A 55,744-nucleotide genomic window follows, 5' to 3' on the forward strand; every position below is an offset into this window, starting at 1 on the left:
CCGTAGCCTATTGTGTAGCCAACTTTGTGTCCACCTGACAGTTGTTCTATCCTGTTCACACCTAGTTAATTTGCTAATCAGAATATCATGGGGCACTTTGTCAAAAGTGTTGCTGAAGTCAAGATATACAATGCCAGCATTCCCTCTTTCAGGGAGGTTAACCAATCATAAAATTAGATCAGATTAGTCTGTCAGGATTTGTTCTTAACAAATCCATGTTGGCTTCAAGTTATTACAGTGGTGCCCCGCATAGCAACGATAATCTGTTCTGAAAAAATCATCGCTATCCGGATTCGTTGCTATGCGGGACTAAAAAGCCCATAGGAACGCATTAAAACATGTTTAATGCGTTCCTATGGGGGGAAAACTCACCGCTATGCAGACATCCTCCATATGGCCGCCATTTTTGCCTCCCGGTATGTGAGGAAACCGCGCAAAAACATCACGGGCAGCCATTTTTTTTGGCGGCCGTTTTGGTACCGCCGATCAGCTGTTTTTAAAACATCGCAATGTGAAGATCGGTAAGCGAAACGCTTACCGATCATTGCAATGCAATTTTTGGTCATTTAAAACATTGCAATGTGATCTCTTTTGTGATCGCAAAATCCACATTGCTATGCGGATTCGTCATTAAACGGGGTGCTCGTTAAGCGAGGCACCACTGTACTGTTTTATTTTCTAAGGGCTTGCAAAGTGACTGCTTTATAATCTATTCCAGTATTTTCCCTGGGATTGATGTCAAGCAGACTGGTCTGTAGTTCCCAGGTTCCTTCTATTTATCCCTTTACGCTTTTTGAAGACAGGAACATTAGCTCTCCCCCAAATATCTGGTACCTTGGCTATTTCCCATGATTTCAAGAAAATGATAACCGTGATTCTGAGAGTTATTCAGCCAGTTCCTGCAATACTCTTAGATGCAGTTTATCCAGCCAAAGAGATTTGAACTCAGGTAATAAAGTATTCCTTGACTATTTGTTTATAAATCTCCATCTGCAATCATGTCCCCCCTTGCACTTCACATTTGTCTAAGATTCATAGTGTGTCTTCTTCTTCTTCTTCTTCTTCTTCTTCTTCTTCTTCTTCTTCTTCTTCTTCTTCTTCTTCTTCTTCTTCTTCTTCTTCTTCTTCTTCTTATTCTTATTCTTATTCTTATTATTCTTATTATTATTATTATTATTATTATTATTTTATTTTTATTTTTATTTTTATTTTTATTTATTTATTTATTTTATTTATATGCTGCCCACACTACCCAAAGGTCTCTGGGAAAAGACTGTGTTAAATAGGAATTGAGCACCTCTGCTTTTTCTTTGTCATCTCTTATCATTTTTCCATCTCCATTGTATAGCTGAGCCACTGTTTCTTTTCTTTGTCTTTTGCTACGCACATACCTGAAGACTGCTTTTTTGTGGCTTTTAGTGTCTCTAGCTAACCTCAGCTCATTCTCAGCTTTTGCCTTCCTAATGCCATCCCTGCAATTCCTTGTTACTTGTCTGTACTTTTCCTTTGTGGCCGCGCCTTCTTCCCACTTTGTATATGTGTCTTTCCTCCCCCCCCCCCCAGTCCTCACTGAGCTTTTTTTGAAGCCACACAGGTCTTTTTGTTTTGTTTTGTTTTGCTGTCTCACAACTTTTTTCTTGTTGGAATTGTTTGTATTTGTGTCTTTAGACTTTCCTGCTTTAATAACTCCCACCCTTCTTGGACTCCTTTTCATGTTAGGCTCTCTTGAGATGGGACCTTATTTATCCTTGTTCTGAGTTCATTAAAGTTGGCTTTTTAAAAATCCAGCATATATGTGTAGCTACACTGTTATGGTTTCCTTTGAAATCAAGAATTCTAGCAGAACATGGCCACTCTTGCCCAGTTTCCCCTTACTCTCACTTCCTCCACCACGTAGTCTTTTACTGGTTGGAAACAAGTCAAGGATAACTAGTCCTCTACTTTTCTACTTTCCTTTTTGTACGAGAAAATTGTCAGCCACAGAAACCAGGACTTTGTTTGAAGACTTGGCAGAATTTACCTCCCAACATATATCAGGATAATTGAAATCTCCCATCATCTCTCTTTGAAATCCTTGCAATTTGTTTTTCAAAAGTTTCCATCCACATTGTCTCTTTGATTTGGTGGTTGTTAGTAAACTCCCATACTCCTTTTGTTTTTTGCCCCAGTTACTTTGATCCAGATGCTCTCAATGGGATATCCAATCTCCTCCTATATATCTGTGAGAGAACATGTATTTTTGACATACAGTATACTGCAATTCCATCTCTCTTTCTATTCTTTCCAATTTTGAACAATTTATATCCTTCAAATGATGTACACCAGTCATGGGAGTCTTCCCACCAAGCTTCAGTTATTCCTGTCAAGTCATATTGACCCTCCTGAACTAAGATTTCCAGTTTTTTTATTTCCATACTCCTGGCATTTTGTATATAATTGTTGGAGATTATGTGATTTGTGACTTGCTTTATTTGTACATTTTATGTATATTATTAGGGATGTAGTGGCGCTGTGGGCTAAACTGCAGAAGCCTCTGTGCTGCAGGATCAGAAGACCAGCAGTCATTAGATCGAATCCATGTGACAGAGTGAGCTCCCGTCGCTTTGTCTCAGCTCCTCGCCAACCTAGCAGTTCGCAAATGCAAGTAGATAAATAGGTACCACCTCGGTGGGAAGGTAAAACGCCGTTCCTTAGTCACGCTGGCCACGTGACAACGGAAACTGTCTTCGGACAGGCGCTGGCTCTACGGCTTGAAAAGCGGGATGAGCACCGCCCCCTAAAGTCGGACACGACTGGACTAAGAATGTCAAGGGGAACCTTTACCTTTACCTTTATGAATATTATTATTAATGTTAATTTTATTATTGAACCCCATTAAAACTGTTTGGTCCATTCCTCTTATTGTGTGTAAGGTTTCACCTATCTCTACCTCTCTGCCTGTCTCTCCCCCCACCCCCACTTCCAGTTCAGTTTAAAGTCCTCCACATGAAGTTCTTCATGCTGTGGCCAAACACATTCTTTCCAGTCCTTGGGAGCTGCAAGCCATCTCTTGCTAGCAGTCCTTCTTCCAGGAAGCTTAGCCCATGGTCTCAAAAACCAAATTCCTCACTTCAACACCACCTTTATAGCCTGTCGGGAAAATATCTGGAGTATTTTCCTTTCCCTTTCTATTTCTCTATTTCTATTTCTATTTCTCTACCATACTGGTAGGATGGATAAGAAAACTATCTGGGCTCCTTAAGTTTCCTTCCCAGAGCTTCCAAGTCTGATGTGATCTCTTCACAGTTGCTCTGGGCTGTGTCATTTGTTCCCACATGGATGAGAAGGAAAGCATGTGTATCTATGGGCTTTATGAACGATGGCAATTCTTCTTTCACATTCCTCATCTGTGCACCAGGGAGACAACATACTTGGCAGGTCACGGATCTTCCCGGCATACTTCAGTTTCCATCCCACACAGCAGGAGTCTCCTATTACGACTACTCTTCTCTTTCCCCTTTTGTAAGGTAAGGGTTCAGTGCCTGAGCTTTGCTGAGTTTCAGTCCCTCTCATGTTCTCCTGTGAGGCCTCCTCTTTGACTTTGTCTGCTTGCTGTCTGCCAGACTCCTCATCAAGAACTTGGACGTGGTTTTGCAGTTCTGCCAGTAAAGAGGTTCTTCTCCTTCTTTTTGAACCTAACTGTAACTCTTTCCCACGGTGCTTTATCCACTATGTTTGCTCCCTCCACAGCATTGTCCTCCTCTACTTTCCCTGGTTGCTCTTTCACCTCCAATGCCTCTACTGACTGCAGCTGCTGCTCGAATGTTCTGTCAATGTATACTTTGCCTTCCCTTATAGCCTAAAGTGTGGCTACTCGCTGCTCCAGTTCTCTCACTTTTTCTTCTAACAGTGCCACAGTTTACACTTGTTGCATGTGTACACCATGGTACACCCAGGCAAAAAAGACAAACATTGCAGAAATTTTGCCAGTCACCACAACTGAAGTGTGGCTTCCCTCCATAATCTCTGTTACCTTTTTGCTTTGCTTTGTTTGTCTATGAATGCCCTTTCCTTTATTTTGTTAGCCTGAACGTAATTGGAAAGTCCACTAATATATACTCTCTACCTTTGTCTCCTTGGTCTCTCCCTTTCTTTTGTCCCTTCCTCCAGTAGACCTTTCATTCCTACCTTTCCTTCCTATCTGTCTCCTGTCAAACTCCTGTTATTGTTCTTGGTCTTGGGCTCCCTGGATCTGCCTCAGCTTTATTCCTCAGCTATGCTGCTAGGAGCCAACAATCAAAAGGCCCTCCCAGAACGTGTAGCTGTTTTTTATAGCTTTCAGCCATAATGAGGATGCACAAAACCTTCCGATTAAGCTGAGCACACAGCCCTTGCTGTTAAAGACACACCACCTTCCTTAGCAGTTGAGTGTTTAGCAGCTGAGTTTATTTTAAGTTGACACCTAAATTTATGACAAGGAATCTTCTGGCAGCTTAAATACTATAAAGTTTCATTGTGTGCTAACTGAAACCTATTTCATCCCTCTCAACAGAGAGACATTTATCTTCATGGGAAGAATGCAAGGTAAGGCCAAATGTCCAAAATGTCATGGTCAATCAGTGGTCAATAATAGAGATGGGCATGAAACAAACCACACACACACACACACACACACACACACACACACACACACACACACACACACACACACACAAAATCAATCAATCAATCAATCAATCAATCAATCAATCAATCAATCAATCAATGAACTGTGCTGGTTCATGGTTCATTTCCTGACTCAGTCCAGGGATCCCATTTTGCTCAAGCAAAATGAAATGCTGAACATTTTTCCATTTTTGGTGTTTTGTTTACTTTGACCAAAAAAAAAGGATGCCTGCCCACCCGTTTCCATTGACTCCATCTACCTGCTCCTGCTGCAGCAGCTGCCATCCTTAGAGAGAGCTGGATGGTGTGTGTGCATGTGCCTGCCCCTCAGCTGGCTCACTGCCTCTGAACATGTACCAGTGGCAGAGACAGGGGCAGCAGGAGTGGGTAGCCCCCCTCTAGGCACAAAAGCTGTGTTCACACTTAGTAGCCAACTGTGATAGTTCTGTGCTCCCACATTTCTTTACTACAATGCAGTCTCCATGTGAAGAGTAATTTGAGGTGCAGGTGAGAAAGCACTATCCTCACCTTCTCGTGGTAACCATTATCTGCTCTAACTTTCAGCAGTCAAAAGAAGTCTCCCACCAACACTTGTCCTTCTGTCACTTATAGTCAATACAAGGTGACTTGCCAATCAGCAAGCTTCAACTGTATCTGGAGAGTAGATCTCTTGGCCAAATTCTTTGTGCTTGCCTTATCTTGCTGGCAGGGTGGCCCAGATCTCATCAGTGGGCTAACAATGCAATGTCGTCAGGCTGTGAGATGTCTCAGAGCTGTCTCAACAGAAACAAGATAAAGCATTACAACAGAAGAGCTTCACAGTTCATGCCAGGTATGAATAAATCACAAGTGGACAGCAACTGGTCACCATTCAAAAAATATGCCATCAGCCTCAAGAAGCTGCAGATGACACACCAAGACTTTCTGTTCCATTGCTTTTATACCCCACTAAATCCACCTTCTATGATTAAAAGCATCTTAATCAGTGATAACAACAGGCTACCTACCTGTAATTTTAGTTCTTCCAGTGGACATCTGTGATTCACACTCTGGGTGATTCGTGCCTGTGCGGAGCCTTGTTGGAATATTCTAGAGCTTCTGCAGTAGCAAAAAGATATATTAGTGCAGACCCCTCCCCCTGGTATATGTACCTTAGCACCAAGGCTCTCCCTTCAGTTAGGTCAACCGCCACATAAAACAAAGAGGGTGTGACAGTGGGGAGGCCAGGTCGGGATGTGTGAATCACAGAGGTCCACTTGAAGAACTACTATTACAAGTGTGTAACCTGTCGTTCTTCATCGTGGCCTCTGTGAATAACACTATGGGTGACTAAAAAGCTACCTTACCCGGAGGAGGATGTCGCGTCAAGGTAGATGATAAGACAGCATGCCCAAAATCAGCATCAGATTTATCTCAAATGTCCAATCTGTGGTGATTGATAAACAAGAATGGTTGTGACTGTGTGGCAGAGGTGCAGCTGTCCAGTAGGGTGACACCCCAAAGAAATGCAGTCAATGTCGCCATCGCCCTGGTAGAATGAGGGTGGATACTCTGTGGTGATAGAACTTGAGCAAGATTATAAGCAAGCTGGATGGTACATGCAACCCACTTAGATATTCTCTGTGAGGTAACTGGAAGACCTTTGATAGGAAGTTGGTAGCTGACAAAAAGTCAAGCTGAGCATCTGAAGGATTGAGTGTGAGCTGTCTGTGTAGAAGGTCAGAGCCTGCTTCACATCCAATGTATGGAGAATACTTTCTTGAGGAGTAGATGGAGATGGAAAAAAAGGAAGGAAGAACCGAAGGTTGGGATAGATAGAACTGGGAGACAACTTTGGGTAGAAAAAAATATCTACAAAAAGTTTAACCTTATCTGGGTAAAACTGGAGATAAGGGTAGTCAGACCTCAAGGCTGCAAGTTCACTAGCACGTTGAGCTGACATGATGGCCATAAGAAATGTCATTTTGAAGGTAAGTACCCTAAAGTCAGTTGACACCAGGGGCTCAGACGGAGCCCTTGTAAGTTGTTAAAGGACCAATGTCAGTGACCACTGAGGTGGTAGAGGGTGTACCTCTGGGTACAGGTGTGATAGCCCCTTGAGGAAACATTCCAGAGTAGGGTGTCTGAAAAACTTAGCTGCCAGAGAGGTTGGTGTTGACAAGCCACAATTGCAGAAAGGTAGACCTTGAGGGAGGAAAGAGAAAGACTCCTAGTTTTTAACTGCAATAAAAAATGTAAAACAGTGGTAAGAGAGGGGTTGGTTGAGGAAAGGGATGACGCTGCAGTAAAAGATTGGAATTTTCTCCATTTGTACATATAAGCTTTCCTGGTTGAGGGTTTCTTTGCATGATGAATGACATTCATCAATGAGGCCAAATCCTCCACACTGCCAGGTGAAGGGCAGGGAGATCTGTGTGGAGAATTGATTTTTGTTCTGTGTAAGCAGGTGAGGCAGATGGGGCAGGTGATAAATGTCGGACGACAGGTGGTGGAGAATTGGGAACCATGGCTATTGTGGCCACCATGGGGCTATCAGGATAGCATTGGTCCTGTCCTGTTTAAGACAGTCTACGACCTTGTGGAGGAGTGGTAACGGTGGAAATAGGTAAGTGAGTGATTTGGGCCAATGGCTGATGAATGTGTCTCCCCAGGAGTTCTTGCCTACTTCCGTGCGGGAGCAGTAATGTTTGCATTTCTGTTTTTTTCAGGAGGCAAAGAGGTCGATGGTGGGTGTGCCCCATTGTTTGCACAAGGGAGAAAAACACTGATCTAGTTCCCATTTGTGCGCTTGAAATTCTTTGCGACTGAGCAAATCTGCCAGATTGTTGTCCTGACTGGCTATATGTATTGCCGTGAGACAAATGTGATGAGAGAGGCACCATTCCCACAGGTCAACAGCAAAGTATAAAAGACTTGGGTAGTGAGTGCCCCCTTGTTTGAGAATACATTGTGGTGTTGTTGTCTGTGGCTATTTGAGCCATTTTGCCCATAAGATGGTTTTTTAAAGCTTTGCAGGCTTTTATTACTGCTAAGAGTTCTAGCTCGTTGATACGGAGCAACTTTTGTCTTTGTGACCACTGGGCATGGATTTGCAGGGATCTGCAATGGGCACCCCAGCCAGTAAGGCTGGCATCTATAGTAACCTGGATTTGTGGGCAGGGTTGTTGAAAGGGCCGTCCCATCATCAGGTTCTGAGTGGAGCGCCACCATGCAAACTGGGAGGCAAGTTCTGGAGTGACTCGCAGCAGCATATGTGGTGGGTCTGTTAATGGGTCAAACAAGGCTAGGAACCATGCCTGGAGTGATCTCATTTTGAGGTGAACATGCTGAACCACAGCAGTCATGGATGCCATAGTGCCTAAGACATGTTAGACTGTTAGCGCAGATACAAGTGCGTGAGGAGTGAAGACACATAGTAAGGAAATTAGATTGAGGCATTTGTGGGAAGAAACGCCCGAGCATGTTTGGAGTCTATAATTGGTCCTATGTAATGAACCAGTCTTGTGGGTTTTAATTTGGATTCTTGCAAAGATCCGGAGGCCAAGATCTGGAAAAGAGACAAAGTGAAGTGAATGCCTTGTTGTGCTTTGTGATGGGAGCATGCTACCCTATTGAAAATGCCTTTTTATGCAAATGTGGTGGTGGGTCACAGGTTAGTTCGCTGTCATAAAAGGGGTCACAGCTTTAAAAAGGTTGGGAACTAGTTAAGGCTTAGGGGTGCCTGTTATCGGAGGTTTTGCAACCAATGTTTCCTTTAGTAGGAGTGGCTTGGAGGGACCTTTCTGGGCTGGGGTGACTGTCAATCTATCCAGCAGTAACCAGTTTTTTCCCCTGCCTCTGATTTCAAAGAGAGCCCCGCCTCTCTGCTCAGTACGTAAATGCATAGGGGAGATCTAGGTGCTGGTGAACCCTCTTTGGGTTCAGAGTGTAGTTGAAGTTCACAGACCTTGGGTAAGGCACAAGGATACAGGAAACAGCATCATCCACAGTGAGAATATGAGTTAAAGGTATTACATACACACACACACACATACTGTTGAGAACTAGGAGTTGGAAGAAGGTAGAAGAAAGAGGAGAAGCCTGGGTGAGAGCCAGAAGCTAGGAATGACACTAGACTTGGTAGATAACCTCAACGGATAAAAGCATCTCAACTATTATGCCTTTTTAAAACAATTGAACTTTTCTTGGCTGTTGTTTTGCATTATTGAACAGCATGGTTAAGCACTTATTTGAGAATGCTGCACTGTAGGGCCTCTCACACTCTGTACTGCTGTGCGTATTTAATGAACCATGGAAGTTCAAGGTGCTTAATATAATTCTACTGCACTTGTGACCTAGTCATTGATACATGTGCTTGGAAGAAGCGCAGGTAGTGTTGCCATTGTGCTGCTGTGAGGTGACCTCAGCCAAGGGGAGGTCATGAGATAAGGGAGAAATAAGTTGGACATCTGGAAGTCGTTCCACCTTTTAGGGCTTCTCCTACCCTTCAAGAGCTAGGCTGTTCTGCTAGCCCACCTTCCAGACTGGTACTGTTAATATTAAATGCCTGTCCACAGTAAAACAACCTCCATCCATGACTTGATTGTGGATAAAGGGACCCAGTTATGGCATGTATTATCAAGAGCTGGGTAGATGAGCTGAGTAGATTCAATCTGATCCAGCCATGTCTATCTGAGTACCCGGTCCCACACTAATGTTGACTGGAGGACCAGCAAGGGTGGGGTAAGTGTTAATTCCATCACTCTGCCTTGGCACCAGTTTTGGGAACCTGTACCTAGTGTGGGACCAAAGAAACAAAACCCCAGGACTGAGATTTGGGTGGGTCAACTTTCATGAGGAGGACATACTGATAGAGCCTGTTCAGAACTTTTTGCTCAATGCAACTTCAACAAGAGTATCCAGTATATCACTAGCCAAACCCATGCAGCAGGTTATATTCTGGATATAGTTTTTGCTACTGGACAGAGACGGGTGTATGCGTGTGTGTGTGTGTGGGGGGACTTGTCATGGTTCGATGGTAGCAAAAAGAAAAACCAAGCTAAACAAAACTCTGAAGGAATGGAGGGCCAATTAAGATAAGTCTACCTCTGGAGACCTTTAGCAACCAAGGGATTGCTCAGAATTCTGAGCAATTTTCTGATTGTCAGGTGAATCTGTTGAGGCCTGGGTATCTGAAAAAAGTGTGATGGCTGAGTGGCTTCAGATGTTCTGAGAGATTATCTAGACCTGGCTTTGGATATAAAAAAAAACAAAAACAAGGCTTGGTTGTCTTGACAGATGACATGTTTTGGGAGAGATGGGGTGATGCTAACTTGTTGATTCTCTTAAATTTTCCAATAGTTTTTAATGCAATCAGTCATAGTATTTTGTTGAGGTGGCTGTGTGAGGTGGGAGTAGGAATACAGTGGTTTCACTCCTACCTACAAGCCTGGTTACGAGCAGTGGTGCTGGATAATTTCTGTCCAGGCCCATGGCTATTATGGTGGGCTATAGGCTGCATTCTGTCTCCATTGTTCTCTAACATCCATGAAGCCACAGGGCAGATAATTATGTTTCTTGTGGTTGGTACGTTAATAGCACCAAACTCTCCTTCTTGTTGTTAGAGTCACATGAGGCAGTACAGGTGCTGGACTGGTGTCTGGATGCTGACAAATAAACTGAAGTTGAAACCTCAGAAGATGGGTTCTGTGAATTGGTGGTTACCATAGCCAAGATGTTATAAAAAACCTATTTAGATGGGGATGAACTCCCCCTGAAGATGCTTGTGGATCTTCTTTATCACTGGGGCCCCAGAGGGATTCAGCAGATCAGGGTCTTTGGTTACCCATCAGCCATGACAGGGACTACAATTCACACACAATTAATTTCCAGTTTAGCTTACCGCAATGCACACTTGAAGCTGACACAATGGCTAGTGTACTATATGACAGATGGCATAAACATCTCATAGAAAACATATGCCACCAATTCTGAAATATTCACATTGGCTGCCAATAAGCATCTGGTCTGAATCCAAGGTGCCAATTGGAGAGATTTGAACACCTCAGTGGCTTGGGACCTAGATATCTGAGGGAATGTATCTGAACAGGCAAAGCCACCTGATCATTTAGACTTGTGGGAGAAGCCCTCCTCATTGTCTCAACACTGAAATCAGTACACTACATGCAGAAGCAGGAGAGGACTTGGCTGTAGTGCCCTGATTGTGGAATACTATTAGAGGACTTGTCTGAGAAGAGAAGACTCCCTGGAAAAGATCCTGATGTTGGGAAAGTGTGAAGGCAAGAGGAGAAGGGGACGACAGAGGATGAGATGGTTGGACATTGTCATTGAAGCTACCAACATGAATTTGACCAAACGCTGGGAGGCAGTGGAAGACAGGAGGACCTGGAGTGCTCTCATCCATGGGGTCACAAAGAGTTGGACATGACTAAACGACTAAACAACAACAAAATTAGAGGCCTAACAGGCAGCAATGTTGTCCTTAAAACCTGGCTTAAGCTATTTGCCTGAGCATTTGACAGTGGGATCATCCCCTAGCCTCTTCTCATTTCTGTTTTGTCTGAGTGGTTAAGCTGTTTTACAAGTATTTCATGTGGGTGGACATTCAACAAATACCTGAATATTTGGAAAATATCTAGAGACTAACATGATCACTTGTTAAGATCTCATCCAGACTCTTAGCATCTTCTCACCCTTGTGCTTTGTGTCATTAAGTGTGGGCTCATTTTCTCCATGTTTAGAAAATATGAATTTTTAACCAACAGAACCTCACCTTCCTTCCGTAACTGGCACACTGTTTCCACAAAACATGCTTCACCATTAGCTATCTGTGCTCCAAACTCTCATCACTGTGTCAACATACACTCATTTATTTTGGATCACTTGGTCAGGTTCTCTCAAAGAGTTACAAACAGCAATTTGTGGGACAACAACTATGGGAAAATCTTGCTGTCCAGTGAAACATATTACTTGGCACCTGCTGAATCCTGCAAACAAGAGCGTTTTTTTAATTTTCCAACCACTGCCTTGTTTACCAGTCACTTCCTCACTCATAGAGTAGCTTTTTACTAACAATCTGCTAGTTATTATAAGCCTCCACATGTACAGTAAAAAGACTCCAGCTGCTCTAACAAATATTAGCATTACTGGCAGACTGCACAATTAGGTCAAAGACTAAAAGGACTGGGACAGAGAAGCCCAGCTTGTTCCTAGAAGCGGTCCCTCTGGACCAAAAGGGGAACGCCATCGTTGAGATGTCTGCAGAACAAGCTATGTAGCTGGGTGGTGTTGCTTGGACTTGCAAGATACCTAGCATCTGCAGTGAAGTTTAATGCCCCTGAAAAGGATTACCATTTTAAGCCATTTGGAATAAACATTTGCCCCCAAATACAGTATATTTTGCATCACCTGGAAAGTATTCTTCTTGTGAATTCATAGCGAAGAGTAACAGAACCATTTTTCTTTGTGGTTGACTCCAAATTAAAGTGAAGATCTTGGAAAATTATTTGTAAAAGACAAATTTATTGACATGGAGACATCCATAAATGAGCAGAGGGAGGATAATGCTTTGGGACTCAGGTATGGATGATTCACGTGGCACTCTGTCAAAGGATGATATGAGATCAAACAAATTCTTTGATCTAAGGAAAAAGGTACCCTGAGAGCAGAAAGTCCTTTTATAGTAGAATATGTTCCTTTGAATGAATTTTTTAGTGTACTAGTAATAATCATCACATTGGATAAACATTTTCTTCTTTTAGAAGCCAAACATTTCTCTTCCTTTTGTTGTTAGAATGTCTTTTTGTCTTCTAATTCTGGTAAACACTGTGTCCTCTTCCATATCACCTTCAGCACGTTATTACCAGAAGCAATCCATGAGCAATCCAAATCTTCTGTTTTGCTTAGGTTTCTGTTTTTGTCTTTGTGGGTTATTCAGGTATCTTGTCTGTTTATGCACATGGTACATGTTTCTAAAGAATCTGACATTCACATCAACCTTCTTAAGAGCAGAAGGCCAATTATTCAGAAAGTAGAAACTGGCAATGTTGTGTCAGCTGGATATAACAGAACTACAACAGTTTTTTTTCAGCTAAGCCTGGGGTTCTATTGCAATGTACACTTGAGGTACAGTGAAGCAACCTAGCATCTTATATAAGCACTTTCTCTCTGGATCTGAAATTGGAAGCCCAGTTACCTATGAATGAGAACAGCCACAGGTACTGTAAGTAAGACAGGAGTCACAGGAAAATATTCAACCATATGTCTCTATGAAACAATGGAGCATAGTTGGAGGTGGTCAAAAGGATGAAAGCTGTAATAACAGACTTGGAACAATTAACATGATCACCAGGAGCTTAAAACTGAAAGGTTGGGTGAGTGGGTGGTGGGTGAAGCCAGACACTCCTTTCTCCATTGGAAACTCCTGAGCTAAGAAACCTGCATCCTCTACTACAGTGGTCCCCAACCTTGGAGCCCCAGACGTTTATGGACTACAACTCCTAGATACCTTAGCTAACATAGCCAATGGCCAGGGTTTCTGGAGGTTGCTGTCCATGAATACTAATGGCTCCCTAAACTGGGAATCTCGGCATAAGATTTACCTTACCCACCCCCATGGCGCAAAGGTGCAGAGCTCCCAAAGGAAGATGGCCCCACTGCACCAGCAACGAATGTGTCGTAACAAAAGTCAGTGGTGTTAACACACCCAAAAGGGTGCACTAGGCTAGTATGAACTGCAGTTACTATGTATCTGTGCCCTTATGATCTGAGTAGATTCTTACAGGAAAGGGCAAATATGAGTATGATAAAATGTAAATGCAGCTACCTGCTTATTTGCTGTTGTTCTGTGTCGTCAAGTTGTTTCCAATTTGAATGAGAGAGCTCCAAAATGTCCTGTCCTTAACAGCCCTGCTTAGCTCTTGTAGACTCGAGCCTGTGGCTTCCTTTAGGGAGTCAGTCCGTTTACTATTTAGTCTTCCTCTGGTTTTGCTGCTTTCCACCTTTCCCAGCATTGTTGCCTTCTCTAATTCTGCCTTCTCATGAAATGCCCAAAGTAGGACAACCTCAGTTTCATTTATTTTTTTACCTCCAGGGATAGTTCAGGCTTGATTTGATCTAGGACCTACTCACTTGTTTGTCTCTCCGGCAGTCCAGGGTATCCACAAAGCTCTCCTTCAGCATATTTCAAACAAACTGAAAAGATTGGATCATTCTTCGCTTAAAAACAAACTAGTATTTTTCTTCTCCAACTAACCGGCTCTTCAGATTAGATCCTGACTCTCCTCTCTACGTGTGATCAGAACACTTGATCTAAAGACATTAATAACAAACTAACCACAGGAAAAGGCAATGGTCCTAATTCTGTGTAAGGGCAAGCTGCAAATGGATTCCTTAAAGGAGGCGCAGCAAAGGTGTAAAATATTTATCCAAGCCAAGTGTTACCTAGTGCAATATATAGCATTGTTAATAACCCAAACTGGCAACATGACAGCAAGGGGAGGAAACCATCTTTTTCCTAGCAGTGGAATTGACTCCAGGCTTTTCTGATAAAGCTTGCAGTTATTCTTCAAAACACTTCAGAAAATCAATGACAGTTCAGTGGGGTGAACAATTTCATTATTTAAAAAAAATATCTAAATCTCAACAGGTAGAAGAGCAATTTATGCCTTAAAAAGAGCAGCAAGAAAAGATAGTTAACAGAGATCTCTGAAATGAATTCTATGACTAAATATGCGAAAATGCCCCCAAATCTTTGAAACTCAACCATTTATAGGAGTCATCAACAGAGAATGTATTGGTTGTCAATGCTGCGGTGTGGTTTCCATATCATACCGAGATGTGGCATTAAGCCAAGACTCAATATGATTTAAATATCAAATGACTGGAGGGGATTTACTAATTTTTATTTTTTAGTAGTACCTCTTATCAAGCAATTGTAGCTTCTTTGTGTGTTAAAGTCATAGTGTCTTGAGTGTTGCTAGGACACTTTTGCAAGACTGAAGACGGGAAAGTCAGTACAACTGCTGAGGAATGAGCACAAAATCAGATCCCTGAGCTGCTTATTAATGACTGAGTTCAGAATATGGAGTTCTGACTGCTGGTGGCCAAAAGGGAAATTGGAGAAAGAATCCATAGGATTACAGGTATGATAAGCAGTAGAAAATATATTTCTTACAAAATCCGAGAATTATAGAACTGAAAGAAGCCCGAAAGTAGTAGATGAAGGAAATCCATAGCTAGTCTCTCCTTCAAGAGTCCAGCACAGGAGAATCCACCACCTTTTAAGCAGACTGTTACACTGTTGAACAGTTCTGCCTCTTAAGAAGTCCCCACACCAACTGTTCACCTACTTTGCACTGCAGCCTGCTCATTGCATCATTTATTCCATTTCCACCAGGCAAGGAAGGTACTTGTTAGATTTTACATTCTTGATAGAGTTTGATTTCCAACGGACATCAGGATCATTGGAATGTATTACTGTGTTATCTGTTTAAATGTTTGGTAATCTCTGGCCTACGGCGGCCTCATCTGAGTCTTCAGTCTGGCTTGGAGGTCTCCAATAATTCCCCACAATAATTTCACTGCTCTTTCCCTCTCCTATGACTTTTGTCCAAATGCTCTTCACTACTCTTCTTTCCCAGAGTGCAGGCCACATCCAGCCCATGTTGCCGTTTTGTCTGGCCTGTTCCCTCCAGCCCATGAGGGGTGTGTGGGCGGGCAGGGGTGCATGTATGTGCGCGTGGGATGCATATGTGTGCAGAGGGCCAGGGAGGTACTGTATGTGCATGTGTCTGTTCAGGGCTTGGCCCTCAAAAACTTTGAAAAGATCTGTTGCGGCCCTCACTGTAAAAGGTTTGGAGCCCCCTGTTCTAAGTCACAGATCTTGTAGCAGGTTTACACATCCTTTACAGGCAATGTTATTCCCCCTCCCCTTTAACTTAGACTATTCCTTTGAATAACTTATTCTCTTCAATTATTATATTTCAATCAAGAATCTCATCCTACATTTCAGTAATGGTCTATTTCCTTTCCCTATCAAGAGCTCATTCCTCTTATTTAGTTCTGTGCAAACTATTCCCCCCAGCTGCTGCTTGTTTTTCCTTGCCTATGGACAAGCTCCTTTTTGTTCCTGTGAACTCCTTTTTGTTCCTGTGAACTGGGAGTGGCTAAACTCTGTGGGAGCTGCAAAGGATTAGGGTACTGGTAGGTTTTTGACACCTATCCTCTACAGAGTCTAATGGATAAAGAGATTGTCCCGCCCCCTAATGTCTTGCAGCAGCCCCTCCATCTACTGCCATGAACTAGAAGCAGAGCACATGGCTACAGTCAAGGAAAGGGTCAAAAACACATAAGCAAATATCTGAACAGCTCAGGCAATCAGCCTCAATCTAAAAGGCACAAGCTCAGTCTGTTTCATCACCAGTCCCACACAAAACCTCCCTGTTCACTCGCTCACGCAGCAACTGAATGCAGCTATACAGAGGGTAGCTGTTGGCCTGCTTTTTAAAGTGCACATGAACAAGACATGTGTATCCATTTGTTTCTAGACCACCCACACAGAAACCACCACCATGTCATGTCATTTCTGAGCACCAATGTGCTTTCAGCAGCCTTAACTCTTGAACCTGGCCTAAGAAGAATCTGTCTCTTTTGCCATTCTGGTTCCTCAGAAATAGCCTCTGTATTTAATTTCTACTTTGGCCATCAGTGTCTTTCTTTCTTTCTTTCTTTCTTTCTTTCTTTCTTTCTTTCTTTCTTTCTTTCTTTCTTTCTTTCTTTCTTTCTTTCTTATTTATTTATTTATTTATTTATTTATTTATTTATTTATTTATTTATTTATACGTACCCCGCCCCTCTAGACCATGTCTACTCAGGGCGGCTTACAACATAAAATCAATATATACTAATTAAAAATACAATTACTATATTAATTAAGACACAAGAAAAGGATTACCAAGATGGCATAAGATAAGGAAAGAAGAAATAAAAAGACTTAGCTGACTGGAGGGAAGGGAATTGTCTTGGATTCTGCTGAAAACAACCAGCACCCAAGAAACCACAAGTGAATGAGGATAAATCAGAATCTGAGGGAAACCCCCTCTGCTGTTCTGCCACTAGACCACCACCATAAACCTGGCAATACATAAAACCCATAATGCACAGTAACTTAGAATCGAGCATCCGCAAAAATCTGCTATCTCTGTTGAAACTGCTTTCTTTCAGTTTGGCCCACCCTTCAGTTCCATGCTTCTCTAGCATAGTTTTTCCCAAGCCCTGTTTAGGCATTATCCATCCCTTTAGTCACCACAGCAGACTGTACAGCCTCACCCCTTTGCTTTTAGTTTTGTCACAGTCCCACACATGGAGTCAGAAGATTAAGAGCCTCTACTAAACTGATAGGTAACACCTTCAGTAAGGGGTTCATTCATTGGCTAAATGTGTTCTTTCTCCTACAGATATGAACAAGACAAAGATAACTTTGTCTTCATAAAATGATCTAATCTAACAAAGCAGATGTAGCCCATGGAGGTGGTTGGTTGGCAAGAAAAACAGGTATAATGGGCAAAGAGTGGTTTGATAGAGTGGGGAAAATAATAGTTTTACCTAGAATTTAGACACAATGTACTATCTGGATGTAGTACCTAACTTGCCCAATGACTTAATTCCATACTCCCTCCTAGCAGCACACAAGCATACAATGGTTTTTCCACAACCCTAATTTTTCCAATGATCCTGTAATGTAACAACCTGAAAATGATGGCTCACTAGGTAAAGAGAGTAGCACCTCCAGTGCCTAAAATCTGCCACCTCCATGTTTCTAGAAATATCAGTGATATCGTTTCAAGAGCTGGAAACAAAGGGAGAAGGAACCCATCTTACAAGGCATTAAAACTTAGAACACTCAAGAGCCCTACAATGTCAGGATGGAGTTACTGCTGACCTACTCTTGGACACTCTACAATTGTAGATGGCCAGGATCAACTCGTTAAGGCTTGGCAAGTATTTTTTTAAAAGGGTATCTGAGCTAAAGGTTGTGGAAACTGTTTTTTAAACATCCATGCTTAAATCATTTTTCAAAAGCAGTACTTGATCTCAAGGTAAGCACTTACAGAATGTCATTTAGGCATGGCAGCAGTGTGTCTAAAAGGATCTAAAATATACATCATGAATGAGCTGCAATGTACTCAACATGACTTCCTCGCTCTTTGAATAGCAACCTTCACATTAAATAGCAACCTTCATTATTTTAAGGTGCCATTTTTTGGGAGGGCAGGTAGAGGCACACAAGACAGTTCTTATCTTTGTGACTCCTATAATTTTGTGCTCATTCTGTACTGGTTCAAAGCCACCTCATAAAGTTTGATAACTCGAAACCAACAGAACACTCGTTCCAGCCTATTTTAACTAGAACTGTTTTCAATGGATTCAGCAAATGACGGAGGTTAAGACCCAGACACATTATCACATAGCAAACATCTATTATTTATTAATAAATTAGTATATTAGAAGGCAAGTTTTTCCAAAGTTATACCCCACCCCCTTGGCCCCCGGCAATCGAAGGCAGAACATGCCACCTTCCAGTATCATCTCCAAAATAAGCATTAATGTAGACTGGTGTATTCCTGGAGCATTGTAGTTGCAAATATAATAGAGGCAGGTTTCTTATAATGCAGCATTTTAATAAAAAGTGAAGTGTGTTTGGAGGAAGGAAATGCTAAGACTAAGTGAGGTCTCCGAAATATATCTATTGACCACATTAGTATAAAAATCCACACACACACACACACTCACGCACACACAAAGACAATGTTGAAGCATAGGATCAGTCAATCTTATAGAACGAGAAACGTGGCACCACCAGGGTTTTGGTTCACTTTCCAGAGTCCAGCTCCAGGTGCTACTCCAAACTGACCAAAATTACCAAGCTTGCTGAGATCCTAAAATGGCAAGGCAAAATACTCCCCTTGTGTTGAGTATACAGAATTACATTCAGCTGTAGGCCAAAACGTCTTATTGTCTTGAAGGCTGGAGAAATTACACTTAAAATGCCTCTGCTTTATAGCTGTAGAGCAGCACAAGTCACCAACCACTCTTTGCTTTGTCCGGGGGGAATCATACAATAAATAGCTGTGCTACTAAAATGTCAATAAATGTGAATCATTCAGCAGTAGTTGTTTTTCAACATCCTCTTCAGAAAAAGCTGATCGTACTCACAACACATAATGGAGAATATAAATTTTTAAAATACCTGAAAGGCGGGTCAGGGGGCTGTCAAGTTGAAGTTAAAAACAACAACACAAAATTGATCTGATCAATCTGAATTAACATTTAAGTACAAATCCAAACTCACCATGTAAAAGTCGAACAGAAGATCTGTTTTTTAGGCATTTAAAGTGAAAGATCTAAATTAGAAATTGAAATGTTGAAATGAAGAGAAGAGGATCATTTAATTCGAATGATGAACAAGAAAGGGTGCCAAGGCTTGAAAATTGCCCCCTCCCCTTTAAAAAAAAAGTCAAACCTAGAAGGAAATACTGGCTACAAGTTCTACAAAATATCCAGCCTGTGCCTTATTTTTACCAAGTGCCAAGCTAGTACAAGCAGCAGCCAGAGCATGAGTGATGAGTACATTTGGTGACCATGGTCTAAAGTAGGTCAGGTAGGTGGCTATAGACTGAATCCAGGAGTGTTTGGCTTGCTTCCTGGCTTTTGATGCCAGCAATTTCAAAAAGTCTATCCAGCTTATCCTCTGCTTGTGGAATCTCTTCAATCGCATGCAGCTCCTCTGGGTTCAGAATGTGAAGCATGTCATCAAAGATGGGCTGCAGATCACATGGGTCCAGGCGAACCTGGCGCAGCACTGTGTCTTTCTTTTCTGAAAAAGGAAGGTATTTTCCTGTTAATTGAAGACTTGAAACGGTCTGACATTCTTCATAATTTTTGAGATTTTTCAAACTAAAGTTTCAATGGAGAACTAGACTATGGATTACACTCATTCAGATCATCCACTTCTTGTGGCAAGTCTACCCATTTCATCCATTAACACCCCATTTAAATCCTGCCATAATGTAATGGATGTCCCCATTCTGTTACCAAATGGCACACCATGGAGGTAAGGGAACTCAATATGATGGGCAGATTCAGATGGGAGGTCAGGTAATGTCACACAAAATAAGGGATGTTCTTGTGCTATCATACAAGATAAGGGACGCCCTGGTAGGAGGAAGCGGAAATCACCAGTGGGACACGGATCCCAATGTAATACCTAATCCTGGCCAGCAGAACCAGTCTAAATGTTACATCCACTGCTATGGTTACAAAACTATTCATACAGCAGATCACTCAAAGCATCGTAATGTCACATAAGTATAGCTACATAAATGCTAGTTGTAGCTTTTGTAAGTTGTCATTTCTGTATGGGCAGAATTTCCTGTTCACAAGGTGCCACCTGGAGAACACCTACATGATGTTCCACTCCTTATATCACTGGACCATCTCTTTCAGCAATGACTATCACAAATCAGTCACTGAATGGAAAAACTGACCTGGGGAAATCATCCACTTAAGAGCTGGATGTAAGGGGTTCTGGAAAAGGGGGAAATTCCATTAAGACACTTTAAAGAGGAAGTGAGTGCCTGGGTCATCTATACATATTCCTCAGGAATGAAGGGTCCATTTGTAAGACCACCGATGAACAGCTGTATCTTTCCTATTGAGCATTATGTTTCCTAACAAATTATATTGCAGGGGTTCTATGACAAGTGGTCGGCCAATGTCCATGTCATATGACACAACCACAAGTCACCATTCTTACTGCTTGAGCTGCGACTAATACAGGTCCAGATAGAAAATAGCAGGCAAGTCATGTGCCCAAAGATGATATGATCTCAACGCCTTCCATTGCAAGGACATTATATGCATGGCACATGTTGAGTGCCAAAAAGTCTCTCCCACCAATCATTTTCCTGAAAATGAGCCTAAGTGAGAAAGGCCTGGTATGGTACGGCATTTAACATGTTAGACCAAGGAGACCCACACAGAAATTTCTCTGTAACTAAGGGGAGAACAACTATCCAGTCATCTTCCCTAAGTAACCTGTCTTTTTTTGAAAAAAACAGAGTGGACCTCCATTTTGTATTCCTAATACAATCTTGCTGTTCCTCTTTCAATAGAATAGAAGTAGCTCTAAGAACAACTGGTTGCCCATTGGCAAAATCATACCTTTGGTAATAAAGGAGCCTGTTCGGCTAAGAGCAGAAGAGCCACTGGACGTGGAATCACAGCGCAGAAGAGGTTCCGACTCATCCGCAAAGAAGCACTTGTTCTTCTCTAAGGGTGAGGGGTCCACAGGGATGATGGCCGAGTCTGGATTTGGATTTGGACTGGGAGCGGGACTAAGTGGAGCAGAATTTACAGGAAGATCCAACTTGTCAGCTTCAAGCTAAAAGACAAAGATGCAAAATGCATTAGGACAGGAGCAATTAACAGAATTAGCTTTTGGAAGGCAGGCGGCCTTCAGGGGACTCTCATTTGATTGGCTAGACAGTCCCATGCAACAGTTATGGACTGTCTAGCCCCTCCTCCTCCTTCTGGAAATTATGAGGAATTAACATGAAGAATTTGTTAGCTCTCCCTTCCAAACTCCCCTCTCCACAACTGAACACAAGAAAAAGAGGGAAACACCGCTGCTCTTTCTTTCTTCACTTTGTTCAGTCAGGCAAGAGGCACAGAGATTTTTTTTTGTACAGAATGAGGATGACTTCATAGAATGTTCACTGATATTGATACTGATAGTGAGTCTCAGTGCTGTCTGCCAAGCCATGACTTTCAATCCTCATTGTGTATTGTGTTCCCCAGGGACAGGGGAGATCACCTGGCGCATGTGTGGCTGAGGAGACTACATGCCCTGCCACTCGCACCACGTAGAACAAACTGCATGGCCCCTGAGCACCATCCAAGGGAGGGACTGGTCCACGACTTCTCAGTATTTTATGCCTAGAAAACACTAAGAAGAGGCACCACTGATCGAAATTGACTTGACAAGACATTTTTTTAAAAAAAAGGAAGTCTACCAGTCTATAACCAGAATTAAAAGTCCCATGTTGGCTCAGATGCTGTAAAACCAGGAAGCTGGAAAGGAAGAGACCTTCAGGTGATCAGCAGTGTTGTGCAACTGCCTTCACTTCCGTTTCTTGGCTTTGTGTCATGAGAGCCAGCATGAAAGCTTTAACTCTGGTCTCCATCACATATTCTGATGTTGGATTTCTTAGGCAAGTAAAAGGGTGTGTGTGTGTGTGTTAAAAAATGCAACTGCTCAAGCAAACTGGATTATGCAGGGAGAGGCAGGGCTGAATGACACAGCAACAGCATCTGGTAACTGAAGATGCTAATAAAATGCCAACAGGACAGCAATGCACAATTGTATGGCTACTCCTAGTAAGCAGACTATGTACACCCTACATTTTGGCTGCCTAAATCAAGATTTTGGTTACCAAGGCAAGCATATTTGGAGACCTCTCTTGAGTTTGTGGGTAGAATAGACAGGAACAGAGGATGCCACATAAAAATATTCTGCATATGCTCAGGTGTGTTCACAAAATATATCTGGCTCATTGATGCGGTCGATTACTACTGATCCTCAGTATTGTAGTAGATCAGTGTCCTCTGGCTATCATTCTTGATTAACCTTGTCCAATCCAGCAAAACAATTCATGGTGTTTGATGCATAAATGAATGCCATTTTTCTCTGTGAATGCCATGGTTTTTAATATCAGTAGGACAACCTGGTGTGTTTAAAAAACTCTCATTCAACATGAATGGGGCCATGTTCAATTTCTTTGATATCAATGATTAATTAAAGAAATTTATCCAGCTTTTTCTACTCACATTGCAAGCCCTTCCCATGCACACAGAGTAGCTTCCTTTCAGGTGAGATAAAATTACTATTATCTATATTTTCTCTTGCATACAGTAGTACCTCGGTTTGCAAAATGGATCCCTTCTACACGATGTTACGTAGTAGAGAAATTTCACAAATCAAAACTCCAATTGCGCTACAAAAGGGGCAATGCGCCCTGGGAAAACCCTTTCGTAGTGCGAAAAAAAGAAAAGAAAATAACATAAACCAAGGCTTTATTTCTTATGGATTTTGGTTCGTAAACCGAAAATTACGTAAACTGAGATGTTTGCAAACTGTACTTCCTGTTGATTTGTATTTCTGCACTGAGCAGGAGGTTGGACTCGATGCCCTTATAGGCCCCTTCCAACTTCATGATTCTATGAATCTATCTCTAGGCCTCTTCTATACAACCATAAAACATTACATAGCCTTACATATCATTCAAACAAGAAATCCCACTTTGCAAATGTTAAGGCTCTGGAAAAGCAACATAAATTTTTGTGCACTACTAAAGTCTGAGAAAAGGTATACCAATTTTTAATTTGATTTGATTTTTAAAAATGCTATGAGCCATGTTGTGGGTTTTTTAAAAACTGAAAATTAGCAGAGAGAAAAAGACATTATTATGAGAATTATAATGTATGAGTATTTTGAGGAGCAGTCTCTAGCAGAGGCCCTGTATATCCTCATGGAATCAACTGTAAACCCTGAATGCAATTTCAGGAAGGCTGATACTTATTCACGTACCAACACTTACAACATCTGCCTACAACATCTGTTCTGACCTCCTTGATGCCTCCCCCCCCCCTTTCTACTACCTAGTTAATCAAAGCATTCAGAAGATCTTGAAAGAACTGCACACTTCTGTGGTATTTTAGTTGGTCCTAATACAGCCACTGCCTGCCTATGGATTTTGGTTTGGTTTTGGTTTCCACAGAGCCACACAGCCACCTTGGTTTTTGCACTTTCTATTTGTATTTTGTTTAAAAAGGGGCACACTGCAACTAGACTCAAAGTTAAATGGTGAAAATACTTGCCCTGGCAGAGGCTGGGAAGATTGGCAAAGACCGGCACAAACCTTTTGGGAACTCTTCAGTCAACAAACTGCCAAGGATCTGACATCCAAGTTCTTTGACATCTGTTCTATTTCAGACTGGCCTCAGTGCTGACTCATTTGCCTTGCTTAGAGGAAAAAGGCAAGGAGTAGGGAGAATGTTCTGGAAGAAAACACACACCCCCTTTAAATTCTCCCCCACCGCCTTCAGCTGGCTAATTCAATGTACGAGTTGCAGAAAGCAGCTCCCATGTGAACTCCCAAGTGAACTCAACTCAGCACATAAGCCAGCTCCCATATGGAGAGAGAGAGAGAGAGAGAGAGAGAGAGAGAGAGACCAAGACCAAGACCAAGACGGACAGCTGTCTGGGTATTAAATGTTCTACAGCCACACTTTCTCTTCTCCTTTTTGAGAACTGACACTTACAAATTGCCCTGTACCTCAGTACAAATAATGGAATCCTACAGACTACAAATCTGGCAGAATGAGGTGAAAAGACAGGCAGCTGAGTGCAGAACAGAATTACATCTCCCACAGATTTACAAAACTGGCCCAACAATATGTGGGCTAGGCTCTGTGCCATACTGGCTGGTACAATATTTTCCACGGACTGGTGGTAGATTTCCAAAGTCTCAGGCAGCAGTCCTTCTTTTAACTGAAGACAACAAAGAGCACTCAGCTTTGCCTAGGTTAGAAACCTGTTATTCCCATCTGTAACTTGGTGGCCTCTCCCTACCCTCTTTTTCTTTCATGTTGGACTTTCTCTCCATCCACCTGTATATATTCAAGGCTTTCTCTCTCCAAAATCTCTTTCCAAAACCATCTATTACCAGACAGCTCCTGGGAACAAGGGAGGAAAGACAGGAGCAACTGTCCCCCCCACCCCCACCCCTAGACCAGACTAGGGTTGGCTTGTTTGATCTCCAAAATGATCAAACAAATTTGAACCAAGATGCCTGTGTAACTGGGACCCCACAAGAATCATGAATCAAAATTGTACTGCAAACAACAAGGGCTGTAAGTAAAATAAGGCTGCAATTAATTCTTTTCCATGTGCACTTGGCCCATGAAACACAACAAAAAAGCACTTCTAAACAGTATGCTTTTCTGAATCCCTAACTTACCCTCTTCAAACTGAAGATGAAATTCTGTGCTAGGCTGTAAGCCACCTTGGGTTCTTTTTAAGGAGAAAGGTGGGATAAAAATATTTTAATAAATAAATAAACAAATAGTTTGGAGGTTTCCTGGGCCATAAAGTTCTGAGCTGCCACATACTAGACTGTTCTTAAAAGTTTTATATAGGTTGTAGTCAATACAATTCCTTCCCTACATTATCAACCCTTCTCCAAACCTAAAGATCCAACGTGCTACAACCCAGTGGTACGTGAAAACAACACTCAGTGTCCTGGTTATCAGCAGCATTCCCCAACTTACTTGAAATACTGTGGGAACCTAGTGATATAAGGACGTATCACTGGAGACTAAGACCAAGATCATCCACACTTTATACTGTTGATCACCCTGTACGGGTGCAGAAGTTGGAAAGTTAAGAAGCCTGACAGGAAAAGCAATGATTTGTTTGAAATGTGGTGCTGGAGGAGAGCTCTGTGGATACCATGGACTGTCAGAAAGATGAACCAGTGGGTCCTATATCAAATCAAGCCTGACCTGTCTCTGGAGGCAAAAAGTTTGAAACCGAAGCTATCATTTCGGACATAATAAGGCAGGAATTCTCTGAAAAATACCATAATGCTGGGAAAGGTGGAGGGCATCAGGAAAAGCAGAAGACAAAAGACAAAATGAACTGATCCTCTAGAGCACAGGTGTCAAAAACAAGGCCCGCGGGCCAAATCCGGTCCGCCAGACCTCGTCTGATGGCCCGCGGAGCCGCCGCCAGCCTTGCAGCCTCCCCCCTTTTTTTTCCAATGAATTTACTCCGTGCCTGCACGGAGTAAATTCATTGAAAAAATGGCTCAAGTTAACAAGGCTACGTCCTCCTTCCGATTGGCTGTGGCGCTGTCACTCCTTTCCTCTCCCTCCGCCCCCGCTCCCCCTCCCTCCCTCCCGTGCCTGTTCCTCGCTCGCTCTCGGCCTGAGGCGAGAGCCGTTCCCAAGGCCGCGCGAGGAGGGGCCTCCGCGCTGCCTCTGTCGCCCCCGAGGGGAAGGGAAGGGGAGCGGTGGGAGTACCTGGCCTGGCTCCGAGGCGGAGGGAGGAGATGCTGGGGGGACGCGGGAGGCAGCGGCCAGCGCGGCCCTGAGGAGAGGGAGAGAAGAGGGAACGCAGAGCGATGCGCCGGCCCTGCAGCACAACAGCCAGGTCGAACGGCCGCCTCCGACGTTACCCTTAGGTAGGTAAGGGCGGCCGCCTGGGACCCAGCCGCGGAGAGAAGGGAGGGAGGGCGGGAGGGCTGGCTGGTTGCTCGCTTCCCTTCCCTTCCCTTCCCGGCTGTTCTGTTCTCTCTCTTGCTCGAAAAAGGCCTGATTTCTGTGAGGGGCCAGCGGGCGACATTCCTTGGCAGCAGCTTTTCCGCCCCCGCAGGGAGGTTGAAGGGAAGTGGGGTGGGAATATCTCTCTCTCTCTCTCTCTCTCTCTCTCTCTCACACACACACACACACACACACACACACACACACACACACACAGAGAGAGAGACCCCGGCACTTTCCCTTCCTTCACACACACATACGCGTTCTCTTCCTTCCTGTAACTCTCTCTGTCTCTCTCTCTCTCTCTTTCTCTCTCTCTCACACACAGACCCCGGCACTTTCTCTTCCTTCTCACACACACACACACACACACACACACACACACACACACACACACACACACACACACACACACACACACACACACACACACACACACACACACACACACACACACACACACACACACACACACACACACACACATATTCTCTTCCTTCCTTTTCCCACCAAGCCGGATGGGGTCCTTGCAAGGCCATCAGTACAGATACAACCGGCCCTTTGATGGGGACCAAACTGCTGATGCGGCCCCCGATGAATTTGAGTTTGACACCCCTGCTCTAGAGGAAGTTATAGACCAGAATTTACAAGAGCTGAGCAGGACGGCTGAGGACAGGGCATTTTGGAGATCACTCATTCATAGGACCATTATAAGTTGGATTTAACAGCTCGTAACAACAACAATAACAACGTTCTGGTCTGAGAAAGTGGACTTGTCCATGAAAGCTCACATTAAAATATAGCACTTAGTCTTTAAGGTGCCACAACATTTTAGTCTTCTTTATTTTTTCTTTTGTTTTTGAGTGATGCTCTGAGCATTTGATTCTTACCCCAACAATGAAAATGACATGGGGGTGGTTCTGGGAGCCACCAAATAGCCCACTTTACAAGTAAAGAAGCATGCCCTCTGTACTGAGAGGCTGACTAAGCCTGCGTCAGCAGGAGCTGGCAGAGAGTTAAGAGCTGTGTTGAAATGTGAAGGGAGGGGAAAACAAGGAAAGGTCACAAGAGGACAGTGGAGGACAGGCACTAATGGGAGAGACAACATATAGTATTACCTAGTCTCTCAAAGCAATTAGCTCCCATTAGTGCTAATAAAACCTTTCCATGGCCCTAATATAATCTACCCTCATCAAACCAAGTGTATGGGCAGTCTTTTACTGCTAAATCTGACTTCTCCAAACCAGTACCCTCCAGTGTGAAAGGCTACAATTCCCAGTTCTCCTGACAACTTGCCATACTAGCTGAGGCTAATGACAGCTGAAGACCAAATCATCTGGAGCAGGGGTCGTCAACCCCTGGTCCGCAGCCCGGTGCCGGTCATGGGCTTGCCAGAACTGGGCCACAGATATGGATCTCCGCTCCCCCCCCCCAGCACACCTGCGGTGGGGAGTGTTGTGCCCATGCTGGGCATGTCATGCTCACGTGAGGGGTGCATTGCACCTGCGGTGGGTGTGTCACCGCTTGCACAGGGGCGTGCTGCGCTTGCGTGCATGTGTGTGAGCGTGACACGGCACATACATTGTGTGAGCGTGACATGCCTGTACCCCCAGTGCATGGAGCTCGCTCCCCCCCAGCTGGTCCGCGGCCCCAAAAAGGTTGGGGACCACTAATCTGGAGGACACCAGTTCAAGGAAAGATGTGCTTGCTAACCTCTTGGATCCCTAGCTGGCACCACACTAATTATGCAGCCTTTTGGCAAACACGGGCAAAAGGGCCCCACTCTCTTAGCTACTGGTGGCCTTGGCCAATGCATGAACAGAACAACAGTCTAGACAGGCTCTCAGGAGTGACCTAGAATGGTTCTTCTTCCTATCTTCTTCGCAGTTAACACCTACTAATAACAACAGAATTAAATCATAGGGGATTGTGTGTTTTTTTTCAAAGCAGAAGGCTTTGATATTCTTGTGCATGCATTAAGAAGGAAGGTAGGGGAGGGAACACACATGTCTGAGAAGTGGGCCCTAGGAACACGTAGACACTGAATTTACCTTAAGATATCACTGAAGGATGAAATATATTACAAAGTAAGATGGCAAGAGATGGCTTCCCTACATGCCAGCATTGTTCAGATAAAAATGTGCCATGTGTATAAGCCACCTTTCAAACATGCAACTGCCACAAATTTGAGGCTGAACCCACTAGACACCCACATTCAGCTGTATGCCTTTGTGTTAGCTGGAGCAGCAAGGAAAATAAAGCTTTGGCATTCTGGGCTGCATCACCTCAGACTGCATTGTGGAGATACTTCTGAACACAAAATAACAAAAAAGGAAGGTTTGCAGCAGCCCTCTTTCTGATGTGCCTGAAGGGTGAGACAGTACAGTCTATGAATCTACAGTTGTGTGTTATACAGAGAACAGATTGACAAGAAAGAGAATGAAAGATGGAACTGCTTCAGTTTTGACTGTGGATGGAGAATGCTATTTTTAAATCCTCACCATATTTAGATGGGGGGAAGACATTTAAATAATAATGACTCAGCAGAAAGCATTTCCAGTTAATAGTGAAAGATCTGGGCCTGAAACTCTGGGGAACTGCTGTCAGTCAGAGTAGATATTCTTGGACTAGGCAATAATTCTCTCAGCCACTGGGTCTGCAGCACCAAGTCACAGACCTCCTCTGTCTGTCAATTAGGGAGGCAGGTAAGCAACGGTGTGCCCAAGACCCAGAATATAAGCCCAAATTTATCCCTCACGTTCAATAACACTATACTGATGTTTAAAATTTAGGATCAACTGGACAGATACCTGGAATAAGGCATCTTTCTGTATCTCCTAAAATTCTAATTTAAGCTGTGCCACTTTTCTACTTGCACAAAATTCATTTTTAAGTACTCCATCACAGCAGTATGCAGTTTGGAGCAGAGAATAGAACATTTTCTTCTATTTCATTCTGCTGCATATATATGTAGACAAGATCACAATTCAACCTTGACCTGGCATACTTTGTTCCAGTGTGTCAAGTTCCAGTGAGTGACAGATTTGACTTTCTTGGGCTCCATGATCACTGCAGATGGTGACAACAGCCATGAAATTAGAAGACGCCTGCTTCTGGGGAAGAAAGCGATGGCAAACCTAGACAGCATCTTAAAAAGCAGAGACATCACCTTGCTGACAATGGTCCGCATAGTCAAAGCTATGGTTTTTCCAGTAGCGATGTATGGAAGTGAGAGCTGGACCACAAAGAAGGCTGACCACCGAAGAATTGATGCCTTTGAATTGTGGTGCTGGAGGAGGCTCTTGAGAGTCCCCTGGACTGCAAGGAGAACAAACCTATCCATTCTGAAGGAAATCAGCCCTGAGTGCTCACTGAAAGGATAGACCGTGAAGCTGAGGCTCCAGTACTTTGGCCATCTCATGAGAAGAGAAGACTCCTTGGAAAAGACAGAGTTGTTGGGATAGTGTGAGGGCAAGAGAAGGGGATGACAGAGGATGAGATTGTTGGACAGTGTCATCGAAGCTAACAACATGAATTTGACCCAACTCCAGGAGGCAATGGAAGACAGGAGGGCCTGGTGTGCTCTGGTCCATGGGGTCACAAAGAGTCGGACACTATGAAACAACTAAACAACAACATCAGTTTGTTTTAACTGTCTGTAAACTGCCCAAAATAGCGCTTCAGCACTAATGGGCCAGTATATAAATCAAAGTAATCAATCAATCAATCTCAGTAACTAGGGCAAATAATACTGGGGAAAGGGGACATCCCTGTCTCATCCCTTGGTCTAGGAATATTTGATCTGTTAATCCATCCTTTGCTACTACTGTAGCAGTACTCTGAATAGAGTTGCTGTATCATAGACTAGAACACAGTCAAACACAAATTCAGTCACCAAGATCAGCCAGAACAAGAACCAAGAAATCTAGGACCAGCTGATAAAAGTCACCAGCCAAATGCAATGTTTCCAGAAACTCCTTCAACCTGGAGCTGTATTTTTGCAGTTACGCTGCACGCGCCTCACCACCCCATCTCCAGGCTCAGCTGCAAGCACTTCAGCATACTGTTTCCCCAGGACGGGACTATTCTCAAGACACTCTACTCTTAAGCAGTCTTGCCATGCAAACAGACAATTTGTCAGGTCAACCCCACAAGCCCCTCACTCTTTATTTCACCCTCCACTCCCTACCCCAAATTTATTTAGGCATCCCATTTATTGGTTCAGATCAGGGAAGGGGAATCTTCAGTTCACCGGAAAAATCTTGAAACACTCGAAGAGCCCCCACTCTTCTCCAAAGCCCTTCCTCTGAAAATGAAGTCTCCCTGTTGGGGAGACTTGGGTCCTCTTCCTACAGACTGACAATTACAACCAGTGTCTGGACAGAAGAAATCTATCTTGCCCAGAAGAGATGATAGGCCAAAGGAAGATGTGAGAAACTGTACTGAAAGTAAAATAAAGAAGCCTGGAAGACATGCAACAGTTACCGTACTTTTCGCACCATAAGATGCACTTTTCCACCAAAAAACGTGGGGGGAAAGTGTGTGCGTCTTATGGAGCGAATACTGTCTTCCACCCACGCCACCACCACTGGCTTCTGAGGCCTCCGGATGCCTCAGAAGGCCCCATGGGGGTCCCCCACATCACCATTGCTGGCTTCTGAGGCCTCCGGAGGCCTCAGAAGGCCCCGTGGGGGTCCCCCCCAGGCCGCTATCGCTGGCTTCTGAGGCCTCCAGGAGGCTTTGGACCGGTAAGGTGCTGCTTTTTACTTTTTTAAAAAATGTACTGGGGGGGGTTTGGAGGGTAGATTTGGGCTGGGGGTATGTTTCTTTGTTGCTTTGTTTTTTGGTGATTTTTTTTTTTTTGCAGTCCCAGCATGGGACTTGCTCTGTTTATTTATTTGTACTTTATTTTTTGGTATTTAAAAATTGGGTGCTGCTTTTTTACTTTTTAAAAAATATTCTGGGTGGGTTTTGGAGGGTAGGTTTGGGCTGGGGGGTATGTTTCCATGTTGCTTGGTTTTTTTTTTTTTTTTTTTTTTTTTTTTTTTTTTTTTTTTTTTTTGCAGTCCCAATGTGGGACTTGCTCTGTTTATTGTAGGTTTGAGCTGGGGGTATGTTTCTATGTTGCTTTGTTTTTGGTGATTTTTTTTTTTTGCAGTCCTAGCGTGGGACTTGCTCTGTTTATTTATTTTTATTTTTATTTAATTTTTGGTGTTTAAAAATTAGGTGCGTCTTACGGCCAGGTGCGTCTTATGGAGCGAAAAATATTGTATTTTACTGAATCAGAGCAGATTTTTATTTTTATTTCTCACTCTGTTTTTTAATATGATTCTTCCTCCCCCTGTTAACCACTCTCTCACAAACAGAGACAGGAAGAAAGAGATTGCAACTATGATTTCAAATACCATCACTCTTTTTTGCCTAATTCTTTAACAAGAACAGGAACCTCTTCTGTTTTACACAGCTTTAAAAGAGGTGTTTCTGCAACATGGGAATGAGGCATAGATACAGGCCATTGAGCCTAACATGCAAGGTGGTCAGGGTTTATTTTATTTATTATTAGACTTATTACCCCGCCCCTCTAGACAACATCTACTCGGGGCGGCTTACAACCTTCCAAGGGCTCCCCCAAGGAGGGAGAAAAATGGTGTAGGGATGACTGATCAAATGTTACAGGGCACGTCCAATATCTCTACAAGGATGGGGAGATGCAGAAAATATTAATGTTCAAGAAATATGGCCGAAGACATATTGGAGGGACAGTGTCAGGAACAAGGATAATCAAAATCAGTACCTTCAACAGGACACTGGAAAGATCAAAGAGGTCCACTCTACCTTACTTTTTTCAGTAAGACAAAGTGAAAGGAATCACAAAACTGCTGAAGCAATTAAGATGGGAGGAAAAAGACTGGAAGGACTTAAACACAGCTTACGATAAAGATTAGTGACCTAATTCCTCTATTTTGCAGAACAATCCAGAATTTGCTATGCTGGGAAAGGATGAATGATTCTTTTTTTAAAAAAACAAACAAACCACCACCCTGCTACTTTCCGGGCGACACAGATGCCAGAAAAAGCATGTGTAAGAAGCTTAAAGGCCACGTCCAACAACTTGCTGTTGCTTAGGGAAACTGACCATGTAGCCCTATAAAATGGCAGACATTTTCTTTGGCTTCTTCTCCTCCTAATTATTTATTACCTCCATCTCTTTCGTGCCACTTTCTGGGGGATGGGGGGGAGGGGTTAATGAGGCAAATTTCCTAAAAGCCCCACTAATGTAAAACAAAGCTATAGTCTCCAGAATTTTATGCTGCAATACCCATAAATAAGAGAACGTTTTTAAAAAGTCAAAATTAAGTACATTTAGCTCTTTTTAAATTTTTTTGCAGAGTGTAGAATACAATCCCTACGGGTAAAGGTAAATTGTTACCAGAATATATAAACGTATGAGATGTCGGTAGAGGTGGGTGGGTAGACATGCAGATTCACATTTCCTGGACTGCAACTCCCAGAGAGCTCCCCAAGCAGAATTCCGGGGGGCTGCCGTCCAAAACCACAAAGTTGCATACCTCTGTTCTGTGCACACATGTATGTGTACACTGTTTTTCATCAGTTAAAAAAAGCTCTGTAAATGGTTAAGCAACTGGAACACAGAAACACTGCTTACAACTTTTCGAACTGCAGTGTCTTTAAATGCCTATATTTTAGCTGTCGTGCTGTGTAAAGTGCACAATACAATGTCAATATGGCAGACTGAAACAATGGCTCCCAAATAGTCAAGGTCTCTGGGAGTTGTAGACAAACAAACAAACAACCATCTAGCACCCCTGAGTAGGGACCACTGGACTAGAAAGCCCTGTCCAGAAAGCTGAGTGTTAACAAATAATATGGCTTGGCCGTTTTAAACTGTTGATAGTTCTTTTTATTTGGTTAACCAAGTGTGGGCATTGTTATCAGTGTCCATACCATTTGAAATTTGGCATTTTTGTAAGCTGCCTGGATTGGCCCAGTTTCGGAGCTGAAAGACATGGTCAGACTAAAAACAATTACCCCAAGCAGTGATGGTCTTTCCATTTATTTACATAAACTCAAATTAGCCGCCTGAACTAAAGGAATGGTTTCTTTCAGTTATGGGCATTCATGCAGTGACAGTTACCAGAAGCTCAAATACAGTGTGAAATGTGCTGACTTTCAATCTACTGCCAGCAAAACATTGAAGAACTATTATGCAACCAAAGGTGTCAAAGAATCAAGCAGAGATACAGACTTAGCCTTATCTCAGGTAAAAGAAAGCTATGGAGAATGAGGTACAGCATCTCCTGCTTTTTAAAGATTCCAAGTCATTTGGGTTGGAAAGAACATTACTCATGATTTTCTAGGATTTCTTAGTTGAGGGACTGTAGTAATAAATCCAGAGTAGATGACCAGGATTTATCAGGTATCCTAATGGAACATTACTAGATAGCTGTACTACATTGTTGAATCAGAACCTGCAATATTACTATGTTTGCGTGGAAGAGAAAATGTTGCTGCTTCTCAACAAAAGAGTGTGGCAAAAACATCACACAAAAATATATCTCTGCAAGGATAAAGATTGCATGAACGTGCTCCTAACTAAACATCAGTACTGAAGCAAACCAAAGTCTACAACCAGTTGTAATTATGCAACTTCATATCTTCTCTCATTTAGCATGATGTAGGGTATTCTGTTTCTGAGCAAACACAGAAAGGGACAAAGAATTACACAAAAGGCATTGGTATCCTACCATATAACCAATACTAATTTCATCCATAGGCACCGGAGTTTGACATCTAAGACTTCATTGGCATAGCTGATGCACTGAAAGCATACCTTTGCAACTAAATAAGTTGGAAACACACTTCCTTTGCCTACTACCAGAGAAAGCCAAGATTCCCAAGGTCAAGTTTCATATCCCTTACTACATTCTACTGTTTGACCAAGGGGCAAACTATATGCTGCTTTGCCACATTTTTGTACTCATTGCCAGCACAGGAACCCCTGGATCAAGACCATGGCATATGGAACAAGGGGCTTAAAACCTTTTCTCTCATTGTGATGTCAATCTGGTTTGGAACTTTCATACTGGCAATCAGTGACAAAACAAAGCCGGCACTCAAGCCCTACAGCAATGGCTACATGTAATCTAACTCCACTACTATGGAATCATGGCACTCTACGAGCCATGGTTGTGCTGCGTTTGCAGGAATAATGATGCAACAGGAAGCTTGCTGACACAAGTCTTTTATGCAAGAACATACACGGCATTCAATGCAGGGACAGCAACTGCATGCCACTTGATTAAGGGAAGACTGAAGAAAGTGCTTAGTTTTCAGCTACTTAAAATAAGAACAGACCAGCTGCAAATAACACTGCAAAACAGAAGTTTTCATTATTTAAAACAAGGAACTTGAAACCATAATTGATATGCAGATGACTTTGGTAATATTACAGCTGACAAACTTCCATGTTGAAGAACTACCTTTAGAAAAACAGATTTCAGACTACATAAAACAGTAAAGTTACACACACACACACACACACACACACACACACACACACACACACACACACACACACACACACACACACACACACACACACACACACACACACACACACACACACACACACACCCCTATAAGGCAAGTTCTCTGTGGTAGTGCAAGAAAAGATGAAGACTCTGGCTTCTGCACAAACAACCTCTTTACTGCATTACTCAGACCTTTCCAGGGAATCATAGATTTTACATGGTCAGACTAAATGACCACATGCAGAGTTAAATTTTAAAATGGAATAAAACATAAGATTAATAACAGTAGCAGAGAGAAAACTAATTTAGTCAAATAAGGAGGAAGGCATTTGCTATTGATTATGGTTTATGCAGTGCTACAAGTTTCCTATTATTCCAGAATTATACCAAGCCAGCAATTTATCAAGAATCACTGCTATAAGAAGTCTCTTCCTAATACTCAGACTGCTAGATGTGATTGTGAAGCCCACGACTAGATAGGCGGGATATAAATTAAATAAATAAATAAATAACATCTAACTTACACACTGCGAACAAGGGTTTATTGTTTAGTTTACCTTAACATGCATTATGCATTGAGGTTTCAACAGTGACTCCTAGTGGTTTCACCTCTTTCCATTCCTTACAATACATAGCAAAACAAAAGATAGTGAAGAAAAAAAAAGGGGGGGGGAGATTCCTCTACAGAGGTAGGCTGCATGAAAAAATGCCTGAGAAGTTGGCTTTCACTCCTCCACCTTCTCCAGTTCATCCTATGTTTTGATTTATAGTCTTCACCTACATGGCACCTTGTAACAAATCTGAGAATGGAGAAAATGCCTGGTTCCATACTGAAAGTTACCGGCAGGTATCTTAACAGGGTTACTCCTCAGAATGGGGGGTAGGAATCCTACTTTTACCTGGTTTTACCAGTTCACTGGAATGAGAGAAAGGTAACTGAAAATACATCAGACTTGGTTGAGGAAACCTTCAATCTTGTCATTTTATGTGAAGATCTACTGTCCTGAAATGGCTAAGGTAAATAATGCCAAGGCCTATTCTAGACACAGAACGCCATCAACCAGACAACTATGAACAATTCACTTACAAAACAATATAACAGACATCACCTGAGTTGTATCTTCCATCAAACCTCTGATTTTCTCTACCACATCAGTACGTCTGTGCTGTCGGAGGGCACTGATCAGCTGGGCAAGGCTGGCTTCAGAGCCCCTGATGGTCCAATGTTGTAAAGCAGCATAGGCCCTCTCATGGTCTGCAGAATATCCATTGGCGAAAGCTGCCACCTCTCGCTCACTTGCGTTGCACAGAAATTGGTAGACATCCTTCCACTGACTTCCAAGCTGAGCCGCTACCAGCTTCAGAATGTCGATTCCTATTTAAAACACAGACAAAAGACAAGAATCATGAATTCATGCCCCAGTGGCTTCTCTGTAGTCAAAATGCATGTGAAGTATATTCAGACATTGCATCAAGAGCCTTTTAATCATCAACAGGAATGCTTCAAAAGACTGGTATTTACTTAAACCAAAAGATTCAGCAAGATTTTAAAAACACTCTCAATTTCTTAATTGTTTACTGAGGGTGTCTGTGCCTAACCTCACTGTCTGCCATATGCCCCATTACAGACCCTTCCCTGTAGCATTCCCACACCACAGAATGACACCAGTGTCTCAAGCAAGACAGGCAGTGCATCCTGAATGGGCTGTTCTGGCTGAAGAAATCTGGTTCACGTGGTGCAGCTCACAAAAGTTCATCTAAACTAGAAGTTTCTTTTAATAAGGAGACACCAATAATTTCAGGCTCTCACAATTCTCACACTGCAGTTACAATCTGAGGATTATAGTTTGGCCTCGGAGAGCAAAAAAAAAGCCTTCAAGCTGGTAAGATTTTCATATTTTAATTGGAAGAAACAGCTGTGTCAATAACGAAAATTATTTGGCAACACTAGCCTGACAAAACTTCCAATGAACAGATGAACCCCATAAAACAAAATATTTCATTTACCATCTTAGAAAACAAGAAATGGAAATTAGATGAATAACACCAATGCTGGATTAGGATGAAGGAAACACAGCGTTAAAATCTCTGAGTAAACATCCAGCACTGGAGAACCTTAGGTCACTCACTATCTCATAACCCCCAAGCCACCATTAACAGATACAGTAAATTAAAAGATAGATAAATATAATGGGAGTGGATGAATTAAAAAAAAACAAAGTATAAGTGAAATGCTGAACTACATTTAACCAGCCATTATCCAATGTAAAGATTCATGTGAATTTCTTTTGAATCAAGGTAATTGTATTGGGAATGAAATATGTACATCACGTCTGTACCCTCTCACTCTCTCTGTCTTGGGGACAAACAGGGAACCACCACTTCTGGAAGCTTTTGGGAACTGTGTGAGGTTGTTGTTGTTTTTTTAAATTAAAAAAACCCAACAGCCACCTTTGCACATTTTAGACTTATAAAAATCCATTTCAAATGGATCTGAGACTGAGCTGAGCAAATAAGCGTTTTGCATATTCAATGTAATATAAAATATTTTAAGATATGAATTTCCTCTGTTAGAAGTTTATTAGATCTTCCACTTATCACTTGTTAAGAAGTTGAAACTTCCTAGAGAATATTCCAGAGCAGAGAATATTAAGGCCAGATCAAGCATTTTTTTGTGCTTACTGAAATAGTTGGGATATATTTCAATATAAGAATCAGCTAACATGTTGGTTATGCCTTGATATCATTTTTCCACTGACACAGTGGTGCCTCGACTTACGAACTTAATTGGTTCCAGAACTCCAGTCGTAACTCAAAATGGTCGTAAGTTGAAGCACCATTTCCCATAGGAATGAACTGAAATGCAATTAATCCGTTCCAGCTGAAGAAAAAAATCACACATACACACACAAACCACTGCAGGACCCATCAGAAATGTGATTAATTCATTCCAGCCCGGGGGGGGGGGGGGGAAGCAAGCAAACCATGAAAGACCCATCAGAAATGCAAAAGAAGCAAAGCAAAAAGCAAGCAAACCATACAAGACCCATCAAAAATGCAAAAAAAAGTTAAGCAGAAAGCAAGCAAAACCCTGCAAGTCCCATCGGAAATGCAAAAAAAGCAAAGCAAAAAGCAAGCAAACCCTGCAAGATCCATCGGAAATGGGGAAAAAAACAAAAAGTGAACAAACCCTGCAAGACCCATCAGAAATGGGGGGAAAAAACCAAAAACCAAACAAATCCTGCAAGACCCATCACAGCATATAAACATAACCCCACCACCCAGCCCAAAACCATGCTGCAAAATCTAGCCCGAACAGTTTTTAAAAAGCAGAAAGCAGCACCTTGCCTTACCAGGCAGTCCAAACCCCTCCTCCAATCGCACTCACTCTAAACGTTGGGGCGAAAGAGCTACAAAGGAGCAGCCTCTTCTCCTACCAACAGTTAGCAATTTGATTTCCCCGCCTTTTCCCCCTGCTTTTTTTGGTTGCAACTCAAAGCTCCGGCCACAAGTGGAAGCAAAATTTTGCATCATAACTCAAAATGGTTGTAAATCACTGCAAGACTCATTGGAAACACGATTAATCCCGGTCGAAGGGGGTGGTGGAAAAGCAATCAAGCGTGCAAGACCCATTGGAAATGCACAGAAAACAAACGGAGCAGATTGGAAATGCACAGAGAACAAAGGGGTAGGTCAGGAATGCAAAGAAAACAAACGAAAAAGCAAGGGAAGCATGTCAGACCCATCAGAAATGGGGGGGAAACCCAAAAAGCAACCAAACCTCCCAAGATCCATTGTAAAAGGTGGGGGAGCCAACAAGCAACCAAACCCCCAAGACCCATCGGAAATGGGGGAAAAACCAAAAAAGCAACCAAAACCCCCAAGACCCATTGATAATGGGGGGAAAACCCCAGAAGCAACCAACCCCCCCAGGTCCACTGGAATGGGGGGAAGCCAAAGAACAAACAAACCCCCCAAGAACCATCGGAAATGGGGGAAAAACCACCAATAAACAACCCCCCCAAGATCCATCCCAGCACAGAAACATAACCCCCCCAGCTCTAAATCACACTGCAAAAACACCCAGAACAGTTTTTAAAAAGCAGAAAACAGCACCTTACCTTAGCAGGCAGCCCGAAGCCTCCCTGCAAACACACACACACACACACACACTCAGAAGCAGAAGGAGGCAGTCCCAAGCCTCCTCCAATCCCACACTCTCTAATTGCTGAGGCGAAAGAGCTACAAAGAAGCAGCCTCGTCGCCACCTACAGTTAGAAATTTGAATTTCCCTGCCTTTTTCTGTTCGTAAGTGGAAGCTTCGGTCACAAGTAGAAGCAAAATTTTGTGGCCGGAGCTGGTCGTAACTCAAAATGGTCATAAGAAGGGACGGTCGTAAGTCAAGGCACCACTGTATGCTTAAAAAATCCACAAAGATACACAGAACACACTATTTAAAAAACACTCATCATTTTCACACAACTGACTGAATACAGCTCTAAGAATTATCCTATGCACTTCCTTGTCTCAACCCATCTTCTCTCTTTGTATATTCTCCCTCTGTATCTGCTGCCTGTTCTGCCTCCACTTGCATTAGTATTTATTTGGCAACTTTTTCATGATTTAGTGGGGGTGTACGCATCCAACACATGAGGAACACTGTTTAGCAATTGAACAAACTTAACCATGTTCTTTGATCATGCAAGAAGTCCAACCAAATAAGACATGGAAACCCTAAAAAAATTCCTGGGTGATAGGACCATGCACCCACAAAGAGGTTAGTGTTCAGAAAACCCATTGCCAGGTTACCCTGGAGATCCAACAGTTACCCAGGTAGCCGGCTCAAGGTTGACTCAGCCTTCCATCCTTCCGAGGTCGGTAAAATGAGTACCCAGCTTGCTGGGGGGGCAATGTGTAGCCTGTATAATTAAATTGTAAACCGCCCGGAGAGTGCTTGTAGCGCTATGGGGTGGTATATAAGTCCAATAAATAAATAAATATAAATAAATAAATACCGGCAGCAAGATTCTTAAGCAACATTCTTAAGCAAGATTGCTGTTAAGAGCAATATCAAAGTCATTGCCTGCCTACTTCAGGTAATGCAGAGTCCTATAGAGCAGTGGTCCCCAACCTTGGGCCTCCAGATGTTCTTGGACTTCAGCTCCCAGAAATCCTGGCTGGCAGATGTGGTGGTGAAGGCTTCTGGGAGTGGCAGTCCAAGAACATCTGGAGGCCCAAGGTTGGGGACCACTGCTATAGAGAATGTAACTACATGGGAGGGGAACCTGGTTTCTTCAAAGTTTTTCAAACCAGGTCCATGCTGGTTTCCTCACTGTAGTCATTCATACCAATATGGTCAACTACTGTGCACAGGAAGCTGTGAAAAGAGCCACCTTTGCCAAGATTGCCAATTTCCACTGGCCTCTCCATTCATTTTCTTTTTTAAAAAAATATTTTTTCAAAGTGTCACAGCACTTACCTGACATAGTGCTGTGACACTTTGAATCAAAGACAGCAGAATCAAAGAACATGAAAGATGCAGCAGACTAAAACAACCAGAAAAATCGGCAGTAGCTGTACATGCCCTCAAACAAGCTGGACATGAAATCCTATTTCAAATTACAGAAGTACTGGACAACATCAGCAATCATTATGTTAGACTACATAGGGAAGCCACTGAAATCCACAAACACCAGCACAGTTTCAACAAGAAATTAAAAAGTCTAAAAATTAACAAAGTCTGGTTCTGAACACTGAAAAATACAGCTTGCAAAAAGGTCAATAAACTCTACCCAGCCACAAGGACCAGTGATCACTTCACACAAGATTAGCCAACGACACCCATCAATCACAGTGACACATCATCAGCCTTATCACAAAACACCCAGAACAAAAAACACCCTGATCACAGGAAACACTCAATCTTCTGAAAAGACCAAAAACCTGATTCCATAACTACAAATACTCAACAATCCCACACATTACACCAGAACACAGAGTTTTAGCTCCTATCCTCTGAAGATGCTGTCTGGCGAAACGTTAGGAAGAAAAACCTCCAGAAAATGGCCAAACAGTCCGAAAAACCCACAACAACCATCCAATCCTGGCTGTGAAAGCCTTCAAGAACACAAACAGAAAATTTGTTTGGAAGAGAAGAGATAGCCCGTGCTCACTTGAGGGAACTGCTGCAATAGCATGCCTACTGACACACTTACAATTACCCGTTTGCATCAGACCAGGCAATCATGCATGCCAGAAAGAAGAATGTGATGCCAGCACAATCAGAGCAAAATAAACTACAACTCTCAAACTAAACTAAGAGACTATACCCTAGTTTTTAAAAAACGAAACACCAGGTTTCCCCATGCTTAGTTTTATGTCGTTGTTAGTTTTCACTTTGATTTTATCTGTGACAAATCCAACGCACACTGTGGAGTTAATGGCCAAAATAGTCATCCTCCGAGTGGATATAACATTTCCACTTGTCCCTGAGCTCTACTTAGATCTGGCTTCATTTAAAATATGGGACCCTAGCAGTTTTGAGAAGGTGCTTAGACCAGCTCCTCAGGGACTCCACCTCAGCCAGCAAACCTGTGGTCTCAGCTACCTTGAGGGGATCCAATCCCATCCTTATTCTCCCCCAACTACTGAGCAATGTTTCACCTGCGCAAAGGCAGTGGGGTTGGAGAAAGCCTCCCTGGAACATCCAGAAGGATGTTGAACATGGACTAAATTGGGGTATTCCTCTTTCAGTGCAGCTCATCAATGTTACAGGGCTTGTATCTGATTTGAAACACACATATTGCTTGGGCAACAAAAGCCAAGATGATATTGTGGGAAGATATTGTATGAATTCTGAATAAGAGAAAAACAGCTGCTTGCTTCAGTCTATCATTTACTACTCATATCAGCTTATTTTCAAGAAACTAATCACTGAAAGCCCTGAAGTGACTGGCAAATGAGGCAGAAAAAGGTTCACTGAGGGAAACACCCCCAAATTAAGGGCAGAGACATCAATTAAGAGAAATGGGCAGAAACATCAAAGTAAAGTTGCTAGTATTGGCAGCAAACATCACAGAAGTACAAGGGAAAGATGAGAAAACAGACAACAGATGTGCAGGCTCAGTTTCAGGAATGCTCACAGGCTGCTGCACACATTAGCCATTAACTTCTATTCAGCTGGATAAGCAAGAAGAAAACCCAGTACTGTACAAGAATGATTCAAGGGAAAACACATCCACCTTTCAAGAAATTATTCTGAAAACTAGAAGGTGCAGTGAACCACTTAAGTGTAATGAGCATCACCGTATTTTTATTTGTATTTTAATTGTGTTTTTTATTGTATTCAAATTGTTGCAAGCCATCCAGAGACCTTTGGGTAGTGTGTGCAGCATATAAATTAAATAAATACTGTATATAATAAATAACATACATAATCCCTTAGATGTATGAGGTTAACTAAATGGATGCACTTAAAATCCAGTTACAAAGCACTGATAGCTACAACAGGTAAAAATCAAATTGGGCTCCATGGACACTAATTCTTTTGCTAACAAAGCTGCCATAGCTGGGGTCCAGGCTATCTGATGGATTGTTTCTTGACATGCAAGCAAGGTTTTAAGATCTTCTAAGAAGTCCTTCTCTTGGCCCCACTAGCCTCTATGGCAAGTTTATTGAGGACTAAAGAGAGAGTCCCCTTCTTGGATACACATAAGTCCACATAAGGAACAGATCTGTATTATAAACTCAACTGACTGTGAACCAGAAGAACTGTGGATTGAAACCAGAGATATTATTAGGGAAGAATGCAAAAAGACCATCCCTGTAATTAAAAAAGAAGAAAAACTTAGATGGATGATGGAAAAAACACTTAAAATTGTAAAGGACCGGTAAGAAACAAAAGTAAAAGGGAACAGAAATAGGGTCAGAATCCTGAAAAATTTTCAGAAACTGTCATGTCAAGAAAAGAGAAATACTACTGCAATCAGTGCAAAGAAACAAAGTGGGGGAAAAAGAGATCTCTGCCAAAAATCCAAGAAATCAAAGGACAATTTAAGCCTAGATTAGGAATGCTAATGTGATAAACTGGACAAGGTGAAAATAAAGAAAAGGTGGAAAGAGAATACTGAAGACCTATACAGAAGGGAACAAAGGATGAAATTCCTTTGAAGAGGAACCCTATGATGAAGCACCTGCAGTTCTAGGAAGGGAAGTGAACGCTCTTCTGAAAGCACTAGGAAGAAATGTCACCGGAGCAGACAGAATACCAATAGAACAATTTCAAGCCAGAGACTGAATGTATTAAAATCTGAACAAGAATATGCAACAAATATGGAAAACAAAACTATATTCACTATACATTACAGTTCACCTATTTCTCTCATGCTCCATACCACAAAATCTACTGGGAACCCAATCCCTCTGAGAAGAAGAAGAATAATCTGAGGAAAGCTATGAACACATATGCACGCTGCTATCTGCACCAGGTTCATGGACTCATTGAACCTGATAGGAGTTTAAGGATCTCAGGTTATGAACATCTGACTAAAAGGTATGTTAAACCACAATGTCTTAACTGGGGAAATGCGACTCAGTGTCTAGTTACAAACTAGAATATGAAACAAGGATATCAGTCCAACTCTGATATTCTTTTCCACACAGGGAAGCCCATATGTGATATGTATTCACATAAGAAAGCATTTGAAGTAAAATTAGACATCCTCATTAAACAAGTGAAGGAGGAAAACTCCTGCCATCTCCCTACAACTCAAAAACTGTTGGTGGAAAAGCCAGCAGTTGCATTTCCAAACAAAACATGTGTGGATTCAATGGAAATGCTGCAAAAGCAGTTTCAAAGTAGATTTAAAGAGCTTCATCTCCATGAACAGGACATACAGCTTTTCCGGAACCCATTTTCTGTTGACACTGAAATTGTTGATCCAATTTACCAAAGGGAACTGGCCAAACTACAGAATTGTGACTCCCTGAAAGACACATTCAAGTCAAGCAGCCTTACTAATTTCTATGCATCTCTCCCCTCTAAGACATATCTTAATCTCAGGAACCATGCGCTCAAAAAGGCAACCCTCTTTGGCAGCATCTATGTCTGTGAACAGACCTTTTCTCAAATGAAACATCTGAAATCTCCAACCAGATCCAGCCTAACTGATGCACACTTGCATCACTTGTTACGACTAGCAGTGACAAATATGGAATTGACCATCTCATTAGCCAAAAGCAGGCCCATACTTCCCACTGAAATACTAATAAGCTTATGTTGATGAAAATTGTACTAATAAGCTTATGTTGATGAAAATTGTTCTTCATTTTAAATATTTTCCCCTCCTGGGGTCTCTTTTTTCACTACAAATAATATATGTGCAGTGTGCATAGGATTTTGTTTGGATCAAGTAAAAAAAAAAGATCCAGAAGAAAATATTCAAATATAGACAAATAATGAACTAAAATATTTTTTATTAATAAAAACTTGAAATTACATTCCAGTTCCCTCTTAAAATTTTTTAAAAGGATCCTCTTGTATATTTTTTACTTAAAAACTCATTCAAATAATTAACTGACCCCTATCAAGTAAAAAAAGGGACCCAGGTCCTTTTTTAAAACTTTGATCCATTTCTTCATATTTTTTTCAAACTACCGTATTTGCCGGCGTACAAGACGACTTTTTTGGCCCAAAAACATGCCTCCAAATGGGAGGGGGGTTGTCTTGTACTTCATTTGGGTCAGGAAGGAGCTGCCGCCGCCGTTGAGTGACACTGGGCCACGCCGGCCGGAGAGGAAGGCAGGCAGGCAGGCAGGCGGTCGGTCCGGAGGGAGGGAGGGAAGCAGAGCCAGCCATGCCTGAGCGGCCAGAGCCCGCCGCCCCGCGCTGCTGAGCCAGCGCGTCTGTGCGCCACCAGAGAGCTGCTTCTCCTTCCCCTCCTCCTCCTCCTCCTCCTCCCGCTTCCCTTTCCTTCTCGCTCTCACAGCTGAGCCAGCTAACCCGCTCGCCACCAGAGAGCCGCTTCTCCTTCCCCTCCACCTCCTCTGCCGCCCGCCCGCTCGCTCGTTTCCCTTTCCTTTCCTTCTCGCCTTCCTCGTCGCCGGCCATGAACTCTATATTTTGAGTGGAAATGTTGGGGGGTTGTCTAATACGCCCAGTCGCCTTGTAGCTGGCAAATACGGTATAGTTCTGCCCCGCAACAGTCTGAGGGACAATTAACTGATCCCTGTTTAAAAGTTTGAGGGCCCCTACTTTACACGAATAACACAGTATCTCCTTCTCTAGCTGAACATAAAATGGTTATGTTTTGCTAACACGGGTACACTCCTCAGTTTACATAAAACAGAATCTTATACTGTACCAAACTGGCTTTAAAAATGTAACTGTTGGCTCAGTGGTAGCAAGTATGTTTTGTATCTGCACCTTTTCAGAGGTATAGCTGTGTTGGTCTTCAGTCTCTTGCAAGAGAAACAGAGTCTGGGGACTCCATAATGAATAAAGGTTTAAAATTTTTGTGCACTGTAGCTCATCTGAAAACATGGAATACAGTTCACAAAAGTTCACACCAAATAAAACTTGTTACATTATAATCACTACTACAGAAGCAGGAAAGAAGATTTAAGTTTAAATTAAAACCTAACAATCCAGCATAAGCAGTTGCACTAGAGCATATTGGGCAGCACTAAGTTTCACAAGGAATATGCCAAAATGATAGCCATGACACAAACAGATAAAAAACTATCATCTGAACTAGAATGCCACACATCTACCATGTGTTTATTTACTAATAGTGACAGGCAGCCAAAACAATAAATTAATCTGGCCCACAGTATCTTACACCAGCAATCTTTCAAAGTGAAGTGATCTTCTTGGTAAACAGCTGTCACAGTCCAGATGGACATTTCACACAGTGGTGTATATATATATTGGACATACAGATAAGAATGCTAAAGTCTGCCTTATTTCGAGAATGCAGATGCCATGTTATTACATGCTGAGGAGAAAGCAGTGGGGAAACAGACTGTCTGCTTATCTAGACTACCTCCCTTGGCAGCTTAAGATTCTCTTCCTCTTCGATTAGAAATGCATTATCCTCATGGCTGGGAAGCTCTGTCAAGAAAAGCTTCACTTGTTTCATGTTAAATATGGAGCATGGCATTAAGGAAGAGATGACTATTATGAAGGCAAAGAAGGTATTAAATGTTGCATTTAGTTGCAAGAAAAAGCAAAGAGTTCTGTGCCACATTAAAAAGAAGTAATTTTACCACAATAAAGTTGTCTTTAGGATGCCACAAGTCGTTTCTAGTATAAGCTAGATTCGGAGACCAATTTTAAATAGGAAGGTAATTCTCTGAAAATTATATGAGGGATTCAGTTCCAAGTACTCACCATGTCCATTGCAATAATAGATCCATTTCTCCTTGTTTTGGGTTGGGGTAGAAGATTTTTTCAAAACAGACTTTTCCACAATTGAACTGGGATCTTGTCTTGGTCCCTTCTTTAGTGTCCGTGAACTTTTTCGGACACTGCATACAACAATCACTACAAGAACAAGCAGCAGCAGTAGGACAATCATCCATGGCAAGTGTTCATTGATATCAAAATGCTTATGGGCATTTTGCCTTGGGGATCCTCTTTTAGGCGGTTTATAAGGAATGCTGGATTTTACACTGCCGCTCATTTCCAGTGCTGGCTGTCCTTTCAGAATGGAAGGGGTATGTTTGTGGTAATGGATTTGCTGATGGTTTAAAGGCTTAGCGGTGTCCAGAGAAGTCACACTGTCAGGGACTGTCTCATTCTTTGCAGTTTCATTATCAATATCTGTTAGTGTCATCATGTCAGTGTATGTACTTGGGGGAGGGCTGGCAGCAAAGTTGGAAGCCGAGGAGTTCACACCTATGGAAGAAACACAGTATTAGAAATGAAGCAACAAGTATTTGTTCTACATAATTTTACTCTAGTCTTGTCTTGATGTCTGTCTGTACATGTGCATGCATTTAAAACACTCAATCCACAGACCATCAATATAATTCTATCAACAAAGCTGTTGATAGCTTTTAGAGCCCTTCTTATTTAAAACAGCAGTTGACAATGTGTTCAAATTCTGTATACAAAAAAAGCAGCTTCTGTGCTCTGGAAGTATATTCATCATCTTCCAGTCAGATGCACCTATTTATCTAGTTAAAGAATTAAAGACGGAGTCCAAACTGGATGACTTCTGACTTCCTCACCCAAACAGCACAATCTATTGCACATCCACATGGTAGGATGTCTAAGTAGTAGTTTCGCCTCTGCTTCATTTGGGGAGAAAACAGTAAGACTGAGGAGACACAGGACACAAACAAAGTGAGTCCGCACTAAGGCAGAATGTTTGTATGTAGATGTCTGCTTCTGCCGAGACACTGGACAACTTCATTCAAACAAGCTGCTAGGCTGCAGTGTGGCCCTAAATGTTAAGAATGAGCAATACAAATCTGCTTTAAATACCAACTTTAAATGATACAAAAAATGTTTAATAATCAAGTTTGGATCGGCACAAGTGGGTGGGCATTTGAGACGCAAACTCATTCAGTAGCCTCTTTTGTTACGTCAAGAGTTCTAATACTGTTAGAATTAAAAGTGAGGATGATCAACACCACAAACTTGCTTTGTTTTTAATAAAGGTTTAAACATTTTAATTGCACCGTAATGATGCAGACAGAGATCGCTTTACATGCATGCACATCTACAGACACCAAGACAAATTAGACCCAAAGAGAGACAAATTAGAAAAGCGCACCATTGAAACCAATCAGAGCCTACTCACCATCTTATAATGAAACAAGAAAAGTCATGAAGAGACAACAGCTAATCTAGTAGGTATAAGCTTCCCCAGTCTGATAGTCTCAGATGTACCACACCAATCAACTCTGTATGTGGGCCATCCTAGATGGAGCTGATATGAATTGTAGTACAAAGCATCTGGAGGGCACCAGACTGAGGAAGGTTGGACAAAAGACTTGAGAGAACAGGTATTCTAACAATGAAATCCTATGCTTATCTACTTTAGATCTTCCACATAATAAACAAATCCACTCCCAAGAACATGTATGTCAGATTGCAAACTAAGATTTCCCTATAACCACACAGCCATAGCGTATTTGCCTTTCCCACCTCCACACATGGACTCTTGGGGGCATGGAACTGCCTGTATTATGCACTGGACATACAGAGAAAGTAGACAAACACAAACAAACCTCAAGGTGGGGAGGCTAACCACAGGTATAACCATACCACTGACAGGCTAGATTAAATCTTAACACTATATAAAGTGGATGCTTAAGAGGCTTCTCGACAGAAGGCAATCCAGGTTGCAGGTACTGCTTCTTCCCAAGCCCATTCCTCCAAATAATACCTTCCATATTGTTTTCATATGCCTGAGCCTTTGCTAATTTTTTTATACCAACCTTTGGGAAGAACAGAAGTAGAACCAGCTTTGTGGAGTTCCTTATCTTCCTCTGGACTTGACAAAAGGCCGGCTGCATTATGGAAAGTTGATGGAGGCCCACAGAGGTTGTCCCTCTCTTTTGTTCCTGGTTTTATCACGACCAGATTATTTTGTGAACAGTTGGTTAATGTTTTGCATCTCAACACACTAGAAGGCACAGCAGAGAAAGTGCCACGAGGGCAAGGTTTGCACTTGACGTCTTCTGTGTCCGTTCCTTTCTTCCTTACGCCCCATCCAACAGGGCACTCTGAATAACGGGTGCAGTTGTTGTCACTGAGAAATGTACCAGGCGGGCAGGTGCATTCGCGGTCAGTTAAAGCAGTGCAACGTGTTCTCTCAACCATTGGCAGTATACAAGGCTTTCGGCATGTATGGCATCTCTCCACACCATTTTCATGCTTCGTGAAGGTTCCACTGCCACAAGGGCTGCACTCTCTTAAGGTTGTCACTGTACAATGCTTAGATACATATGTTCCTGCAGGACACTTGTCACAAGACAGTTGCGTGTTAGTGGCACGATCAAGGTGGCTATATGTGCCAGAAGACAGTCTTATGGTATTCTGTTCAGAGGTCAATTCAGACTGAGCATCAGCAGTGCCAAGGAACATAAACCCCTGAAAAATACAGAGAAATGTAAGTCAAATCTAGGCTATAAAGCAAACTAGAGTAAACCATACCAGCTTTCTGCATCAGCAACATTTAAAAAACATGTTCTAGTGTCCCGTCTTACATATTGTTTCTGCTGATCTACCACTTTACAGAACATAACCGAAATGCAAGACATATTACTGTGTTTGTGTCCATCTTGTCTACCTTGGCAACTGCATGGAAAGCCAACTGAATGTGGTGGTTGAATACTCCTGCTCAGCCATTCTCAATCTTTTTTTTTAACCACAGCAATAAACACAATATGAAAGAAATATAGGCTGAATTAGGATTGTATAAATTACATAATGAATCTCATAAGGCCATGTATGAAGAACTATTTCCAGTCTGTGGTTCTCTCCAAATATGCTGTATGGCCCTCGCTGAAAATGGCCGCTGTAGCTTCACCGATGGAATTAAAATGCACTCCTAGAAACACACATCAGAACTCTTTGTGTTGCAGTAACTCAGTTAGCAAGATCTATTCTGTTTACGTAACACAATTCAACTCACAATTTTTAGGGTGGATTACAAATAAGGAAACACCATGTGACATTGCAGTAAGAGGCAGCAGCAAAAAAAATGCTCTGTACCAGATCGTACCCAAGCAGGTACCAGTGAATTGCCACTGGGGCCACTTGCTCAAGGATGCCCTGCACACAGAGAACTGAGGTAGCCGAACATGCAGATTAGCAGAGCTCCATCAACATAGCCTGGGGGGGGGGGGGAAGCTCTGCGTCATGTGGGCCTTCAGGCAGAGTTTGAAATTTTACTTTTAAAAAGAATGGAATTAAGCCATTAATCTGTAACTGAGCAACAGCAGGATGATGTTGTGGGTTCCAGAAAACCATATCACCTCTGCTCAGTTATGAATGGCTTCTGCAAGTCATTATATTCACTCTACTTAAAAATAAATCCACACATTCTGCTTCCAGCAATTGAAATACATTAGTGAGCTACTCCAGAACGTAGGCTTGTTCAGCTGGAGAGCATTCGCCTGAACAGACTGAGCAACACTCTCCTAGACATGAGATCCCCAACTGAGTACCTTCAGTCACAAGGCCTATTTAACTTTCCTTGGCATTCACCAAGGCCCTTTGTCTGTCTGGATTTTAAACTGTGCTCTCTTTTTTAACCAATAAACTGGATGTGCTGCAAATCAAAGTGGCAACCATTTGTTAAAACCTCCCCACAATGCTTCTAGACTCAACTCAAACTCAAGAACCTGTTTTCAAAAGATGAAAATGCTAGCAGCTACAAGACAGTTTTGAAGCAAGCTCCCAAAAGGTACACTTGGTGCAAACATATTTCTAGGAGCAGAAAACCTGGGGCTGAGAGGGAAGGGAACACAGAGACATCTCCTCTCACACTGCCAGAGTTGGGGACCTTATCCATATCAAGAACCAATGTACAGTAAACTGCCCTAATCCAATCAGTGGTGCAACACGGAGCAAAGAGCAGGTCCCCTGCCCCAAGCTGGCAATCTGGGGAAGTGCTCTTAGAAAAAGAACTGTACTGCCCGGTAAGTTTTTGGGATGGAGAGGCCAGCATGACAAGCATTGGTGAAAGGGAATTATGCATGTACACACTCAGGCCAACCCCTTTTTCAGACTTGCAAGTACGGAATGGGTGTTCATGACACAGATGTTCTGCTGCAGCAGAAAACTGCGTCCAAAGGAGTGTCTGTGATCTTGACCTCAGATCGCATCTCTGCATTGTTTGGCTGGCTCTCTGTCTTTTAACACCACCAATCTCTGTGAAATAAATGTTGTGTAAGAGGCTTACACAACACTCCTGCCATGACACTTTTTTTTGTGGTGAAAGCCATAACAGTTTTTTAATACTCCAAATGTGCCATCAAGCTCAAAATGGTGGGGATACCTGCTCAGTTTCACTGTGACGCCAGATTATTGCCAGCACCATAGTCTTTTCAAAGAGGCTCTGTGTTGTGAAGAAACCCCAGCAAATTCCTTCTGTTCGTTCAGGCTTTGAGTGTAACCTCATAAAACTACATTTCACAATAAAGACTTGGATCATAACCCACAATTGCAAATCCAGCTGAACATCACATTTGAAACACCTCTGGGCTTTTATTCAGTATAAGATGGTGATGAATGTATGCATTTTATTGTGCTAAGACATAGATTTATTCTAACAAAATTAATGTCTGCCAATAAAAATTTCAAGCTATATTTCAGTCATACTTTGAAACCTAAAACTCTCCTTGGCTGACTTAAAGGGGAGGGGCGGTTGGATTTAATGGCCTTATAGGCCCCTTCCAACTTCATCATACAGTATTACATAAATAAGAGACTTAAAGCAAACACTGTCCTGGCACCACAATACCAGCAAACCTCCTCCCCTGCTCCCACTTCAGTCCTTGGCATTCTATCAGTGGAAATCCAGCACCAGATCCTGCCCATAGTTGCTAAATTAGATTAGTTCAGTTTCCAAAGTGGGGAATGGGGGAATTTAAGTCAAATGCATAAGCAATCCCCTTTTATTGAATGAATAACATTGACAATTTGGGTGTGTTGCCCTCGGAGTACAGCCTTTTTTGGAAAAACAAAAAAGAATCTGTTTTCTGTTCATTTATTGTAACAGAAGAAATCTACAAAAACCATCTCAGTCTTTAACTCTGCACTAATAGCCACAACAACATACATTCAACTGTACAAGGAGAATAAAACCCATGAGCTTTGCAACAAAAAAAGCATCATGTTGTCCTTGGAAAATGCTGAACTTAAATGTCATGACAACAGTACATCTGACATCAAGGCAGCCACGCAAATGTACAAAATCCTGAATGTATCTACAGATTAAACAGTAAAATGCCGATGCAAGGGAGAAACACAAATACACAACTTTGTGTTCTATCATACAAGCCTCCTAAATGTTAATTCCAGCGCAAAGATAGAAAACAGGAAAAAGGGTCACAAACAACGTTCCTTCTAAGCTGTGAGGATGCCCAGTGTTGTATTGGCGCTGCACACCCGGAGTTAGTGTTGTCAGGCACTCATTTGGTTCTGGTCACAGCTGGAATTTTGCTCATGCAGGGTCGGGTTTCTGCTCAGTGCTTGTGGAAAATTAAAGGGAATGTTGGTCACAAGCCCCTTCTCATTTTGAACAAATACTAACCAAGCTTATTGCTTGTGAAGACATGGTGCCTTGGGCAGAACCGGGAAAGACTGCTGCCTGACACTGGAGCCATTGGCAGTCAGTGTAGCAGACAACACAGATGCACATGGGCCATTGACCTGACTTGGTGAAAGGTACTTTCTTGTATTCCTAATGATGCAATAGTAAGTGCTGACAAAAGGGGGTGAGGGAACAAGATGATGGCAGCCTTTGCTTGCACCAGCCCTATTCAGATGTTACATCATTTAGTGTTGGGAACACATAAAGAGGAGACCACTTAGCCCTGCCCTTCATCACCATGTTCTTTTGAGAATACTGTCATGGTGCTTTTCTGATGCAACACCAGACTAGAAAAGGAGAGTAATTTCTGTGCAGGCTATACATATGAGCAACAACACATGAGATTCTTTCTCATGTGTACAGCCTACACACAAAGATCTCTCCGCTTCAGATCTGGCATTAAAATAGCAAACATAATGGAAGTTGATGTATCCCCTGTGCATGTTCACAGCGCTGGGGGAGGTCCAGATTCTAACCTCCAACAAGTTATGAAATTCACTGGATGGTTTTGAGCTAGGCACTCTTTTCCACCATGCCCAACTCAATTGATTGTTTTGAGAATAACATGAGAAGAGTTAGGTATGTATGATGCCTTGATTTCACTGAAGAGGTTATATATATCCTTTTCAGTGAAATCAAGGCAATTGAGTTGGGCGCACATGTGTCTGTGTGTGTGTGTGTGAGAGAGAGAGAACTTAATTAATAATTAACAAAATTAAGATACACAAACATGTTATGTAGGCACTCTTACAATAGGCAAAAAGCGCTAAAGGATGAAAACTAAGGATCGCAGAGTACCTTACATAAGGCTAAGGATGTGCGGTTGGATTTTTTGACTCAAGCTCCTAGAATTCTCAAAGTATCTTTCAGGCAGAATTCTGGGAGGTCCAGACCACAAACCTGCACATTCAGATATCTGCATTTCTTTTCCCTGGAGAAAGGCCTACCTAGGCCTCATTTCCTGCCACAGTACTTCCTGGGAGGAAGCAACCGCGATGGTACCATCAAGAGTGTCTTAAGGGCACTGAGGCTATGATGCCCAGAAAGCAATGCAGTAAGACAAGAGGCCTAGAATGCAGCCTCTGATGTAGGGCTTCCTCCTGGTGAGGTAAAACAGCTGTAAATGGAGGTCTGTGGACCAATATTCCCGAATCCTGCCTGGGAAATTCCTGGAGAATTCTGGGAGTTGAGAATCTAAACAATCCAAAGGGAACATATCTCCATAAGGCCAATTAGAACATTCATGTCAGGTGAGGTCTTAGCTGACACTTCCACCATTTTCCCTGCAAAGCCTGTTGCTAGAGGAAAATAAAACATTAATGGTAACATGGAAAGGAAGGAAGAGTCCTTTTATAACTTAAAAACAACCACCTTTATAATGGCATAAAGTTTTATGCACTATCTACTCCATGTGCAATATGCTATCATTAACTGAACCAATATGAATAGGATTGCAAATTAAAAAATGGTAAACTATGGTGTCCGCTAGGGTGAAATATATAAGCAGAGGTGAATATTTCAAATCCTTCACATCTGGAGAACCAGACCATACAGGCACAATCAAGGGCTCTGATTAGCAAGTAATTGGAATGCCATATTTTGAACTGAGCAAGATCTACAGAAGAGGAACGTGGATTCTTTTATTCCTACATAAGCCAAATCCAGGGCAAACACCTTTTTAACATCCTTTCAGTGTAAACCACTGCCACCCAACTTGGTTGAGCCATTACTTTGGAAATCTTAGCAGCTCACAAATGTTGCCAGTGTTTTCTGACTTATGCACAACAGCAAAGAACATCAGGAAAGCAGAGGAATTGCTGATATTCGTGATGAGGACAAAAACTTAAGGAATCCCTTGCTTTTGTTTCAGCTTCCTATAAAGCAGCTAATAGGCATAACAATGTGGACAGATAGCAAGAGAACCCTTTTGAGACCGGCCAACCTGGCAGCTGATAGCCCAAGGATCTGAGCATTTTTCAATCGACATCCATATTCAAGAGTGAGCCTGGAAGAAAACAGGTAGACTGAACACATCCTTATCCCCAGAAGTGAGGGACCGGCATTCTGGACCATCTTACGAAAGGCAGGAGGGGAAGGGAGGCGCCACCTCATCTGAACCGAGGAGGAGCCCGGCGCTGGTGGCTGCAGCGGAGACGGGGGGGGGGGATGATTCATACTCTTTTGCTGCAGGGGCTCTGGTCCATGACTTAACAACTTCCCCTCTGCACCCGCATGGCCGACCAAGAAATCCGGCTTAACCCACACATGTGGGGGACCCGAGCCGAGGAGGTTCCTCTGACTGACAGCCAGGATTCACCTAAGATAAACGCTAACATTTCTCTCCTTGGGACTGGCCAAACCGTCCAGGTAGCAACAACAAGGACTCTGAAACGTCTATCTATCTATCCATCTATCTATATTTTCCTTCGCCATCAACCTGATCATAAGAAACAAGGCTTCCAAACACACGAACAAGCGACGTCACTGGCCTCAGAAACTGGGGTCTTTCCATGCTATTTTTTTTAAAGGAAGAGAAAATCATCCTCTTGCTAAAGGCAAAGATGGGTGGCGAGACTGTGGAAGACGCGGCTTCGGAAGCAGCGGCACCGCCGGGGGGGGGGGTCGCTCCCCGTTCCCGAACCCTCCACCCCACCGTCGCCGCCTCCCATCGCCGATGAGGCGCTCCCCCCCCGAGCCCCCGGCCCGCAGCCCCCGCCCTTCCACCCACCCTCCCGCCCGCTCGCCCGCCCGCCAACGAGGCTGCTTCTGCCGCGGCCGCCCCAAACCGGCGCTGGCCGGCGACTGACTCACCACGAGGAGGCTGGAGACGAGGGCGACGCCTCGGGAAGCCCTGGGGAAGGCGGGCGCGGCGGCGGCCTGAGCCGCAGAAGCCTCCATGGCTGCCGCGGGGGGCTGAGCAAAGGCGTCTCTGGGCGGCCGGAGGCCCCTACCGAGCCATGGGGACCGGGAGCCGAGAGGGGCGCGCCTGACCCACCGCCGCGGGAGGAGCTGCTGCCCATCTAGCAGCCCCGCCGTCCCATTGCCGGGCAGCGAAAGGAGGGCAAGCGGGCGAGGGAAGGCGGGGCGGCGGGCGCGGGCTCGGCCAGAAGGGCGCGCCTGGGCGAGAGAAAGCGCGGACCGCCCGGGCCAGCCTTCCAGCTCCCGGGAGCAGCAGCAGGAGCCGGACGGCTCCGCAAGAGGAATTGCCGGCTTCCCATAGCGAGCAGGGGCGGCAGGAGATTCCTTTCCCCCCCCGCCCACCTCACCCTCCGGCCGGCTTCCGAAGGACCGACAAGGGCGGCGGAGCTTCTTCGCCCCGGCGGCGGCGGCGACCAGTGGGCGGAGAGAAAGGCTGCCGGCCAGTCGGGTGGGGGAAAGGCGCGGCTTCCTTTTGTGACATCACCGCCGCCCCCCCTCAGGGAGGCTGCTCCGCCCCCTCCCTGTTCTGCCGGGGGAGATTCACCTGGCTGAGGGGAGGGGCCGCGCTGTCTGGGTGGGTGCTAGATCCCCAGCAGAGGCGGCCCACTGATTGATTTGGCATTGAGACAGTTATTCAGTGCGTTTGTTCTTAGTTGTGACAAGCAGTGGGATAGTGGCGAGGATTTCTTTTTCCCCCAACACTTGGGATGCAGTGGTGTTTGCAGTCCTGAGGTTTGTGAAAGGGGTTTTCTGTTGTGGGGAGAGAGAGAGGAATTTCAAAAGGTCGCTGACCATTTTAAATCATTTTTTAAAAATTAAATCATTTTTAATATCCATATTGATTACCTTTGCATTTGGCTCTGTGACCTCAAAATACAGTTTAAAAGTTTTTAATATTCATGTTGACTATACAGTGGT

The 55,744-nt window shown here is 43.0% G+C and overlaps 1 protein-coding gene across 2 annotated transcripts; it reads right to left on the minus strand.

Annotated features, from left to right (window-relative positions):
• Positions 1 to 18,102: 18,102 nt before the first annotated feature.
• TNFRSF21 (TNF receptor superfamily member 21) lies at positions 18,103 to 55,237 on the minus strand. Of its 2 annotated transcripts, none has more exons than XM_073004539.2 (6): positions 54,719 to 55,237; positions 48,024 to 48,678; positions 45,967 to 46,473; positions 35,687 to 35,952; positions 20,866 to 21,085; positions 18,103 to 19,519 (listed from the first exon to the last, which is right to left on the minus strand). In XM_073004539.2, exons 1-6 carry the CDS (start codon positions 54,803 to 54,805, stop codon positions 19,290 to 19,292), a joined length of 1,965 nt encoding a protein of 654 aa, XP_072860640.2. In that variant the 5' UTR covers positions 54,806 to 55,237; the 3' UTR covers positions 18,103 to 19,289. The 2 variants fall into 2 exon arrangements, with proteins under 2 accessions (XP_072860640.2, XP_020632982.3); XM_020777323.3 differs by having other exon boundaries at positions 55,174 to 55,192.
• Between the last annotated feature and the right edge of the window lie 507 nt (positions 55,238 to 55,744).

The sequence above is a fragment of the Pogona vitticeps genome, chromosome 1 (assembly GCF_051106095.1).
Source record: "Pogona vitticeps strain Pit_001003342236 chromosome 1, PviZW2.1, whole genome shotgun sequence".
NCBI lineage: Eukaryota > Metazoa > Chordata > Lepidosauria > Squamata > Agamidae > Pogona > Pogona vitticeps.

Coding starts and splice junctions, on each gene's coding strand:
- TNFRSF21 (XM_073004539.2), bottom strand. CDS start 54,805: ATGGAGGCTTCTGCGGCTCAGGCCGCCGCCGCGCCCGCCTTCCCCAGG. Junction 48,679..54,718: donor TCGTCTCCAGCCTCCTCGTG/GTGAGTCAGTCG, acceptor TGTATTTTTCAG/GGGTTTATGTTCCTTGGCAC. Junction 35,953..45,966: donor CTATTATTGCAATGGACATG/GTGAGTACTTGG, acceptor TGTTTTAAATAG/GAATCGACATTCTGAAGCTG.